At 44.1% G+C, this 56988-nt stretch overlaps 1 protein-coding gene across 1 annotated transcript; it reads right to left on the bottom strand.

Moving 5' to 3' along the window:
- Positions 1–12885: 12885 nt before the first annotated feature.
- Positions 12886–51209, bottom strand: LOC134929567 (phthioceranic/hydroxyphthioceranic acid synthase-like). Its single transcript, XM_063925158.1, has 6 exons — positions 51152–51209; positions 45783–45936; positions 43967–44127; positions 41792–41995; positions 36546–36727; positions 12886–18360 (listed from the first exon to the last, which is right to left on the bottom strand). Exons 1-6 carry the CDS (start codon positions 51207–51209, stop codon positions 12886–12888), a joined length of 6234 nt encoding a protein of 2077 aa, XP_063781228.1.
- Positions 51210–56988: the final 5779 nt, after the last annotated feature.

The following is a 56988-nucleotide window of genomic DNA, read 5'->3' as shown; positions in this document are numbered from 1 at the left end:
TCTGTGTGTGATCCAGAGCAAAACTTATATTTCTATTGGTGCGTCACCCATTGAGGACTACCAGTACTGCCGTACACTGCTGCTATATACCCTCTGTGTGTGATCCAGAGCAAAAAATATTTCTCTTACGTCCTAGAGGATGCTGGGGACTCCGTAAGGACCATGGGGATAGACGGGCTCCGCAGGAGACATGGGCACTAAGAAAGAACTTTAGGTATGGGTGTGCACTGGCTCATCCCTCTATGCCCCTCCTCCAGACCTCAGTTGATTACTGTGCCCAGAGGAGACTGGGTGCATTACAGGGAGCTCTCCTGAGTTTCCTGGAAAGAAAGTATTTTAGTTAGGTTTTCTATTTTCAGGGAGCCCGCTGGCAACAGACTCCCTGCATTGAGGGACTGAGGGGAGAGAAACAGACCTACTTTTATGTTAGGCTCTGTTTCTTAGGCTACTGGACACCATTAGCACCAGAGGGAATGGAACGCAGGTCTCACCTCGCCGTTCGTCCCAGAGCCGCGCCGCCGTCCTCCTCGCAGAGCCGGAAGATAGAAGCCGGGTGAGTATGTGAAGAAAGAAGACTTCAGAGGCGGCAGAAGACTTCAGATCTTCATAGAGGTAACGCACAGCGGTAACGCTGTGCACCATTGCTCCCACACAGCACACACACGGCAGTTACTGTAAGGGTGCAGGGCGCAGGGGGGGCGCCCTGGGCAGCAATAAGGACCTCCAGAGCTGGCAATAAGTATATATACAGGCTGGGCACTGTGTATAAAAGAGATCTCCCGTCAGTTTTTTAATTTTTCAGCGGGACCGAAGCCCGCCGCTGAGGGGGCGGAGCTTGTTCCTCAGCACTCACCAGTGCCATTTTCTCCACAGCACACTGCTGAGAGGAAGCTCCCCGGACTCTCCCCTGCTTACCACAGTGAAAGAGGGTTTTAAAGAAGGGGGGGCACATGATTTGGCACAAATACATTAAAACAGCGCTATCTGTGTAAACATATTGTGTTTTTTTTCCTGGGTCATTAGCGCTGGGTGTGTGCTGGCATACTCTCTCTCTGTCTCTCCAAAGGTCCTTGTGGGGGAACTGTCTTCAGATCAGAGGATTCCCTGAGTGTGTGGTGTGTCGGTACGCGTGTGTCGGCATGTCTGAGGTAGAAGGCTTTCCTAGCGAGGAGGTGGAGCAAATGAATGTGGTGTCTCCGTCGGCAACACCGACACCTGACTGGGTGGATATGTGGAATGTTTTAAGTGCTAATGTGAATTTATTGCACAAAAGGTTGGACAAAGCTGAGTCCAGGAATTATGCAGAGAGTCAGGCCCTGCTTGCCCCTATGTCGCAGGGACCCTCGGGGTCTCAAAAGCGCCCACTATCCCAAATAGTAGACACTAATACCGACACGGATTCTGACTCCAGTGTCGACTACGATGATGCAAAGTTACAGCCAAAATTGGCTAAAAGTATTCAATACAGGTTGAGTATCCCTTATCCAAAATGCTTGGGACCAGAGGTATTTTGGATATGGGATTTTTCCGTATTTTGGAATAATGGCATACCATAATGAGATATCATGGCGATGGGACCTAAGTCTAAGCACAGAATGTATTTATGTTACATATACACCTTATACACACAGCCTGAAGGTCATTTTAGCCAATATTTTTTATAACTTTGTGCATTAAACAAAGTGTGTGTACATTCAAACAATTCATTTATGTTATACACCTTATACACACAACCTGAAGGTCATTTAATACAATATTTTTAATAACTTTGTCTATTAAACAAGGTTTGTGTACATTGAGCCATCAAAAAACAAAAGTTTCACTATCTCACTCTCACTCAAAAAAGTCCGTATTTCAGAATATTCCGTATTTCGGATATTTGGATATGGGATACTCAACCTGTATATGATTATTGCAATAAAGGATGTTTTGCATATCACAGAGGAACCCCCTGTCCCTGACATGAGGGTAGATATGTATAAGGAAAAGAAACCTGAGGTAACCTTTATCCGTTCTCATGAGCTGAACGAGTTATTTGAAAAGGCGTGGGAATCTCCAGACAGGAAACTGCAGATTCCCAAAAGGATTCTTATGGCGTATCCTTTCCCGGCTAAGGACAGGATACGGTGGGAATCCTCCCCAAGGGTGGACAAAGCGTTGACACGCTTATCCAAAAAGGTAGCACTGACATCCCAAGATACGGCTACCCTCAAGGATCCTGCTGATCGCAAGCAGGAGGCTACCTTAAAGTCCATTTACACACACTCTGGTACCTTACTCAGACCGGTGATAGCGTCGGCTTGGGTTTGTAGCGCTGTAGCAGCGTGGACAGATACCTTATCGGCGGAATTGGATACCCTGGATAAGGATACCATTTTATTGACCCTGGGTCATAGTAAAGATGCTGTCTTATATATGAGGGATGCTCAAAGAGACATTGGCCTACTGGGTTCCAGAGTCAACGCTATGTCGATTTCTGCTAGACGAGTCCTATGGACCCGGCATTGGACAGGTGATGCCGACTCAAAGAGGCATATGGAGGTTTTACCTTACAAGGGTGAGGAATTGTTTGGGGAAGGTCTCTCTGACCTGGTCTCCACAGCTACGGCAGGTAAATCAAGTTTTTTGCCTTATATTCCCTCACAACCGAAGAAAGCGCCACATTATCAAATGCAGTCCTTTCGGTCATATAAAAACAAGAGAGTACGGGGATCGTCCTTTCTTGCCAGAGGTAAGGGCAGAGGGAAAAAGCTGCCAACCACAGCTAGTTCCCAGGAGCAGAAGTCCTCCCCGGCCTCTACAAAATCCACCGCATGACACTGGGGCTCCGCTGAGGGAGTCCGCCCCAGTGGGGGCACGTCTTCGACTTTTCAGCCACATCTGGGTTCACTCACAGGTGGATCCCTGGGCAATAGAAATTGTTTCCCAGGGTTATAAGCTGGAATTCAAAGAGGTGCCTCCTCGCCGATTTTTCAAATCGGCCCTACCAGCTTCTCCCCCAGAAAGGGAGATAGTTTTAAATGCAATTCACAAATTTTGTCTTCAACAGGTGGTGGTCAAAGTTCCCCTGCTTCAACAAGGGCGGGGGTATTACTCAACCCTATTTGTAGTCCCGAAACCGGACGGTTCGGTCAGACCCATTTTAAATTTAAAGTCCTTGAACCTATACTTGAAAAGGTTCAAGTTCAAGATGGAATCGCTCAAAGCGGTCATCGCCAGCCTGGAAGGGGGGGATTTTATGGTATCCCTGGACATAAAGGATGCATACCTTCATGTTCCCATATATCCACCTCATCAGGCGTACCTGAGATTTGCGGTACAGGATTGTCATTACCAATTTCAGACGTTGCCGTTTGGGCTTTTCACGGCCCCGAGGATTTTCACCAAGGTAATGGCGGAAATTATGGTGCTCCTGCGCAAGCAGGGTGTCACAATTATCCCGTACTTGGACGATCTCCTCATAAAAGCGAGATCGCGAGAGCAGTTGTTGATCAGCGTGTCACTTTCACTGAAGGTGTTACAACGACACGGCTGGATTCTCAATATCCCGAAGTCACAGTTAGTTCCTACGACTCGTTTGACCTTCTTAGGCATGATTCTGGATACAGACCAGAAAAGGGTTTATCTTCCAAGGGAAAAGACCCAGGAACTCATGACTCTGGTCAGGGACCTACTGAAGCCAAAACAGGTGTCAGTGCATCACTGCACTCGAGTCCTGGGAAAGATGGTGGCATCTTACGAGGCCATTCCCTTCGGCAGGTTCCATGCGAGGACCTTCCAATGGGACCTACTGGACAAGTGGTCCGGTTCACACCTACAGATTCATCAGTTGATCACCCTGTCCCCCAGGGCAAGGGTGTCTCTCCTGTGGTGGCTACAGAGTGCTCACCTTCTAGAGGGTTGTAGGTTCGCCATTCAGGACTGGATTCTGGTAACAACGGACACGAGCCTCCGAGGTTGGGGAGCAGTCACACAGGGAAGAAACTTCCAAGGTCTTTGGTCAAGCCAGGAGACTTGTCTTCACATCAACGTCCTGGAGCTGAGGGCCATATACAACGCCCTTCGTCAAGCGGAGACTTTGCTTCGCGACCTACCGGTTCTGATTCAGTCAGACAACATCACCGCAGTGGCTCATGTAAACCGCCAAGGCGGCACAAGGAGCAGAGTGGCAATGACGGAAGCCACCAGGATTCTTCGCTGGGCGGAAAATCATGTAAGCGCACTGTCAGCAGTGTTCTTTCCGGGAGTGGACAACTGGGAAGCTGACTTCCTCAGCAGACACAATCTACATCCAGGAGAGTGGGGACTTCATCAGGAAATCTTCGCACAGATTGCAAGTCAGTGGGGACTTCCCCAGATAGACATGATGGCGTCCCGCCTCAACAAAAAACTACAGAGGTATTGCGCCAGGTCAAGAGACCCTTAGGCGGTGGCAGTGGACGCCCTCGTGACACCGTGGGTGTTCCAGTCGGTCTATGTGTTTCCTCCTCTTCCTCTCATACCCAAGGTGTTGAGAATAATAAGAAAAAGAGGAGTACAGACAATTCTCATTGTTTCAGATTGGCCACGAAGGACCTGGTATCCGGATTTGCAAGAAATGCTCACAGAAGATCCGTGGCCTCTTCCTCTAAGACAGGACCTGTTACAACAGGGGCCCTGTCTGTTCCAAGGCTTACCGCGGCTGCGTTTGATGGGATGGCGGTTGAAAGCCGGATCCTAGCGGACAAGGGTATTCCGGATGAGGTCATTCCTACTCTGATAAAGGCTAGGAAGGACGTGATAGCTAAACATTATCACCGTATATGGCGGAAGTATGTTTCTTGGTGCGAGGCCAGGAATGCTCCTACGGAAGAATTCCATCTGGGCCGTTTCCTTCACTTCCTACAGACTGGATTGAATTTGGGCCTAAAATTAGGCTCCATTAAGGTTCAGATTTCGTCCCTTTCCATTTTCTTTCAGAAGGAATTGTCTTCTCTCCCAGAAGTACAGACTTTTGTCAAGGGAGTGCTGCATATTCAGCCTCCTTTTGTACCTCCAGTGGCACCTTGGGACCTGAACGTGGTGTTGAGTTTCCTTAAGTTGCACTGGTTTGAACCACTTACAATGGTGGAGTTAAAATATCTCACTTGGAAAGTGGTCATGTTGTTAGCCTTGGCTTCGGCTAGACGAGTGTCAAAATTGGCGGCTTTGTCTCACAAAAGCCCCTATTTAGTTTTCCATATGGATAGAGCGGAATTGCGGACCCGTCCTCAATTCTTGCCAAAGGTGGTTTCGTCTTTTCATATGAACCAAACTATTGTGGTGCCTGTGGCTACGCGATACTTGGAGGAGTCCGAGTCCCTTGATGTGGTCAGGTCTTTGAAAATTTATGTGGCCAGAACGGCTAGGGTCAGGAAAACAGAAGCACTGTTTATCCTGTATGCAGCCAACAAGGTTGGCGCTCCTGCTTCCAAGCAGACTATTGCTCGCTGGATCTGTAACACGATTCAGCAGGCTCATTCTACGGCTGGATTGCCATTACCAAAATCAATAAAGGCTAATTCCACCAGGAAAGTGGGCTCTTCTTGGGCAGCTGCCCGAGGGGTCTCGGCATTACAGCTGTGCCGAGCTGCTTCTTGGTCGGGTTCAAACACTTTTGCAAAATTCTACAAGTTTGATACCCTGGCTGAGGAGGACCTCAAGTTTGCTCAATCGGTGCTGCAGAGTCATCCGCACTCTCCCGCCCGTTTGGGAGCTTTGGTATAATCCCCATGGTCCTTACGGAGTCCCCAGCATCCTCTAGGACGTAAGAGAAAATAAGATTTTAAACCTACCTGTAAATCTTTTTCTCCTAGTCCGTAGAGGATGCTGGGCGCCCGTCCCAAGTGCGGACTACTTCTGCAAGACTTGTATATAGTTTTTGCTTACATAAGGGTTATGTTACAGTTTTCCTCAGTCTCGGACTGATGCTGTGTTGTTTCATACTGTTAACTGGTTCGTATTTCCCAAGTTATACGGTGTGGATGGTGTGGGCTGGTATGAATCTTGCCCTTAGATTAACTAAAATCCTTTCCTCGTACTGTCCATCTCCACTGGGCACAGTTTCTCTAACTGAGGTCTGGAGGAGGGGCATAGAGGGAGGAGCCAGTGCACACCCATACCTAAAGTTCTTTCTTAGTGCCCATGTCTCCTGCGGAGCCCGTCTATCCCCATGGTCCTTACGGAGTCCCCAGCATCCTCTACGGACTAGGAGAAAAAGATTTACCGGTAGGTTTAAAATCTTATTATTTCTATTATGTATTTGAAATAATAATAATAATAATAATAATAATAATTTTATTTATATAGCGCTCTTTCTCCAACAGGACTCAAGGACTGGAAGGGGTGCTCAGTCTGCTTTATCTGAAAGGGGTGATCTGTCCGTCCATCCAGGGGCTCCGCCCCAGTGTAAAATTAAAATAATAAAAGCTAAAAACAAAAATCCTAAAATTATAATTATAAAAAAAAAAACATTTTTTTGTTTGTGCTGTACCCTAGTGTACTATACACTTTTTATTTTATTTTCTTTAGTACTGTGACACTGCTGGTCAGACTGCAGTATATTATTTCCTACTCATAAATGCATTGTGCAACGCTGTCTGTGTAGTCAACCGCAGTGTGTAATTATTATAAATATTTCTGATTCATTTGTGTGACACTATAACCACCGGTTTGTGATATAAAAAATAATATATATATTTTGAATTAAGTTAATATTTTGTGCTGTGTCATTCCAGTATACATCCAGGGACTGCAACTGCTCCGTCCATCTAGGGATGTTCTGTCAGTCCACCCAAAATAAAAGACATCTTTTTTTTATATTTTGTGCTGTATCCTCCCTTAATACATCCAGGCGTGTTCTGTCTATTTCAGGGTGTGGTGTCTGTAGCTCATATTCTTATTATAACTTATTGTCCTATTTTCATAACTCTTCTTATCACCACATTGTAATTAATTCAAATCAATATTATTAACAATAATTATAAATTAGATACATTTAAATTAAATGAATATAAATAAACTCTCCACACTCATATAGTGAACTTTCTGCATATCGAAGATATCTTTGAGAAAATGGAGAATTTGATTCTAAATAAATTCAATTAAATAAATTGAAATTAAAATAAATTAAATAAATTAAATATAAAATATTGTCTTTTTTTTATTCTTCTTTGCCTTAATCATCTTTTTGTGAACTGAAATCTTGAGCCTTGCCTAATGCATCTTTTTTTAAATACATTACTTTATATCATAGGTTCTCAAACTCGGTCCTCAGGACCCCACACAGTGCATGTTTTACAGGTCTCCTCACAGAATCACAAGTGAAATAATTGACTACACCTGCTGACCTTTTAAAATGTGTCAGTGAGTAATTAATACACCTGTGCACATGCTGGGTTACCTGCAAAACATGCACTGTGTGGGGTCCTGAGGACCGAGTTTGAGAACCTCTGCTTTATATATATCCAAGGGCTGCTGCTCCTCTGACCAGCTACTGTACCTCGATGCAACCTTTTGGTCTAAACTGGATAAAAACAATATTGTGAGCTGTGAGATGTTCAGAATAGTCTGGAAATGGGTGGAAATGAATGTTATTGAGGTTAATAATACGGTAGGAACAAAAACACCCCAAATTCTGTTATTTTAGCTGTTTTGATTATTTTTTCGAAAAAATCCAGATCCAAAACCAAAACCCACAAGGGTGGTTTTGGCAAAATCAATCCAGATCCAAAACACGAAGTAAATCCAGATCCAAAAGCAAAACACAAAACCAGAAAAATGTCCTGGTGCACACCCCTAATTTATTCTCCTCCTCCTCATGCTTGGAAAGCTTTCACACTTCATACAGTATGTGTACCTCTGCCCTTATCCCTCTCATGTATTTCACTGATCTACCCCATAAGTTTGCCCCTCTGACCAATGCCTTTCCATGTGTATCTCTGACCACTGCCTCCCCCAAGCGCACCTTTCTTACCACTGCCTCTCTATGATTTCCTCTGACTACTGCCTCACCATACTGTATGTTTCTTTGACCCCCTACTTATGAGTGCCTCTGAACACTACCTCCATATCCCAGACCCTGTCCCCACCATCATACACAACTGTGCATTTGCCCCTCTCAAAGCTGGTGACTGAAGATCATGTAGCATAGATGAACAGAGATAAGACCATGTTCAATACTAGAGTCTAAAGATGGTATTCATTCTTAATATAATTCATTCTTAATTCTTAAAGGTGTCTTTACACCTCTACTGGCACCCAGTGGACAAAGGGAAATAATACCAGCCAATATGAAATCTCTGCTAGAATATGTACATCTAATACTTTAAGCCTGTATTTACCTCAGCCACCCATGGATCTGGCAATGAAATAGTGACTATCAGCCATATCCAATAGTCACATATTCAAGGAGTCTTTGCAGTCCTACGTTTTACTCCATTTTCTCTCTGATATACTTTACAATTGTGGGGGTCATTCTGACCCGATCGCACACTGCAGTTTATTGCAGTGGTGCGATCGGGTCAGAACTGCGCATGCACTGGCGCCGCAGTGCACCGGCGCATGCCAGACGGCCGAAGGCTGTCGGGCCACTAAGATTGCCTCTGCCTGATTGACAGGCAGAAGCGGTCACTGGGCGGGGGGGCAGAACGGCGGCGTTTGGCCGCCGTTTCGTGGGCGCAGTCCAGCCAATGCAGGCGTGGCCGGACCGAATGGGGGGCGGGCTGCAGCAGCTGTGTGACGTCACACGCAGCCGCTGCGGGCCGGGGAGCGATGAGTAGTTTCCGGCCAGCACTAAAGCTAAAGCTGCACTGGTCGGGAGCTACTCTTGAAGTGCAAAGGCATCGCCGCTGTGCGATGCCTTTGCACTTCTGCGGGGGGCCGGCACTGACATGCGGGGCGGGATAGCCCTGTGCTGGGCGCCCACCCGCATGTCAGTGTGAATGATCGTAGCTGTGCTAAATTTAGCACAGCTATGATCATCTCGGAATGACCACCTGTATCTCTAATCATGGGCACTAAGAAACTGAAACAAGACAAATCTGTACCTCCTGTGCATTTTTGGAGCCTATATATCAGGGCAGGATAGGTTTCATGCCAGTCTTCCACCTCCTCATCTTACTACAAGGACACCATCTCCTCTGGTTCACAAGATGAATTCCTGACTGTTACCATTGATCGTCCAGTTACTTTGTTCTCTATCTGTTCTGTCATCTTTAAAATTGAAAATGAAAGTGGACTTTAGGAAACTGTCAAGGATATAAAGTGCAAAATCACAGAGCTGGGAGCACAAACCGATCATCTGGGGCACGAAATGGAAGAATTGGTCTTTTACCACAATGTCTTCAAAGTTAAGCTTACATACCTTGAAGACAGATCACAACGTAACAACATTAATATCTGAGGCAGACCAGATGGTGTCTCTAATGCACATGTGTACACATACTGTATGTCACTTCTCTTTTTCCAACAGTCATTATCATCCACTTCCTCCTCAGACTTGCTCATTGACAGACTACATTCACTGCTTAAGTCAAAGGAGGCTGCTGAATCTTTTCCTAAAGATACCCTACCCAGAGTCCACTTTTTCAAAGAATGGCTTCTCTGAGTGGCTTAAACAATCTCTGGTTCCCTTAGGGATATTCAACTATTTGCAGATATTTCCCCAACTGCTTTGGAAAAATGGAGACTTTTCTGGCCTCTCATGACCACACTTAGAGCGGCCATCATCCATTATAGATGGGGTTTTCTCTTCCTTCAGAGTGGTGTCTGTGTTTCCATCTTCTCATCTGAGGCAGGATTATCTCTCTTAAAGAACTGAGACATTTCATTTGCAATGTCATTGTCATATACCCCTATTCACAAACGTAACATCTACCAGGTTTCGAATGCCTCAATAACTGCCTGGTGGTACCTCTCTTAGGGAGGGTGAGTACAATAATATCTTTTTAAGCTTATTTTCCTTTTTTTGTGATTGGGTTTTATTTGCAATCACAATGTAATATATTTTATGGTGAATTTCAGTCATTACACAGGGACACCATGCATGTGCTGTGGCAAGTGAAATTTGTACCCATTTATCTTACATCTATTTGCACACTATACTCTGTATCTCATTTTGACTTACTGTTATACTCAACATTTAACTAAAAATGCCCTGATACAAAGTCAAGTGAATGTGCTATTGATTGAGAGATTATTTTGGTTAAAAAGATTGCATATTTGTTGTTTCACTCAATCCTGAGCTAGGCCTCTTCAACTCAGTGGGGCTAATGCAGATGTAGACGGCATAGCTATAGCTGCTGCTTCCTTGGTTTCATTGTTGGATTCATTCTTTTCTATGGCTCTTGACTTTGACTTGTCTCCGGTCTACTGTCTGCCTACCACCAGCCCTGATCCTACTCTGGTTAAACTGTAATGTCTTGCAGAAAAGGATTACCGCAAGAATGCGGCACAAGAGTCTCCTAAGTAGGGACCCTCTTATCTACCACAAGATTACAGTCTGGATACAATGAACATCCGGGGTAATATAAAACGTAACTTTTATTTGTTATCACAAAGTAAAATTGGAGTAGTGTAAACTCCAAAAATATGTTAAAATGCTAAATATGAACACATAACATATACAGACATGAAACACAACATAGTTAAAAAGTACACAGGTTCAAATTATCATAATATACTGGCCACAGCCAGTGTTCTTGATAATGAGACAATATGTGTCAATTGATAGTTGTCTGTGTGAAAGATGCAAGGCTTTTGAGGTATTTTCTGGGTTCTGCTGCCCCGTATTTGCTAAAGCATTGAATACGGGGTGAGAGACCCCTACTGGTTTCAGCCAATGGAAAGAAAAGAAGAGACCAGGGTATTTATGGTGTGTAACTTCGTTTCTGCTTTCGGATGATGGCACGTGGCTCGCGCAGCCGATGAATATTGTTTGCATAAAACAATGCTGGTACAGTAGGTTAGTATTCCACCTTAAATAGCTGAACACATTCCTAAGCCACATGTGGCTTAGGAATGTGTTCAGTTATTTAAGGTTGAATACTAATATGTGGCTTAGGAATGTGTTCAGCTATTTAAGGTGGAATACTAACCTACTGTACCAGCATTGTTTTAGGCAAACGATACCAGATACACTCTATACATTTTTCAATATCAATGTATTTGGGTGCTAGTAGTACTGTCATCAGCTGCGCTGGCCATGAGCCATCAGCAGAAAGCAGGCGATTTTTGCACTGCTGTGATCAGATAGTCACCGCCTACAGGGGGAGTGTATTTTAGCTGTGCAAGTTTGCGAAAGCATGTATAGCAGAGCTGCACAAACTGATCTTCTGCAGTCTCTACACAGCCCAGGACTCAGCCGCTGAGATCGCTTCATCCTGTCCGAGACCTGAATTGACCTCAGGAACCCTCCCTGCAAATGCTTGGACACGCCTGCGTTTTCCCAACCACTTCCTGAAAACGGTCAGTTGCCACCTACAAACGGCCTCTTCCTGTCAGTCACCTTGTGATCACCCGTGCGATCATTTTTTTTGCACCATCCCGACGCTGCCCGGCGCTGCGGACCGACGCGCCTGCGCATTGCAGTTAATATGCATGCGCAGTTCAGACCTGATCACAGGCTGTACGAAAATGCAGCCTAACGATCAGGTCTGAATTACCCCCATTGATTGTATGCCCAAAACCAGTGCAGTCGGTACTCTCTTTCTTTGTCTTCATTAAACTGTAATGTCTGTCTGCTACTAGTCCAACCCAGCTTTATATCACAGCTGTAGGGGGAGATGTATCAAGCATTGGAGAGAGATAAGTGGAGAGACTAATCAGCTATTCAAACTCAGCCTTTAAAATGACAGAAGCTGATTTGTAAGTACTTTATCTCTTTCCTCTTTATCCCTAAAGTTGAACTTCAAGGGCGATATTCAACTGTTATATTGCGCCAATCTATCTAAACTGACAGGAGATCACAAGGCGATATTCAATTGATCTGTTGTACGGAACATATTGCGCCCTTAGAGGTTGGGTTTAGCTGCATAAAGCAGCTAGACCCGACCAAACTAATGGGCACAACGTGAAAAGTCCCATTTGTAAACCCCATGGCTAATTGGATCCACCCTGTATCAGGCTGTCCCATTTGGAAACGTCTCATTATCCACCACTGAATACCATTTACAGTTCTCACCTACACATATAAAGCCCTCACAACCCCACTCTTTCCTACATATCCAAATGTGGTTATTTCTACAATCCCTTCCGTCCTTGCCGATCTTACACTGAATGCTGCCTCACCTCTGCTCTAACGTCCTCACACTCTCTCACTCAGACTTTCTAACACTCTCCATACCTTTAAATTGGCCCTTAAGACTCAGCTATCATAAAAGCCTATCAATTCCTCCAAATAACTCACTTCTCACTTTTCACAACAAGGTGCTGCAGACACCTTAAGGTACCCAATAAATATCTATTTGTGATTTACTGAAAAACAATACTTTACAAGTTGCTTAGTATATAGCAATCTACATCACTGCCACATTTTCAGTCACTGTCTTTTTTAAATAAATAGACAAATGCCCTGTTCGTAGAAAAGCATGTTGTTAATTTTTTGCTTTATTTGTTTACATTGAAGACTTTTTTGCAACACAGATGAATAGAATATTTAAAATGTATACTGCAAAGTACAGCTGACCTTGGGGCAGATCTGAATCATAATTCCAATAATGTTAATATATCAAAATTAATTTATCACTTCTACATGACTGAATATAGGTATTTTAGTTGGGTTTTCATATTAATATTTCTCTGTTTTATTTTTTTCACGTCCACTTTAATTTTTTTTTCATTAAATTGCAAATGATGGACATTTTCGTATCATAGCTTTGTTTCCTCTATTACTTTTTGCACTGGCTTTTCTTCATTTGAAGTGTTTTTTTGGACCTCTGACACCAGCATTGAGATAGATGTGTTGGGATCTAGCAGTGTCACGAGAGGAACATTTACATTCTTCTCCGTAAAGATACGATTTTGCAATGTCATAGCCAACATTGAGTCAATACCCAGAAAGTTCAGAAGACTATTCATTGTGATGTCATGTGAGCTGACATTGGTGAGCTCACTCACTAATAACAAAATGTAATCCTCCGACATTTCGTTATTAACTTTGGAAGATTTCTCCATTATCGGAATGTCCTCCAAACTTTTAATATTTTCCACAACCACATTATTTAACCGCTTCTTCAGTGCTGGGATATATGAAACAAGGCTTGCATACATGGTTTTAAAATCAAATTTGGCTATTGCCTGATGATTATTATTTAGTAAAAGACATATTTTCAGATACTCATGAATTTCCTCGGTATTCAGAAGAAGTATTCCTTTTGCCTGCAAAATTTTATGAATTTGGTGCTGATTGAGCAACACTCCAAGATTGAGACCTCCCCAATTTATTGATTGTCCCGAGAGACCAATATTTCTTCTGTATTGACAAAACATATCTAGAAAGGAGTTGGCAGCAGCATAATTTGCTTGTCCTGGATTTCCTATAAATGAAGCTACAGAGGAATAGCAGACAAAATAATCAAGCTTTTGGTCTATTGTAGCATGATGAAGATTCACTGCCCCATCCACTTTTGGGCTAAGGACTTTCTCAAACAGTGAGAGGTTTAGATTCTGCAGAACTCCATCGTGTAAAACTACAGCACTGTGAAAGATGCCTCTGATTGGAAAATTTGGAAACATTTTTTGTATTGAATGTATGGCATTTCTCACTTCAGAATAGTTGCTTATGTTACATGGTAACGTGATTATGTTAGTATTTTCCCTTTCATTCTGAACCTCAGATATTTGTTTTTTCATTTCTGGGGTTGGGTGTCTTCTGGACAAAATCACAACATGGCCACCTCCATTCCGCACAATAAATTTCACTGTTTCAAAGCCCAAACCAGTTAGTCCCCCTGTGACAATGTAAACAGCATTGTGCCTGAAGAGCACTGGATCAGACGAAGACAATGTAATTCTTGAGATTGTGTTGGTGTCTAGCTCAATAAGGGGTACGCATTGGGCTGTGAAGCAGCTGGATGTTATGTTCTTTGTACTGTATGATGGCTGAATCATATTCTTTGGAAGAACAAGATGGATGTCTACAGATATTGACTGTAACCATTTATATATGTCTTTTGCAAATTTCTGTAAATATGCCTTTTGTAAAATGGTAGCAAGATAAAGCAGGTGGACATGAATGTCTTGTCTACAGCTTAGTGCCAGATTCTGATAACTCTCATGGTTGCTGCGGCCACATATTACAATTACATGTTTGAGGAGTGGCAACTTGAAAAGAGCTTCTGCTGAGACAAGATCCGGTGAAGGGAGAATAATCATGGCACTGCACTGTAGGAGGTCCGCTGTAATTTCTTGAGATATTACTGTTTCCCAGCCTACTTGTTTTGCTGTCTTGGATAAAACTGTGCACAAAACTGACTTTACTTCAGTAGTCATAATACCTAGCTTGGGTTTGTTCTTTGCATGTGGTAGCTGGTGACAAAAAACTTCCCAGGCTAAGACAAATAGCGAAACGCAAGGAGCATTTCTTAACATTGGAACTTTCCTCACCAAATAGCAAACATTCTCAGGAAGTCTCACTTTAGAGGTTGCAACAGTTGGATAACATGCAGTTATACGATCACCAACTTGAATTTTCTTGACATTTTCTCCAATGGAAGTTACAGTACCAGCAAAGTCCAGAGCAATTAATTCATGTTTTTCATTAGACAAAGTGCTCCAATACAAAGTATTTCCATACTTCCAGCTTGACATACTAACAGGAAAATAGTCATCAGCATGGATACACATTTGATCAACAGTAATCTCGATCCATTTGTTTGTGAGCTGACTATGTTTGAGATCAGTTTGTTCAGCAGTAAGTCCTGTTAATGTGTAAGGTTCTGCAGTGTACATGGTGAAATAGTCTGACTTTTCTAAAGTTATTTGCTGCCTACAGTTTTCAGTGTTGGTGGGTATAATTTCACTTGTGTAAATACAACCTTCATTGATCCAAATCTCCGGATAATCATTTGGTTTATAATTAAGAAGAACTTGGCCTAGGGCTTCCACATCTTCAGGACTTGAAGAGCTTATATCAATCAGTTGAAATGTAATATTAGGCTTTTCAATGATACAAGCTCTTGTCATACCAATTAAAGCAAAACCAGGATTAATGTCACCCAGGGTATTTCTAGTATTCCTCAATGTGACTGTCCTGATAGTAGCCTTGGGGATCCCTTGACTCACTGCTAAGATCAACTGCCGATAGACCTCACAGCACTTTGCTAGATACTGTGTGAGATTGGTTGGAATATCCTTGCTCTGTGTTTGGATTCCCCACATGAACACAACATCTTTACATTCAGTATGAAGTATTTTATGCATCTGAATATCAGAATCCCAGCTTTGAAAGGAAATGAAGCTCAGTCCATCATGTATGTATTTTGATAATTGTTGGCTTACTCCATAGTTGTCTGCATAAATCAGCATATTTGGCTTTTGTTCTGGTATATCTATGGATTGGGGAGTCTGTGTCCAAGTGACTTGGAAAAAAGTGTTTTCTTGTTTGGCCTCTGTTTGCTTCACAAATGACATCTTCACGTTTTTTAATTCCACTAACATCATGCCATTGTTATCTGCAAAACATCCACACAGTTCAAAGTAATTATTTGTTGTTTTTATCAATTGTATGTATAGGATCATTTCTTCTTGGAAGGGTTGAAAAACAGTCAAGCTACCTATGGATGATGGGAAGATTGCTGTAGTATCTTTGTCTCTATCTCCCACACAAACAACCATTTGAAGAAAACAGTCTAAAATGACTGGGTGTATGTGGTACTCATACATTGTTTCTCTGACTTCTTCACTTACTCTTATTCTGGTGATTGCTTCTTTAAGAACATCTCCATAATGAATGTCATCAACAAGCTGTCTGTAAGCCTTCCCATACTCAAATCCAAATTTATATAGCTGCTCATAAATTTTTTCTTTTTTGAAAATGAAATGGCATCTTTTGAAAATATGTTCAATAGAGATTTGTTGGCTTATCTTTGTTTTACAGTGATTTCTTTTAATTTGCCCAGTTGCATAAACATGTGATGTCAGCACATCAAAATGAGTGATCTGGTCTTCTCGTTGTAGCTTTACATTTAGCTCTAAATAGTCTTGGCGAAGAACACATGGTCTAGAAAATGTAACACTGATTTCCAGAAAACTTAGAGGAACTTTGGGTATTAAACTGGTAGCTGTAGCGGCCAGTCCAAGCTCTACATAAAATGTCCCAGGAACTAGGACGGAGCCCAGGTTCTTATGCTCATAGATGTATGGTGTCAGTGCTTTAGATACTGTACATCTGAACTCTGTGAAGTTCTCACCTATTCCATGGAGAAGTGGATGGTTAGCAGTTGCTGTTGTCATACTTCCATGCCTGATTTTTTCAAAATGTATGTCTTGCTTGATGTGATCAAACTGGTATCTTGGAATCCCAGCTGGGGAAGATTTATATAAATTGTAGAAATTGCCCCAGTCTGGATTGTACCCCGCTGTAAAAAGCATCATCAACATAGAAAATATAGTCTCATACTCTTTTTTGGGTTGCACAACTGGTAAAATGATTGTATTTGATCCTAAAGTTTCCAATATATTTCGTTGCAATGCTCTTCGGGGTCCTATTTCAATATATATTGGGTGTTCTTTATCCTTTGCAGAAATTTGTACAGCTTGTTCAAAAGCAACTGGTTCACGGATATTTTTAGCCCAGTAGTCCCCAGTAGTGAAATCTCCTTTGGATGCTGGCTTTCCAGTCACTGTTGAAATTAATTCAGTTTCCATCTTTTGTGGTTTTAAATCCTGCAGTATGTTTTTTATCTCACTTAATATAGGATCCATCAGGTGGCTGTGGTACGCAGCAGGAACATCTAGCACATGGAGAAATATATTGCTTTTACTGTAATGTTTGGTTAATTTCTCATGAAGGTCCTGTATTGACTCTCCATCCCCAGAGATTGTACATGAGGTAGGACTGTTGTAAGCAGCAATACATACTTTGCCATTGTAAGACACAGTAAGTTTAGATATTTCAGTCACTGGTAGATTTCCAACAACCAGCATTTTCCCCCCTGTGACTTTACATTGCAATGTGCTCCTGAAATAAATAACTTTAACAGCATCTTCCAGTGAAAGAAGTCCAGAGCAATGTGCAGCAGCAACTTCTCCAACTGAATGACCCACAATGCAGTCTGGTTTGATCCCCCAATATCTCAGGAGAGCCACTAAAGATACCTGGAGTGTAAAGAGCAGTAACTGGGCCACATCTGGACTAGAGAAATCATCACACTCCTTCTCTAGCAATTCTACCACAGACAGGGTTGTGTAGACTTGAATCATCTCATCTATCTCTAAACATTTATCTTTGAACACTGGCTCATGTTCCAGTAACATCTTGCACATCCCTTTATAAAGGACTCCATTTCCACAGAGTACATACACAATCTGAGGACTTCCTTTGGCTGGAGGTGTCTCCGGTTTCACAGACTGAAGTTGTTGATGTAAATGGGTTAATGAAGAGGTCAGAAATGCTGCCCTGTATTTGTAACTAAGATGACTTCTTCGGCAAGCTGCTGTGTAGACCAGGTTTTCCAGAGATACAGATGTCGGCTTATTCAGCTCACGTTTTATATCTTCAATGGAAAGTTGAAGAGATTTTCTGGAGGCTGCAGATAAAATAAATATTTCAACAGGTCTTTCTGAATGACATTGGGGATATTTTTGTTCACATTGCTTGACCACAACATGAGTATTAGTTCCCCCAAACCCAAAACAATTAATTCCTGCTATTCTTCCAAACTTTACATCCTCCTGCCATTTTTCTGGACTTGTAGGAACAATTAAATTTGATTCTTCAATTTTTTTGATTCCAAGTTCTTTAGTGTAATGTAGCGATGGTGGAATAACTTCATGGTGCATCATGAGCAGTACTTTTATTAGACCAGCCATGCCAGCAGCTGATTCGGTGTGACCAATATTCCCTTTAACTGATCCAATCTTTAGAGGCTTCATTCCACTTGGACGCTTTTTCCCAATGATGTTTCCTATGCTGCTGACTTCTATTGGGTCCCCAACAGGTGTTCCTGTTCCATGAGCCTCGACATACTGCACAGAACATGGGTCTATAATTCTATATATGCTTTGCAATAATTCCTCTTGTTGGTGCTGAGATGGTTTGGTGATTGGTGTAACTGATCTTCCATCTTGGTTAACGGCAGTTGCATGTATTATACCCCAGATGTTGCAAAACTCTTCTTTGGCCTGTGGAATGAGAATGCATTTGTTAATTATAGTCACACTGGGCCTGATTCAGATGCGGTCATAACCTCGATCATGTCACAATGGAGTGATTATCAGCAGACTGCATATGTGTTGCAACCAAATTGCGCACGTGCCAAGGTACCTTTGCAATGCCTCTCAGAAAGAGGAATCAGTCGCAGAGTGATTGACAAGAAGAGGTCATTTGGGGAGGTAACTGGCACTGCCTGCAAACACACAGGCGTGTCGTGACCATTTTTGGGGCGTGTCTCAGCATGCAACTGTGATCTCCTATGCATAAACTATGGAGCCAGTGTCACAGCTTCCACGGCTAGTCTGCATGGCCATGGAAGCACTCAGAGAGTCAGTGTTCCTCTCATCTACGCGGCAGTTGCTTCAGAGTACACAGTTGCCGAGCATGTTGCGATGGCTTCGGTGTGAGTCTCTGTTCCCTTGTGGGTGGCTGCTACACTTGTGATGCCTCTCCGTTCCGTCACTGAAAAAGTCGGCATTGTGTCGGCATTGTGATCGCATCTGACTCAGGCACATTATCTTCAGATTTCTAAAGGTACCATATGTTTAAAAACTATAAATGAAAAAATATACTTGCCAATGGATTTTCCAAAAAATAAATGCGACGGCTGTTGCCACAGATAAGAAAAACAAACATGAAAAAAAAGCACCGGCAAGTTGTGTTTCTACGTTTATTAAACCCTTATGGAAATTGTATCCATTAAAACAATTCCCATAAAAATATCAACCGTTCAAAAATGTATATACCTTATATTACAATTTTACCTTTATGATGGTTTTATCCTACCACAATACATACAGTAGATTACTAGATTCAAAAGCTTCCTTCAGTTGCTCTCTCCACCCTGTAGTCTAGTTTTTTGTTTTAGTTGGCCAATACTTTGTTAATAACAGGCTGTATTAATTATAACAGCACATATACTTTTATATGGGCAGCTAGAGTCAAAGACAGTGCATAATTTCATGAAAAACCTTTTCTTGCAGTGTTCTATAAATGTGCGTGTATAATAAATAAATATATATTGATAATGCTGATTATCTTACAGGAATGAAAGCTATACCTTATACACACTTAGAATACACTCTACCATGGAGCCGCTGCGGCCGCTAAACTTAGTACACACACTACGTACTTTAGACACTGTTTGCGTACGGAGTCCCGTATCACTGTACGGACTTTGCATACAAACGCCGCGCTGGGGGTACAAAGTACACACAGCGCGCACACACCCAGAGATACACTTTAAACCTCTACAGTAATGCAATGCAATGATAAAACACTTTAAACCTTAGCAGGGCAATGAAGACACGACACCAGATTGTGATTAAACCGCTGGGTTCCGAAACCACAGCGTATTATTGCTGAAAGGGGTTTACAATACAAATAATACAATACAATATAACAGAGTAAATGGCTACATTCAATGGTACATACGTGAGTAGATTCGCTTGCGCTTCCCGGCCCGGTCCTCGGTCATCTAATAGATAACTTTGTGAGTCTTGTGTCTCTCCAGGCCTGCAGCAAGCTCTCTTTATACAATTCCTCCAAAACTCAATACAATGGATACTGTAATCCCTTTGTCCATTGGACACAGGGATGCACTTTTACAGTACAGGAGAGGTCATAGGTCGGTTTGAATAGGTGGGCGATGTCCATTCCAACTGCTCTTGTGGGTGGTCTCCTCTGGCTTCCCGCCGCATACATAATGTACAGTAAATACAGTTTATATCTATATTCTGCTTCTGCACATAACTATCCGCAGGAACATGCGATCTTCCTCAAACCAACACCGGAATGTTACCCTTAAAATACCCTACAGCTGGATACCAAACACCACCTTATGACCTTGTTCTGTCCCCTCCTATTCTGTAAAGGTGAATCCCTTTGTTCTGAAACCATTTTAACTGCTGTTACTTTCTGATGTGGTGCAGGGGGACTATGTGTACATTGTGCACTATTTGGATTAAATATGTAATGTGTTTTGATAGCTCTCTATGCGTTCACAAACTCTACCGTAAATACCCATACCATGCGCTGATGCGCAGGACCACGGGGGCGACCATACGCAAATTGCGAATATGTGCATGCACGACAGAACAAGTACACGCGCAGAGGCCATCTGTGTGTAGTTTGTACGTGATGTGTAAACTGCAATATTTTTCAACTTTGACAGTCCACCCTTTGGCAGTCACCAATAACTGCCACTATCTAATCACTAAATAGAAAAATATCTATACAATATCTACAGAAGTTTGGATGGTCGGGCGAGAGTGGTAGGTAGGAAATGTATGACCTAGTGGGATAGTAAAAAGCATGTATGTATGAATCCATGTCTGAGGGGCATGTATCATCGTGCCGTATATGTTCTAAATAAGATTCGAGGTATTGCGAAGTATACATTAAATCCTTCTCATCCCGTATTAAGGGTCTGTAAATGGGCCAACAAACACTACCGAGCTCTTGTCGGATTATTCCAACAAATGGGGTGCACATTTAGTTGATGATACACGGAGGGGAGACATATGTGAGTGCTAGTATATGTGGATATCACCTGTCGACTATGTGTGCTATGTATTAACTGGAGGTTGCAGAGATGAAGATAAGACACATATCTAAAATACATTCACATAAACATTTTGGGTAGGGCAGATGTCTTTTCCGGATGGATGTATCTGGGCAGAGGGGGAAACAAAAGAAAAGCAGGTGAAAGAAACAGGCCATGAAATTAATTTACAATCCTTATCATAACACTGTCTCTATGGATGGGTCATAAATTAAATCTGCTGCTATAACAGCGCCCTCGCTCCTTAGACTCATCAACTTTGTGCCGTGCTTGCGCCGCGTCAGAATTCGAACACACCTAAATATCAAACCAATAATTATGATGACTCCCAGGATACAAAGGAGAAACTTCCCTACACTCATAATAACATTTTGAGCCCACTCTCCTAAACCTGAGAACCAATTTTGTGGGTTCAACCATGAGACCCAGCCGGTCAGTTCATTACTCACAGTCACCAAGGTAAGGTTGTGTTTCCTCCTGAACTCCCACTTCAACTGCAAGATATCGTCCATCTTTTGATCGATAATCTCCGTTGGGTCGTCAGTACTGTTAGTAATATATGTACAGCACTTCACCCCATATTGAGTTGCCAGAGTAACACAGTACCCACCTGTCAAGGCTGTGATATAATTTAGGACCATCCTGTGCTGAATCAGTTCCTTCTTGTAAGCTTGTAACTCCCTTCCCGTATACCTGAAGGTGTCGTCATACATCTCAGTGATATTATCTATCAAGTTCGCTAGCGCATGGATATACCTATAATTTATAATTCCTCTGGCAGTACGGGTGATGTCTAATGCGAGAAGGAATTGAATCCCGGTGGATTCGTGGATCAAATCTGAGGCTGCGTGCTCTGTCCTATCTATGAGGTGTCTCTTGACGATGTGTTCATAGTGAGTATGAGTATAAGGAGCCTGAGCACTGCGGTGAACGTCTTTCATCTTATCATGGGTTATGGTCATGACCTCTGGCAGTACTCTCCCAATGTAACACAATCCCTCTGAGCTCGGGGCAAGCCACTTGTACGCCTTCCTCCCACATATTAAATAGGCATCATCTGGGAGAACATAGGGGACAAAATATAACATCACCATATTACAAACTTTCCAAGTGAAGAACCCAATCCCTAGCTCTCCCATCTGCTCAGTACAAGTATCGGGCTGGATGATATGAGCACAATACCCTGGTGATCAGTGGCGTAAGTTCGCCCCAGTCGCCCGGAGGCATGATAAATGTTGGTGCCCCCCCTACATATCGCCGGCATAACGACAGCGTGGTGAGCGCAAATGAGCCCCTTGCGGGCTCGCTACGCGCGCCACGCTATTTATTCTCCCTCCAGGGGGGGTCGTGGACCCCCACGAGGGAGAAAAACTGTCGGTATGCCGGCTGTCGGGAATCCGGCGACGGTATACTGTGCGCCGGGATCCCGACAGTTGGCAACCTGAAGACCACCTATAATGCCCCTGTACAGTGCCACATACATATAAAAATGTCTAAAAATGGGTGCCTCCACACTGCCAGAAACATATGTCCCCACAGTGCCAGATACATATATGCCTCACAGTGCCAGATACACATGACCCCCAGTGCCATTTATACTTGTCCCCCCAGTGCCAGATATGCCCCCAATGCCAGTGTCCCCACAGTGCCAGCTATGCCCCTAGTGCCAGATATATATGTCCCCAAAGTGCCAGCTATGCCCCCAATGCAGTGTCCCCACAGTGCCAGATATACATGTCCCCACATAGTGCCAGCTCTGCACCCAGTGTCAGATATACGTGTCCCCCCAGTGCCAGCTATGCTCCTGTGCCAGATATGCCTCCGGTGCCAGCTATGCCCCTAGTACCAGATATATATGTCCCCAAAGTGCCAGTTATGCCCCCAATGCAGTGTCCCCACAGTGCCATATATGCCCCCCAGTGCCAGATATACATGTCCCCACACAGTGCCAGCTCTGCCCCAGTGCCAGATATATATGTCCCCACAGTGCAAGCTATGCCCCTAATGCCAGTGTCCCCACAGTGCCAGATATGCCCCAGTGCCAGATATACATGTCCCCACACAGTGCCAGCTTTGCCCCCAGTGCCAGATATACGTGTCCCCCCAGTGCCAGCTATGCCCCTGTGCCAGATATATATGTCCCCAAAGTGCCAGCCATGCCCCCAGTGCCAGATATGCCCCCAGTGCCAGATATATATGTACCCAGAGTGCCAGCTATGCCCCCAATGCAGTGTCCCCACAGTGCCAGATATACATGTCCCCACATAGTGCCAGCTCTGCACCCAGTGTCAGATATACGTGTCCCCCCAGTGCCAGCTATGCTCCTGTGCCAGATATGCCTCCGGTGCCAGCTATGCCCCTAGTACCAGATATATATGTCCCCAAAGTGCCAGTTATGCCCCCAATGCAGTGTCCCCACAGTGCCATATATGCCCCCCAGTGCCAGATATACATGTCCCCACACAGTGCCAGCTCTGCCCCAGTGCCAGATATATATGTCCCCACAGTGCAAGCTATGCCCCTAATGCCAGTGTCCCCACAGTGCCAGATATGCCCCAGTGCCAGATATACATGTCCCCACACAGTGCCAGCTTTGCCCCCAGTGCCAGATATACGTGTCCCCCCAGTGCCAGCTATGCCCCTGTGCCAGATATATATGTCCCCAAAGTGCCAGCCATGCCCCCAGTGCCAGATATGCCCCCAGTGCCAGATATATATGTACCCAGAGTGCCAGCTATGCCCCCAATGTCAGTGTTCCCAGTGTCAGATATGCCCCCCTGTGCCAGATATATATGTCCCCACAGTGCAAGCTATGCCCCTATTGCCAGTGTCCCCACCGTGCCAGATATGACCCCAGTGCCAGATATATATGTCCCCACAGTGCCAGCTATGCCCCCAATGCCAGTGTCCCCACAGTGCCAGATATGATCCCCAGTGCCAGGTATACAGGTCCCCACAGTGCCAGCTATGCCCCCAATGCCAGTGTCCCCACAGTGCCAGATATGACCCCCAGTGCCAGGTATACAGGTCCCCACAGTGCCAGCTATGCCCCCAATGCCAGTGTCCCCACAGTGCCAGATATGACCCCCAGTGCCAGGTATACAGGTCCCCACAGTGCCAGCTATGCCCCCAATGCCAGTGTCCCCACAGTGCCAGATATGACCCCCAGTGCCAGGTATACAGGTCCCCACAGTGCCAGCTATGCCCCCAATGCCAGTGTCCCCACAGTGCCAGATATGACCCCAGTGCCAGGTATACAGGTCCCCACAGTGCCAGCAATGCCCCCAGTGCCACATATAGATGACCCTCCCCCCCATCCCTTGTGCTGCTCACCGCGCTGCTGCTGCTGTCTGTGAGGGGAGGAGAGTGCAGCGTGCGCCTCTCCTGCCCCTTACTCTCCGGCGGCTGTGTCCCTCTTCAATTATGCACCGGTCCATGAGCCAATCAAAGCTCGTGGACCGGCAGCCTTAGCTGCCGGTCCGCGAGCTCTGATTGGCTCACGGACCGGCGCTGAATTGAAGCGCGCCGCCGCCGGAGAGTGAGGGGCAGGGGAGGCGCACGCTGCGATCCCCTCCCCTCACAGACAGCAGCAGCAGCGCGGTGAGCGGCACTGGGGACAGTGGAGGAGATGCGCCCCCTTGAGGCCAGGAGCCCGGCGGCAGCCGACTCCACTGCCTCCCAGAGTTCCGCCCCTGCTGGTGATACTTTTCCAACCCACAAGGTCTTGCTTCCTCGAGTATACCTATACCGGAAATACCTTCCACTGTTGGCTATTTGGCGTACAAGTTCAGAGTCTATGGGTATCCTATCAGCTCTGTGTGAAAAGGTCATTGTCTGGTTATTCCACGTCACTTCCCAATTTCCCGGTTTTCGGTAAGTGGACATATTGAAACATAGTAAGGATCTGTCTACATGATACTGGTGGAGCTTCAAACTAGGGGGCCTATAAATATTAAATTTCTTGTCTACCGGTCTCCCACCCCGTAATTCGAGTACCTCATCTATTGCTAAAGGGTATGGTACTAATCCTGACTTGCTCTGACCTTGAGGTACCTGTGAGCACACCCAACATTATGTCTGGTTTAAGACCTTACCCACTAGTGAGTGGTAATCACTCAACGGATGCCGGTCCATGTCGATATTAAGGTTGGACTGACATCTCTGGATGCACCCATCCTCAACTATATTCTCACAATTCCTACAAATGCAATATTCATCAGACAATAACCCCTCACAGTGCCTCCGAGCTCCTTGACTACCAGAGCACTTACTGATACCAGCCTTTACCAAAATGATGTGCTGATCCTGAGATCCTTCAAATTCGTACTTGCCATCAGAACCCATTCCAGATCCCTGCTCGACCTCTCTGTCCTTATCAAAAACAGAATTACTAACAGAACCCGAAACACAGTCTCTTGTGATCGATCCATTTCGTTAGGGGAAAGGAGGAAAATAAGAAGGAGAAAAGAAAGGAAAAATGTAGGGGGAGGTGAAAAAAGAAAGTGGTACGACAACCGTTCTAGCTCTTGTTACTCTCTGTGCTCAGATGCCCTTCAACAGTCCTGCCTCTCAACTTTCCCGGAACAGACACTCCAGTGATACGAGATTCTCTACACTCTGCTCTTTGTCACGAGTTCTCTCTGGGTCAGCGACCTTCTTGCAGTGGGACAAGTGGATCCACGTCTCTCTTTCGGCGACTTTCAATGCTGTTGTGCTGGTTAACAAGACTTGATATGGTCCTTCCCACCTGTCTATGAGGCAATCTGAGCGTAAGAAATTTCGAATCATCACATAATACCCAGGTTCAATGTCATGACAATTACTGTTCGGTAGGTCAGGAATCACCAGCTTTAAATTTCTCTGTTGATTTCTCAGCTGCTGGCTCATCCCAACCAAATATTTCACAGTCACTTCCTTATTACATTTCAAATCATCCTGGGGGTCTATCATTACATGAGGTTGTCGACCAAAAAGGATTTCAAAGGATGATAGGTTAAGGGGAGACCTGGGAGTGGTTCTGATGCTGTACAACACTAGTGGCAAAGCTTCTGGCCACGACAATCCAGTTTCAAACATTAATTTGCTCAGCTTGTTCTTAATAGTGCTATTCACTCTCTCCACCTTTGCACTCGCCTGTGGACGGTATGGAGTATGCAGCTTGCTATTAATTCCCATCAGTTTGCACATGACCTGAAAGACTTCACCTGTAAAATGGGTACCCCTATCACTTTCAATTATTCTAGGGATACCATATCTACACACAAATTCCTGCACAATTTTCTTTGCAGTGAACGTAGCAGTATTTGTGGCAGCAGGGAACGCTTCTACCCAATTTGAAAATACGTCAATACAAACTAACACATATTTTAAATTCCTACAGGGTGGTAACTGTATGAAATCAATTTGTATTACCTGAAAAGGGCCGTCTGTCGGAGGAATATGGGATGGCTCTGTTGGTATTGACTTTCCAATATTCTTCCTCAAGCAAGTAAAACATGTCATTGCTCTCTTACCTGCATGAGAAGAGAATCCTGGCGCACACCAGTAGGCTCTCACCAGCTTACACATACCCTCTTTACTTAGATGAGTCAGACCGTGTGCCGCCTCAGCTAAGCTTGGAAGATATGCTCTGGGGGCTACTGGCTTACCTTGTCCACCTGTCCACAGTCCCGAGGATTCCTGGCCATATCCCTTTGACCTCCAGACTGCCTTTTCCTGTAAAGAACACAAATCTTGCATTTCAATTAATTGTTGTGTATTGATCGTGTTAAATGTCATCAGTGATGTGATGTTCGTTTGTATGGGGGTGCTGGCTGCTGATTTAGCAGCTTCATCTGCCCGGCTGTTACCAAGTGAAATTGGGTCTTGGTTGTAAGTATATGCTTTGCACTTGATAACAGCCACTCTGTCTGGTTCCTGTATCGCTGTCAGAAGTCTTTTTATGTGGGACGCATGCGCTACAGGTTTGCCAGCTGCCGTCATGAAATTTCTGAGGCGCCATAGGGCCCCGAAATCATGCACCACTCCAAAGGCATACCTAGAATCTGTGTATATATTAGCTGACTTACCCTTGGCCAATTCACATGCTCTGGTTAGGGCGAACAACTCAGCAACTTGTGCTGAGTGCGGTGGGCCCAGGGGTTCAGCTTCTATGATACCTCTGTCGTCTACAACTGCGTATCCAGTGCACAGGTCTCCCGAGTCCGTCTGTCTGTGGCAACTACCATCAGTGTAAATGGTAAAATCTGCGCCTTCCAGTGGGTTGTCACTAATGTCAGGTCTCGCAGTGAAAGTCTGATTCAGGTATTCCATACAATCATGCGTATCAGTGTCTGCACTAAATCCTCCTTCACCATCATTCTCATCCTCCACCCTTTGTGCCTGTCCAGGCACACTTGGCAAGTAAGTTGCAGGATATAGTGAGCTGCATCTCTTTATGGTGATGTTTACAGGGGCCATCAGTGATAATTCCCACTTTGTAAACCAAGCAGATGAGACATGTCTGGTTTGGGCGGAGTTCAGTAAGGCTGACACTGCATGAGGTGTATGGATTGTCAGGTTGTGTCCTAACACTACGTCCTCGCTTTTACTTACTAGCAAAGCTACCGCTGCAACACTTCACAAGCATGTGGGGAGAGACCGCGCTACAGTGTCCAACTGTGCACTGTAGTAAGCTACCGGCCTGCTGGCATCACCATGTCTCTGGGTTAAAACTCCTGCTGCGCACCCTGCACTTTCTGTACCGTATAATTCAAAGGGCTTCGCATAATCTGGCATACCTAATGCAGGTGCCTGTGATGGGCACTGTTTGAGTCTCTCAAATGCCAGTTCGGACTCATCTGTGTGCGAGATCCGATCTGGTTTGTTCGAAGAGACCATTTCTTGCAAAGGTAAAGCCAGTATAGAGAACCCTGGAATCCAGTTTCAGCAGTACCCACACATTCCAAGGAAAGTGCGGATCTGTTGCTGGGTTTGTGGCAGAGTCATGTCGCGAATCACCTGTATTCTATCAGCGGTGAGGTGTCTAAGTCCTTGCGTCAAGCAATGTCCCAAATATTTTACCCTGGTCTGGCACAACTGCAACTTATCCTTTGAAACCTTGTGTCCCGTTTGGGAAAGATGAAACAGAAGCTGTTTCGTGTCTTTCAAGGACGATTCGAGTGAATCAGAACACAACAATAAGTCATCGACATACTGTATTAGCACTGATCCACTCTCAGGTTGAAAGGATTGTAAACAGTCATGCAAGGCCTGGGAGAAAATACTCGGGCTGTCAATGAAGCCTTGGGGAAGACGAGTCCAGGTGTACTGTACTCCTCTGTATGTAAATGCAAAGAGGTATTGGCTGTCAGGGTGCAGAGGGACAGAAAAGAAAGCAGAACAGAGGTCAATAACAGTGAAAAATTTCGCAGTAGGGGGAATTTGCATGAGGATGACAGCTGGATTGGGCACTACGGGGAATTGGCTCTCAACTATCTTGTTTATCCCCCTTAGATCCTGCACTAGCCTGTAACCCCTCCCCCCACTCTTTTTCACAGGGAAGATGGGACTATTGGCAGTGCTGGACGTCCTGACTAGTATGCCCTGTTGTAGCAACCGCTCTATGACGGGGTACACTCCTAATTCTACCTCTGGCTTCAGAGGATACTGAGGGATTTTTGGAGCTATCCTACCATCTTTTACTTACACTACTACTGGAGCTACATTCGCCATCAATCCAGTGTCTTGTCCATCTTTGGTCCAAAGGGAACCCGGTATTTGTGAGATAATTTCCTCTACCTTTGATGGACAATTGTCTATAACAACAGAGTGCGACATTAGCCTTTGAGGGGTGTCTAATATATCTTGCACTTCTTGAACGTGATTCTCGGGTATATCCAAGAAGACACTCTCAGGAGTACAATATATGACACACCGCATTTTACACAATAAATCTCTGCTGAGCAGATTAGTCGGAGCCGATGCAACCAGCAGAAAAGAGTGTTTGGTCTGCAGGGGCACTATCGTAATCTCTGCCGGTCTACTCAAAGGGTAGTGTTGCACCGTTCCTGTTACTCCCACTGCCGAAATTGTTTTACCCGTGGTTTTTATACCTACAGTCGAATTTAGCACTGACCTGGCCGCCCCTGTATCTACAAGAAAAGGTAATGGTACACCAGCTACATCAACCGTGACCTCAGGTTCACTACCAAGGCTAGCAATCAACTTTACTGGCTGCAGACTATAGGTGTGGCCCAACCCCTATTGTGTGGTGAGACCCTCCCGCAGCGCATTGGCAGCTACGATATGTGGGGGAGGTAGCTGAGAATTTCCGGAGGTCTGCCCATCTCTCCTTGGTGGGTACCTCCTCGTTTCCCCTGCATGTGGCCCGTAACTTCTCCTATGTTGTCCCTGATCCCAATTATGTGAGTAGTAGTGTGGTTCGTATTCTCTGTCTAGGGGTCTATCTTGGCTATGCGCTCTACTACTCTTACAGTCTTTGACAAAATGCCCTTCCTTCCTACAAATGTAACATGTTCTAGGTCTGTCCCAAACAACAGGGGTCCGGGTTTTCGGCTGATGGGGTTTTGCCGTAAGGGCCTGTATACTTACCGTCATCAGTTTTTCCCCCTGTGACTCCCTGTGTTTAATGATGTTCCTATCATGCTCGATAGCGGACTCTCTCAATGCAGCCACCGAGATACCTCTCCAGTTTGGTAGAGAGGTCTGTACCCTTGTTCTGAGTGCCTCCTTCAACCCGTCCATTAATACTGAAACAGCTACCTCCCTGTGATGTACATTGTCTCTAATGTCCTCGATCCCAGTGTATCTAGCCATTTCCTGCAGTGCTCGATGGAAATATTCGGATGCTGTTTCACCTTCCTTTTGTCTTATGGAAAAGATTTTATTCCATTTGACAACAGTAGGGAAATATATTCCTAATTGCAGATTGATTTGTCGTACATTCTCCTGAGTGTACTCATCAGTGAGAGGTACTTCTGCGTCTAAGTTGCCATCAGTTATAAATTTTGCGGGGTCAATATTGGAGGGTAAACATACCCATAGCACTGTTCGCCAATCTTTGTTTGTGGGTTCGGTGGCATTACTTAACTCTTTAATGAACCTCTGGCATGCGACTAGATCTTTTCTGGGATCGGGAAATCCTGACATGATTGACCTTAATTCTGTCCGGGACCAGGGACAATGCATGGCAATGTTCCTGACGGGAGTTACTCCCTGAGCGTCAGTCTTCCCATTGGGGACTGCGATCACCCTGACAGGATTTAATTCAATTACGTCATTTTGATTTGACTCTACAATGTGAGGTGCTATTGTCTCTGCATAATGTATGGTACCGTACTTACCTGTGGACACGACCTCACTTATCCCTCCACTAGGGGGCCTGACTACTGCTCTTGTTGGTTGGGCCGTGCCCACCTGAGTGTCTTGTATGGTGGCTGCTAGAGAGAGTGCCGATATCGTGATGGGCTCATCTCCTTGTTCGCAGTCCTGGGAAAAATTTAAAACAGGGTACAACTGGCAAGGGTTAGCGTTAGTACATTTTGCAATTACACTCCTATTCTGTACCAATGTATCATTGCCTGTACCCATTTTCTCTCCAACAATATATGGTGGTGGTGGTGCGGTCGCCATTGTTTTCCCGCTAGGTTTGGAACCTGCTGCGCGAGCTAATTCCCTTTGCATATCCTCCTCCTGTTGCCACAAATTTAAACAATCTGTATGTTTAATCCTTCGTTTCTTGGATTTTATCAGACAAATCCTTAACCTTAAGTTCTGTAATACCTCTGGTTCAAAGCTGCCCACCTTAGGGAATGGTTCCCTATCATTGTTAGTCATACATATCCACTCATTGCATAAAACTTCTGTGTGTGAACCATATTTTTCACACATGATAAACCTTGCTGAGCCTGTTGGCCACAATTCTGCCTGAACCCTGTCTAAACGTCTCTTACTTGAGCAACTGGCTCCCATATTTGTGGGTCTCTTCTAATATCTTTAAAAAATTCCCACAAACACCAAAATACTCAATATAAGTAGACGGTGGAAGTATACCTGAGCGCCTTCCACTCGCTCTCGCCCATGCTGGCCAATACAACGATACACTGTTGATAGCGGATCGCAATGTACCCAACTTAGGGCTCCTATCAGACCTTACACCGTAATTTCTTTCGGTGGAAGTTCTATTTGGAATATTTTCCTGAGAGAGGCAGTGAAAATTTTCTTTTCAGTATCTTTCAACTGGAATTGTTTGTAGGGTGAAAAACAGAGAAATTAGATAACTATCTTTCACCCTTTCCAGTGAAGCCCACCAGGGAGATTTCCCGAAGTTATCAAAGAAAAACCCCTATGTCTATACAATCACGTCTGCGTATGCTCTTCCACAGCGCATATGACACAATAATTTCACGTTGCGCTGTGCAGAACAAACGGACATGTGATGCAATAGCACAGCCTATAGATACTAGTTATCTATATGCCCTACAATTGCTGTAGACCACCTAGCCTAGACCACTTCAGGCCACTAAGAGTTGTATGGGATACCACTCAGTCCACTAAGACCACCTAGTTAATAACGCAGGGTTGCGAACCCTACACCACTGGGCCTCTACTAACCCAGTGTGTCCACCTAGACCACCTAGCTTAGACCACCTAGACCACTTCAGTTCTTGGGTTCAGTATCCACTCACTCCTGCATTCGCTCACTCAAATACACTTTATTTTTCTGTACAGAAAATTAGGATTCATTCAAGTTGGCAGCTTTACCCCCAGAGGCAATTCAAAAAAATGATTTATACTAAATTTTGTTTTTATACTAAATTTCTTTAGAAACCGGGTGGTTTGGTGCTATTGCAGCGTGGCTACTGTCCCACCTTTAAACTAAACGAACTATTGTGTAATTTGTACTTAGCGACCGTACTTCTTATGCAATTTGCGTAAACACGCGATCTTCCGTGTCTCTTACGCTGCGTACGCAGTCCTGTACTTTGTCCGAGACACGTGTACAAAACCGTACGTCCGCAAAAGCACAAATCACACAATTCTATAAATGTGAGCAATATTAACTATAATCGCTCACTTAACACAACACACAGTTTCTTTCTGTATAAACCTTTACAACTAGGCCAGGCTGCGTGTGTGTCTTACACTTACTTCCTTAACATTTATTTTAGTTTTAACTATATAGCAACAAAAATATCTCCGGTTTCACATAGGTTTAAATGAATCTAGCAATCTGAATGTTATGGCAACAATGTGAGAGAGTATGCAAAGAGTATGGGTGCTGTGTACGGTTTTGGCGCCCAAAAAAAAATTCACAGATTTTAAATAGCTTTTTTCCTGTTTACCTTACGGGCTCTACCAGCATCTCTACAAGCCATACAGAGCAGATGCCATCTAATCAGCAATCAAGCAGGGTTTTCAGCATCCATCGACCAAGAAAATTATACGTAGGATACTTTCTGTCCACCCTTTTGCTGATAGATTACGTCTGCTGTGACCTGTTAGGTAGTAAGTATGTGGAAAACCGGAGAGCCCCCAATTGATAATGCTGATTATCTTACAGGAATGAAAGCTATACCTTATACACACTTAGAATACACTCTACCATGGAACCGCTGCGGCCGCTAAACTTAGTACACACGCTACGTACTTTATACACTGTTTGCGTACGGAGTCCCGTATCACTGTACGGACTTTGCGTACAAACGCTGCGCTGGGGGTACAAAGCGCACACACCCAGAGATACACTTTAAACCTCTACAGTAATGCAATGCAATGATAAAACACTTTTAACCTTAGCAGGGCAATGAAGACACGACACCAGATTGTGATTAAACAGCTGGGTTCCGAAACCACAGCGTATTATTGCTGAAAGGGGTTTACAATACAAATAATACAATACAATATAACAGAGTAAATGGCTACATTCAATGGTACATACGTGAGTAGATTCGCTTGCGCTTCCCGGCGCGGTCCTCGGTCATCTAATAGATAACTTTGTGAGTCTTGTGTCTCTCCAGGCCTGCAGCAAGCTCTCTTTATACAATTCTTCCAAAACTCAATACAATGGATACTGTAATCCCTTTGTCCATTGGACACAGGGATGCACTTTTACAGTACAGGAGAGGTCATAGGTCGGTTTGAATAGGTGGGCGATGTCCATTCCAACTGCTCTTGTGGGTGGTCTCCTCTGGCTTCCCGCCGCATACATAATGTACAGTAAATACAGTTTATATCTATATTCTGCTTCTGCACATAACTATCCGCAGGAACATGCGATCTTCCTCAAACCAACACCGGAATGTTACCCTTAAAATACCCTACAGCTGGATACCAAACACCACCTTATGACCTTGTTCTGTCCCCTCCTATTCTGTAAAGGTGAATCCCTTTGTTCTGAAACCATTTTAACTGCTGTTACTTTCTGATGTGGTGCAGGGGGACTATGTGTACATTGTGCACTATTTGGATTAAATATGTAATGTGTTTTGATAGCTCTCTATGCATTCACAAACTCTACCATAGATACCCATACCACGCGTATACCCATACATACGCAAATTGTGAATATGTGCACGCACGGCAGAACAAGTACACGCGCAGAGGCCATCTGTGTGTAGTTTGTACGTGATGTGTGTACTGCAATATTTTATATATATATACGGCTCTGGAATCTGTATCTGCTATGATAATGCGGCCACAACTTTTTCTCATACCATGTTGTATTGCGCTTAGCTGTGACTTAATGTGCGCTTAGTATGTGTTAAAACAAATTCCTGTCCACACCAGCGATAATATTTTTTAGCCTTCCTTTGGTGCAGATGCAGAATGTGCAAGCCGTGAGACGTACACTTTCTGCACCCCTGTGTTCAGTAGCACCATAAGCGGTTGCAGATGGTCCTATATTTTTACACCATCGTGTCCAACATCGAAAGTGGCACCTACCAATGGCAGATATAGTCTCTCCATCTGAACTGAAAAATGCAGGCCACTTGCACTGGGATCCGGTCTTTAGGTCGACAGCACTTAGGTCAACACTCATCAGGGCGACCACTATTGGTCGACATGCATTAGGTCAACAGAGGTAGGTGTCGACCTAGTCACTGTCGACCTAATGACTGTCGACCCTATGATCCACATCCCTTGCATTGACATGTCTGCAACAGGGTGTTTTTTTCCACTCTCTTCGGGCCATATCCCAGACACCGCCCAGGAACACCCATCACTTTGCCTCATAATGGGGTAGATGTACTCAACCTTGGAGAGCGATAAAGTGAAGAGAGATAAAGTACCGACCAATCAGCTACTGTCATTTTTCAAACACAGCCTGTAACATGGCAGTTAGGAGCTGATTGGCTGGTACTTTATTTCTCTTCACTTTATCTCTCTCCAAGGCTGCATACATCTCCCCCAAACTCTGGTGCCAGCACCTCCATACTTAACAGCAAAATCCCAAATAACCAGCCCAGGAGACCTGTTTTCCCGCTATGCTACATGGATCCGGAAACTTATCCAGGATCCCATGTGTTATCATCCAAAAACGGGACATTTTTCGTCTGCAAAAAAATGGCTATGATCGGATAGCCCGATAATGACCATCAGGTTAGAAGTGCGATATTAGCCTGTTTTTTTTCCAGACAGAAAAGTAACATGGCTAATAGAATACCCCACCTCATTGGATAAATGAACAGGGTAGGTTGAGGAATGGTCTTCAGCTGTCAGAGCCTAAGCTAAAGTTGTCAAATACCCATCCCAAGACTGTCAGCATCGATGTTACTGTGAGAGCGAGCATACAATGTTAAAGAGACTGAAGCGCTTGACTGGTTTCGTCATTGTGGTGCGACTTTATGAAAGGTACGATGCATTTTAGTCCAAGGTTAAGTTTTATATAACCTTTATTAAATCAGTTTAGGTGTTCCAATTAGATCCTTTAGGTCTTGTGGTGAGAGGGCTTGTGTCTCACCACAATTGCCCACATTTCTGTGGGATCAACTCCCACCAAGGGAGAGGAAAATAAGACCTGCACATTCTGCACCTGTAGTAGAAGTATCGAACTCCTGGGTTTACAGGACTTCACAGCTCAAAGTGCCCAGAGTCAGCAGGAAGTCAGAAGCAGGAGAAGGGTTTAAAACTCCCATACACCCACTGCACGTTGCACTTATGCCTGTTAGAGGCCAGCAAGTAGATTGCAGTTTTATAGTGCCAGGGACTGTGGATGTTGGCTGTGCCAGGAGAGCATGGAGGATGGTGGCTGCAGGATGTTGAGCATGGGGAGTGATAAGACATTTACTTTCATTTGTTAATTTTAAGTTATGTACCTGTGTGACCAGGCCCAAGCCTGTGTATGTTATCATACCTCCCAACTTGTCATTTTGGTAAATAGGGACATCCTTGCGCGCCAGAGGCACGTGCCCGAAATTAGGGGCTGTGGCTTCATGGGTGGGGGCGTGGCTTTGCTGGTAGGGGGTGTGGACTCGTGCCAATGCCAATAAAGACACTGTGTTTTACCAGAAAACCTATCTGAGAGTCCTTATTTCCAGTACCCATTTTACAGTCTCTTGTTGTAAAGACATAATTTGTTTAAATCGGCAAATGTCAGTATACAAATGTACATTATCTGAATCTCAATATATTTAGATTTTATATGGGATAATTATGTCATGTCTCAGGTTGTTATATCTATTTATGAAGTTGCTGCTTTATTCAGGATAATATAGACCTGCAGATAAGATGTTTTAGGATCTGGTCAGCATTTTTGGATTACCTGTTCTACAGTAATAATGTGTTCACGTAATTGCAACTAAAGAAGAACTAGACACATAGGCAAATACACCTGTCAGAAGTTGTATTTTTTTTCAACATTCAGTGTTCTACAGTGGTAGAGAAAATAATGTTTTTTACAGAAATCTATTAGAAAAAGTGCTATGATTTTCTCCACTAATACCCCTTTTCCACCAAACTTTTAACCTGGGTTATTGCTGGGTCAACCCAGGTCGAGGTTTGGTGTGAAAGGGTCAGATAATAATTACCCAGGTCGTATTACCCAACCCTGGTAGCCTGCTGTGGCACCGACCCATGTAGCCTTCTGTTTGAACAGTGCGACCTGTGTCATGTGACCAGGGTCACACTAAAAGCATATGGAGAGCCGCATCACCAGCGTTTGGAGATGATGTTATCTCCAAGCGCTGGCAGAGGTAAGATCTGGCAATAACCTGGCGCTAGCCTGCGGTGTGAACACAGCTGTGACATGCTTGAAACCATGTTCATTTACTCAGGTCAGAACCGGGTTTTTGTTGGAAAAGGGGTATTACCAGGCCCTCCCCTTTAACTGCATTCTCTTCATTCTTATGTAAACCTCTTATTTGACAATCGCACATTTTTGCATGTTGCACAATATAAGATGTGTCTAATCTACATTATTATAGCAGCACCCTGGTCTACCCATCTGCTCCCTTGTGAAGGTGTCGCATTTTGCATCACTATTGCTGATATTTGTTGGTCCACAATTGCATGCTAGTGTACAAAGGCAGATTACAGCCTATCTCAGAATAACACAATTGCAAACAAACCATTTTTTTCATCATGAATTACCTTTTTTAGAGGTTTTAGGAGAACAATACCACATCCTTCCCCTCTTCCGTATCCGTCTGCTTTGCTTGAAAAAGGTTTACTTGTACCTTCCGGAGAAATCATTTTTGCTTTACTAAGAGCAACATAGACACGAGGTTCCATAATACAGCTGACACCACCGCAAATCGCCATCTCACAGTCTCCTGTTCAAGCAGAAATTTTCATTTATATCTCAGTTGTTTGTATGCGGTGTGTATATATGTGTGTGTTTGTGTAAGCATTATAGCTGCGATATATAAGGAAATACAGTATCTAAAAAAAGTTGACTTTTACAATTAGTTCACAATAAACACTGTGTACAGCAATGAATGTAGACACTACGGTTACAGTAGTGTGGGAACAGCGGGTGGTGGTCAATGGAACATTTTCGAGCTGGGCTAAAGTATTAAGTAGTGTACCTCAAGGATCTGTACTAGGGCCTCTTCTGTTTAACATATTTATAAATGACATAGCAGAGGGTCTTGAGAGTAAATGTTTGCAGATGACACTAAACTGTGTAAGATAATTAAATCAGATCAGGATGTTGACTCTCTTCAGAATGACTTAAATAAACTGGACGTTTGGGCAGGTTAAGTGGAGTATGAGGTTTAATATAGAGAAATGTAAAGTTATGCATTTTGGGACCAAAAACAAACATGCAATCTATAAATGAAATGGGGTAATTCTTGGGAAATCAGTAATGGAGAAGGATTTGGGGGTGCTCATTGACAGTAGGTTTATCAGCAGTGCCCAATGTCAGGATGCAGCAGTAAAGGCCAATAAGGTATTAAGAGACATGATTAATATTTACAAATACATCAAGGGACAATACATGGAACTGTCAGGCAATTTGCTTATTGAGAGGTCTGGACACAGGACACGCGGTTACACTCTACGGTTAGAGGAGAGGAAGTTTAACACCAGGAAGCGCAGGAAGGGCTTCTTCACAGTGCGGGCAGTAAGATTATGGAATTCACTGCCAGAGAAGCTTGTAATGTCTGACTCAATTGATGTGTTTAAGAAAGGGTTAGACACATTTTTACTGAAAATAGCATCCAAGGATATAATCTGTAATAATAATGTAAGACAGTATCTGGCTCAGGAAAAATAATCCAGTGATACATTATCAGTAAATCAAAATATAGGTTGAACTCGATGGACAATTGTCTTCTAAAGGTGAAAAGAGGTGATGTTGCCCATAGCAACTAATCAGGGGTGTAGTATGTTATGCCGGCGCTTGGAACCCCGGCTCCTGGCACCGGGATTCCGACCGCCGGCATGCAGGCAGTGTGGTAAGCACAAAAGAGCCCCTTGCAGGCTCGTTGTGCTCGCCACGCTGTGGGCACGGTGGCGCACCACGCTATTTATTCTCCCTCCTGGGGTGTTGTGGACACCCCAAGAGGGAGAATAGTTGACGGTATGCTGGCTGTCGGGATTCCGGCGTCGGTATGGTGAGCGCTGGGATTACGACAGGTGGCATATCAAATGCCTCCCACTAATCAGATTAGCCAGGGCTGAAACTAGGTTTTTTTCGGCGCCCGGGGTAAGGCAGTAATTTGCCCACCCCCACCCCCCAAAAAAAAGTAAAAATAAAAAAAGTAAAAAATAAAAAATAATGCAAATGAAAGTTAAAGTCCCTGCTTGTGATACCACTAGACACTACAATCAAGTTAATTTTGTTCTAATTTTATTGATTTGTAAAAAGGGATATTAAGGATTCATAGATTTGAATGAAATCACTTAAGCTGTCCTGAGTGCATCTCCCTCAAACTTATTGCCAATTACTACAGCTAAGACACTCAGCGAACTGGGAGACACAAGTTTCCACGTAGGAAATAAATCCATCTGGAAAAAGGGAAAAATCAGGAAAAATAAAATTTGACAAAAGATTCTGGGGCAGCTGGAAATGTAAATTTGGTACAGACATGTCAAAGCAAAATGTTGAAAAGCTTCACACAGCATCTAGCAACCAGATCTTGGGAATACCTCCATCATTACTTAACACTTTTGTAGGAACAAGAATAGCCAAGAAACCCGCATTATAGGATCTGAAATAGAAAATCTTAAAACTCCTAAACATACCCCAGGTTGTGTGGCTAAGAGACCAACTTAATGCCACTTGGATCTATATATTGGGACCTCCGTCGGCTGCAGGACTTCCAGGATCCAGTGTTCTTGTGAGAACATGCAGCTCCCAAGTCTCCTTCAGCGCTGCCAGGCTCCTTTGACCAGGCAGCGCTGAAGAAGACTCGGGAGCCACGTGTTCTTACTGCAGGACTTCTAAGACTAGGTGTTCTTGCGAGAACACGTGGCTCCCGAGTCTCCATCAGCACTCCCAGTGCCCCCACTTCCAGCACCCGAGGCACATGACCCCTTAGCCTCCCCTCTAGTTGTGGCCATGGATTAGCTCTATCATTTATTTATTGTCTCCCAGGAAATTAGAGAATTAGAGTGGGCCTGATTCATTAATGATTGCAAATGCAAAGCTGCTCGCAGCAGCTTTGTATTTGCAGTCCTTAGCAGTGCAAATGCAGTAGGAGGTGCATACCACCTCCTCCCTGTATCTGCAATGCGACTGCATTTTAGATGAACATCGCGACCAACGTGATGTTCATCTGCAATGGCAGGCTGAGTAAGCTTCAGCCTACTCAGCCTTGTCATCACAGTGCGGCTTGCAGGGCCAAGGTAACTGCATCTCTCAACGCAGGGCCGGTGCAAGGTTTCTCGGCACCCTAGGCAAAACTTCTGTCTACTGCCCCTTCCCCCTACCTGCCGTTCAGATGAATGGCATGCTGCTGGTCTCCCCCACCCCCTGTTTGTTGCATGGCTACTCTCTTCTCCCCATCTTTCCAGTCTGTGTGGGTGCCTGCTGCTCACACCCTCCCCCCCCCCATCTCTGTTAAATGTCTGCTGTTCTATTCCCCCCACAATCTGTGTGCATGCCTGCTGCTCATCTCCCCTCCTCCCCCACACACTGCTGCTCTCCCCCACTTTCCTTATCAAATGCAGGCAGTGCACTGTGCAGCCACCTTACATGCAAGCTGCGATGCAGAGTTGGGACTGAGTAGTCTGTGAAAAGCCTGGAATGAAGATCAGCACCGTATGTCACCCCCAGCCAGGACACCAGGCGCTGTCAAAGTTACTGCTTAGCAGTCGCAGCTACTGTAAGATACGAGTGTCGAGGGGATTGCGGCGGCAGTGAAAGGTAGGACCATACTACCTTTTTCAGGTAGCTGTAGCAGGCCACCCCCTCAGGTCCTGATGCCCCTAGGCAGCTGCCTAAAGCTGCCGAGTGGAAGCTCCGGCCCTGTCTCAACGCAGTCCTTGGCCTCGCCACTCCTGGAAAATGGAGGTGACACGCCCCCCATTCTCCCGAACGTTGGCCGCCCCTGCCCGTCCCTATGAATGCCTCTGCCTGTTAATCAGGCAGAGACATTTGCATTTTAGAGAAGTGATCGCAGGACCCGTTCTGCACATGCACAGAACAGGTTCTGCTGGTGCGCAGTCCTTGAAGATCGGCTAAATGCAGTAAGGATCGCTTTTGCGAATTAGCCCCTATGATTGAATAGGAGAATAGTGGCAAGACAATAGCGTCCTGCTTTAGGCAACAAGTAGCAAGAGCATTTAGCTCTAATGCATTGCAGAATTGAAATAAGATGAAAATACTACTGAAACACACAGATCACTTGTCTAGTGCAAATATTAGTTGAAAGTGATGGTGGCTGTCAGTACTAGTAACTCGCTAGTGATTGGTCTATTGTCCTGCTTAAACTGACATGTGCTTCCTTTGTCTCTCAGGCAAAAAATGTGCTTTTGCAAATGTTTGTGAAAAAAATGTCTCAATTTTTCATGTATATGCAATATACATGTTTCTGTTGTGTGAGGGATTTAGCGCTTCAAATGACACCAAACATGAAATTATTTTGGTTTGAATTTGCTACCACTTCAGGGAGCTGAATCCCAGTATATGGGCCAAAATATGCACACTCTGCATGGGATTTTTTTAAATGGATCTCAGGGGGTAATTCAGACCTGATTGCTGCATACAATCAGATCTGAACTGCGCATGCATCTGAGTGGCAATGCGCAATGGGGATCGCCGGTCAGCGACAGGATTGTGCGAAGGATCCATTTGCATTGGCGTTCAAAAGGAGATTGACAGGAAGAGGCCATTTGTGAGTGTCAACTGTCCATTTTCAGGGAGTGTCCGGAAAAACGCAGGTGTGTCCAAGCGTTTGAAGGGAGGGTGTCTGACGTCAAATACGGCCACGATCAGCAGGATTCAATCGTAATGGCTGAGTAAGTCCTGGGCTGCGCAGAGACTGCACAAAATCAGTTTTGCTCTGCTACACATCCGAACACACACTTGCACATCGATTTAATCCTCCCCCCCCCCCCCCCCCCCTGTAGGCAGCGGCTATCAGATTGCAGGGCAGCAAAAAACGCAGCCCATCAATCAGGTCTGAATTACCCCCTCAGTGTGAGACCATTAACAAGAAAAGGGTTCTTCACAGTAAGGGCAGTAAGGATTTGGAATTCTCTGCCAGAGAAGGTGGTAATTGTTAACTCAGTCAATATGTTTAAAAATGGATTAAATAAATTCCTAGCTGAAAGAAATATCTAAGGATACAGCGTTTAAAAGAAGAAAATTTTAGAGCATGAATTACAGTGTTTATAATGGGTGTGATATGAAGGGTCGATAGTAACTAGGTCGACAGTGTCTAGGTCGACCACTATTGGTCAACAGTAACTAGGTCGACAGGGATGCTAGGTGGACAGGGTCTGTAGGTCAACATGGTCTAGGTCAACAGGTCGACATGAGTTTTTATTTTTTTTGGTGTCGTTTTCTCTGTTTCGTGACTGGGAACCCCAATTAGTGCCCCGTGTCCCCTCACATGGCTCACTTTGCTCGCCATGCTTCGGGCAAGGTTACTATTCCCAATGGTAGTCCACGTGGATCGTTAAGTATGAAAAAGTTAAAACAATAAAAATAAAATGAAAAACTCAATAGTGGTCGACCTAGTTACTGTCGACCTAGAGACCAGATACCGTTTATAATACAGGTTGAACTCGATGGACATTTTGTCTTTTTTCAACCTCATTAACTACTGTATGTTACTATGTTACATCACTATTGCCAGGGTACCAACAGGTGTAACAATAACAACACTGTCTACATTTTTGGTTTGTTTTCATATATACTGTATATAATACACTGTGTTATATACCTTGTCTGATGGCTTGGCAGGCATAGTGTAATGCCACAAGGGATGAGGAACAGGCAGTATCAATTGAAAGGGATGGCCCAGTGAAGTTGAAGCAATATGATATCCTATTTGCTGCTATGCATGATGAGGTCCCAGTTCCATTAAAATGATTGATGTTATCAGGTGAATTATTATAAATACTTTCAGCATCTCTATTCATGAGACCTGCAAAAAGAATGGATAAATATGGAGCATTTTTGGAATGAACCCTCTCTTCATATTTATACTGCCAAACATTTTTTAATGCTAATGTTTGGGTCATTTTGTGTGTTTTTTTTTTAAATAACAGCTGTTCTAAACGTCCTCAATGGCTCTCTTCAGCAGTGTTTTACATGCCTTTATTGTCATTCACTCTGTCATGGTGCAAACCCTTGTAATATGAACGTCAGCTACAGTATCTGAGATTGGAAGGTGAGCTCCAGGTTGTTCCCAGTCCGTGCCTATATTGCTGCATAGTGACTTCAGCTGATTTAATTTGTTTCTGTGCAAGTGGTGAATGTGCACAACATTAGTCTGAAGCCACTGACGCACTTTCATATTTATAATGGGTGCAGTGTGTGCAGGTGTTCAGGGGGCCCCACACCACACACCCTGCACCCATTTTTTTCAATACTTCCCCTCTGGAGACCCACGTCGGCAGCAGCAGCGCTGCTGAAATCACCAGGAAAATGGTGCAGCTGCCATTTTCCCAGTGTTTTGCGCACGTGCAGTAAGTAAATTCCTTAGAAAATGCCCACCGCGCCATTTTCCTATTGTTTCGCGTATGTGCAGTGAGGAAATTGCTTGAAAAATGCCTGCTGCGCCATTTTCCCAGAGACCTGCACATGCACACTAGACTCTGGGACAGCACTAAGGTTCCTAAGTGACCCTAGTGCCAAGAGCTACAGTGCTGCCAGCTAGAAAGGAGGGGGTACAGACATAGCCTGCACATGGGCCTCGTCCTCTCTAGCTGTTACCCTGCTCTGTTGAGTTGCAATGCACACTACTGCAGAGCATCCGATGGCAATATGATACTATGACAGTGCCCAGGGAGAGACTGCTGATGAATAAAAATAACTGAATAAGAATAACTTGCAAATGAAATGCATCTTCCACTGGTCCCAATAAAACAAATTATTAGTATAGAAAAAAATGTGTACTATTGCATTAACACCAGAATGGATTATTGGCACAGGTCTTAAGTTTTGCTCTGCCTACTGCTTTAGTAAAACACAGTCCAAGTGTTTTATTCTCTGTAAAGCGCTGCGGAATATGTGTGCACTATATAAATAACTGGTAATAATAAATAATACTGAACACAGTTTGATATATTACTATGGATAAAATATAAAGAAAATCTGTGGATTTGGTGCACTGCTCCGATTTATGAGAAGTTACAGTAACTCAGGTATGGAAAATCTAAACAGCGAAGCCTCCATCACCTGGAGGACTGACTTTATGGACTGATATAGTGCAACACCTGAAAAAAATACCATCAACAATAGATTTAAATCTTGGTCACTGAGATTGTAGATTTTTCCTTTGTAGCAAGAAACTGTAGAAGACTGGGGCTTTACAAAAGTGTGACTTTAGGTAACTAACATGGCCTCCAGGAATAATTCCAGGTCAAGATTGGTTGGCAAAGGGAACTTCCGACAACCACACAAAAATGCATAAATTCTGCACATGCGCTGTATGCGAAAAAACTTGCTTTTTGCTTCCACGAGCAGAAATCCGTCCCTCTCAGAATCAGGCCCTTGGGTTGCATCTAGGATGTACAGTATTTTATACTATATGGATGGTGTAATGGTTAGCATTACTGCCTCACAGCACTGAGGTCATGGGTTCGATTCCTACCATGGCCCTAACTGTGCGGAGTTTGTATATTCTCCCCGTACTTGCGTGGGTTTCCTCCGGGTACTCCAGTTTCCTCCCACAATCCACAAATATACTCGTAGGTTAATTGGCTCCCAACAAGTATGAATGTGTGCGCGTGTAAATGTGATAGGGAATATAAGTTGTAAGCTCCACTGGGGCAGGGACCGATGTAAATGGCCAAATATTCTCTGTAAAGCGCTGCGGAATATGTGTGCACTATATAAATAACTGGTAATAATAAATAATACTGAACACAGTTTGATATATTACTTGTCTTACCTATAAACACCCCAGTTTTGTTTCCACTGATACTCTCTGTTGGATAGCCTGCATTTTCCAGAGCCCTGTATGTACATTCCAAAAGTAATTTGTGCTGGGGGTCCATAGTCTCGGTCTCTGAAGAATGGATTCTAAACAGATTGTTGTCAAAGTCATTCATTCTAGAATAGAGAAAAAGAGTTTCCACTAAGACTGCTAGCTAACAAATGTGTAAATGTTTTGCATGTGATTTCTAGAGATGTTACACTAAGGATAGATTACTAAGCTGTGATGTGTCAAAGTTACCGATGATCAGCGGCTTTGAAAAATGAATTTAAAATGGTCACTGTAATAAATACTAAACAATTAGTATAATTTAGGATTTATTACAGTTGCAGCTTTTAGCTGCTGATCATTGGCTAGTAAATGTTTTGTTTTGGGTGGCGTGATGCCTTGAAACCTACTTACCAATTCCTCTTGAAGGTCATGGACACTCCAAAATTTATCAGAATTCCTACGGACCTCTGGAATAGTTAGACACCCTTTGCTGCGATGATGCAATTCTCATCAACATAGCCCTATCCCCTCTTTTTGTTGATGCACTTGGTGGTATTGCTTTTGAGTAGAGATGAGCCGTTTTTGTTTTAAATTGATAGCACCTGAACTTTGGGGATCCAAGTGGACTGAGTCCCGAGTCGTGTCTTCCGTTCAGTTCAAAACTCGGATTTAAAAACTGAATCTCAGGTTTTCGATTGCATGTAAAGCTGGGTACACACTAGACGATATGTCATCCGATCCGGCAGGGATATTGGGGGTTATTCCGAGTTGATCGCTCGCTAGCAACTTTTTGCAGTGCTGTGATCAAGTTAATTCTTGGTAAAACTGCGGTTGTGTATGCACCGCATTGCAAAGGTGCATCGTACGGGTACAAAGAGGACCAAGCGTTTGCAGGGCGGGTGTCTGATGTCAATTCCGGGACCAAAAAGACTGAAGAGATCGCAGCGGCTGAGTAAGTCCAGAGCTACTCAGAAACTGCAAAAAACTTTGTGCCGTCAGCTGCAAAAGTGTTCACACACTTGCAAAGCGAAAATACACTCCCCCATATGTGGCGACTATCTGATCGCAGCACTGCAAAAAGTTGCTAGCGAGCAATCAACTTGGAATGACCCCCATTGTGCACATTGTTTAGTGTGTACCCGCTATGTTGCTGACGATGCACTCCCGCACGTATCAGCGACATCCTCTGTCGGCCCTGCATTCATCGTAAGCGAGGGACACGCTGCTGAATTCAGCATGACCACCGCCATTGCATCGTCGCTGCCGTCATGAGGCCCCCTCGCCGGGTCCCGTGTACTGTGTACCCAAGTTACATGCTTTTAGCTGTTTTTATTGATTTTTAAAGAAACCAAGATCCAAAGCTGAACCAAAGACACTTGAAGCTGGTTTCTCAAAACCAAAACACGATGATGATTTAGAACCAAATCCACGGGGGTCTGCACATATCTTTGGAATGCCAAATTATGCAATTCAATGCATCCTTCTAGTGATTAACTTCATCTCCATTTATTGGCAAGTACTGTTTGTTTAAAAGGAACAAATGGTTTCAAATGTTTCCTGAATCATTAATAGAACAGCTAGAAGTGTCCCAACTACTTTAGGATAGATGCCTAATAGATATACAATTATCTCCTTTAAGTTTATGCAAATTTGAAATTCAAATTTGAAATTCAAAGAATTTCTTTAATCAATTGAATTATATTGGAGTATGTACTCAAAGGAATTCTGTTGCATAGTAACCCCCCCAAAAAATACTTATCTGTAAACATAACATACTTACCCCTCTACAAGGGCTGCTCGACGGGTGCATATTTTGCCAGGATTGCTATCATTTGAATCATACCAATTCTTGGTGTTAAATCTTTCCTTTGGTATCTCTATTGTACAGTTTCTTCCCTCTGCAATCACTTTCCAAAAATTATCGATTCCTTCACCTGTTCAGTAAAAATATAGTTTGCAAGATGTAACATAAACAATAAGGGTGGAATTCAATTGTATGAAAAGTCAGTTGGGAGTCTGTTTTTTCCTATCTACCCACCCAACCAACTTTTCAAACATTTGAATTCCCCCCTAAATGTCAAATCTTTAATATCAGTTTATGTATCATCAGTATACACTACAATGTATTCATTATTATAATAATTAATCTTCAACTTATTACGTGCTGTAGAAAATGTTTTTAGTTATATTTATGGTACAGTGCACCTTGTGGCCAACATAAATGTAAAGTATGTGCACATATGTAAATGCATTTCATAAAAAAATAGATATTGTGGTAGTCCATTGTTATCGAGGAGAGTCCAGCTGACCTTCTTTTCCCATTCCTTTAAATCATTTTAGCTAAAATCATAACATGGCACTACTAAGAATTTCTCACTTTTCTCGGTCTAATAGGAGAAAGTCTTCTGTAGTGCCAAATTTCATTACTGCAGAGAAGAGGAACTCTTAATGGCATCAGACAGATTCTATTGAATTAAAACAATATACTGCTGGGAGGGATATGTTTGGGTTTATGGACCAACAATCTGATTTATTTAAATTAACTAATTAAAAAGAATACTCCATGTCCATGTAATATTTATTTCCTTGAATGTCTGCCCTCTTGTCATCCATGGAGTGAGACTGAGAACATAGGGGTTGATGCATATAGTAACCAATCAGTACTGAGGTAGCATTTATCAAGTACACTCTATAAAATGATAGGTAGAAGCTGATTGGTTGCCATAGGCAACTTCTCCACTGGTCCACTTCTCCACTCTTCATAAATTAAATCAACCTCATACTCTTTTTCATCACTCAAGCTTTGGTATCCCAATCCATGTTAATCAAATTGCTCACCACATTTTCCCATCTTTTCAACCTTTAAAATAAATTACTCCTAAACATTTTTCTCCAGCAAAACTCAAGTAATGCAATGTGCTGCTCATTTCAATTGCATTCACATTACTTATATGTGAAATATTTGACTTCTTATCATTTTCCCACGGGGAGATTTATCAAAGCTTGTGAAGAGAGGTAAAGTATCAACCAATCAGCACCTAACTGCCATATTATTGTTTTTGAAAAATGACAATTAGGAGCCCTCCTCCCAGTGTGATGTCAGGAGCCCTCTATAAATTACCAGGAAGTGGAGGAGGAGCCAGTACTAAGGAGTTTCCTGATCAGACAGGAACTTCTCAACAGCCTTAGAGCACAGACCCAACCACTACCCACACTACATGGGCCATTAGATACAAGGTGACATAGTGGCAGGTGTAATATATAAAGTCACATGGTGGCAGGTATTACTTACAATGCACCATGGTGAAGAGGTATTATATACAGTGGAGTGGAGTCAGTGTGTATGAGAAATGTGTGTGTGTTTATGAGACAGTGTAGAATATGTGCAATACACATATAGCACATGTGCATGTTGATTTGCGGTCATGAAACAGATACTAAGTGTACAGGGACTATTTCGACCACATGATGCCAACACTGGGATCCTGACATGGATTTAATGCTACTTACATCATTTTACCCCTGCGGGTGTTATAACTTTAAATTAGAGATGTGCGGCGGGCACTTTTCGTGTTTTGTATTTTGGTTTTGGATCTGGATCCATGCTCATGTTTTGGATCTGGATTGGTTTTGCCAAAACAATATTTTCGGGTTTTGGTTTTGAATCTGGATGATTTTTTTTAAAACCCCCCACAAAAACAGCTAAAATCACAGAATTTGGGGATCATTTTGATTCCACGGTATTATTAACCTCAATAACATTAATTTCCACTCATTTCCAGTCTATTCTGAACATCTCACAATATTGCTTTTAGGCCAAAAGGTTGCACCGAGGTCGCTGGATGACTTTGTTAAGCGACACAAGTGTGCGGCACAAACACCTGGCCCATCTAGGAGTGGCACTGCAGTGTCAGACAGGATGGCACTTTTAAATACTAGGCCCCAAACAGTACCTCATGCAAAGATGTAGAAACAGCACATGATGCAAAGAAAAAAAGAGGTGCACCGAGGTAGCTTGATGACTAAGCTAAGCGAAACAAGTGTGTGGCGCAAACACCTGGCCCATCTAGAAGTGGCACGCAGTGGCTGAATGTTGAAAGTGGACTGCAATTTTATGGGCCACCGAGAGCATCTCCTGAATTCCCTGTCTTTTTTCAAAAAATTCTGCACCACCAAATTAATTGTATATGTAAAACATGGGACGTGCTGGAATTTACCTAGATGTAATGCACGCACAATATTGGCGGCGTTGTCCGATAACACAAATCCCCAGGAGAGTCTAAGTGGGGTAACCTTTGTGCAATGATGTCCTTCAGTTTCCGTAAGAGGTTGTCAGCGGTGTGCCTCTTACAGAAACCGGTGAACCGCATTTTTCAGGACACTGAGGACACTTTTCTTAATGTCCCTGTACAGTTCGGGAATCGCTTTCCTAGTGAAGTGGAATCTAGATGGGATTTGGTACCAGGGACACCCTACCTCCATCAATTGTCTAAATTTCACTGCACTAATGGCGCATGCCGGACGCACGTCTAACACTAACATAGCTGTCTAGGCCTCAGTTATCCTCTTTGCAACAGGATGACTGCTGTCATATTTCATCTTCCTCGTAAAGGACTGTTGGACAGAAAATTGCTTAGCTGAAGTAGTGCAAGTGGTCTTCTGACTTCCCCTCTGGGATGACGATCGACTCCTAGCAGCAACAACATGGCAGCACCACTGGACTTATACGGCAGTACCACTGGACTGGACTTATACAACAGCACCACTGGATTTATATGGCAGCACCACTGGACTGGATTTATACAGCAGTACCTCTGGACTTATACGGCAGCACCACTGACCTTATGTGGCAGTACCACTGGACTGGACTTATACGGCAGTACCCCTGGAATTATACGGCAGCACCACTGGACTTATACGGCAGTACCCCTGGACTTATATAACAGCATCACTGGACTTCTATGGCAGCACCACTGGAATGGATTTATATGGCAGCACCACTGGATTTATGGCAGCACAGGACACCACCACTGGACTGATGCAGCACAACACAGCTACACTGGACTGGACTTAGACAGCAGCACCACTGGACTTATAGCAGCACAGGACACCACCACTGGACTTATGGCAGCACAGGACTCCACCACTGGACTGATGCAGCACAACACAGCACGACTGCAATGGACTGGACTTATACAGCAGCACTAGACTTATGGCAGCACAAGACACCACCATTGTGACTGGACTGATGCAGCACAAGACACCACCACTGGACTGATGCAGAACAAGACAACACTTGAATGACACAAAAGAGCAGGTCGCCACCCCACGCTCTACACCACTTTCCCACACAGACACTGAGGAGACACGTCCTCTCACTACACTCTCCAGGACTGGAGTGAAAATGGTGGCAATGAGCGGCTCCTTATATGGAATCCAAAACCTGCGACAATCCGACACCGGGATGATGACGTTTTGCCTCGTTCTGGTTTCCGAGTCTGGCGGGAAAACCCGAGCCGGACTCAGATCCGAGCTCGGGGCATGATGTTCGGGGGGAGTTCGGTTCTCAGGGAACCGAACCCGCTCATCCCTACTTTAAATGTGCTGCTTACCTAAATTTTTAAGGTTACCTGACTGTATAAGGTTAATAAAGAGATACATTACCCACAGGGGCTACACACACAAATTGAGATTTATCTGAGCTTCCTTGGATAAATACATGCATTTGCTCTATAAAACAATGGTTCATTTCTAGATAAGTAGCACCATGAAATAGAGATTTTCAGGTTTTCATATTTTTTCTTTGATAGACACATTTTATACATCACGATGCCTCAAAGAAGAACACACTATGTAAACAAAGACTAAAATCATTGTAGAATGTATTATTTATTATTAACAGTTTTTTATATAGCGCAGCATATTACGTTGTGTTTTACAATAAAAAAAAGTGTCTGTTCATTGCTTATTGGGACACGTTTATATGTTTCTGCTTTTTGATGGAACCTAATATTTGAACTGTGCTACTCTAAAATTCTGTGTTTGCACCTGGGCAGCAGTGGAGCATGGACAGCGTTCTTCATCAGACATCCAAGCATCTGAACTGTATCTTCACCAGCCAAGAGTATGTAAGAGTTATTATTTTATTTTGGTATTAGGAAAGGATGTTAGTGGTCTGAAGCTTTGCACAATAAGATGTCAAGAAACTCGGCAGTCACAATGCCGACATCGGAATACTGACAGGCAGTGAAATGCTGCCGCCAGAATACCGACGCCACAGACAGGTTTTTCTCCCTCTATGGGTGTCCACGACACCCATAGAGGGAGAATATAACCTGTGGTGAGCGCAACGAGCCACCATGCCCGCAAGGGACTTTCTAGCGCTTGCCCCACTGCCGGCATACTGGTCGCTGGGATCCCGATGTTGGGATCATGACAACCGGGATCCCGGCTGCCGGTAAAGCGTATGTATTCCCTCAATTTAACCACCCATATAATACATGTCAGTCACAAACTTCCTCAGCTAAGAGAAACCTTTATTTGTATTGCACTCTCTTTATATAGTCATATGGGGGTCATTCCAACCTGATCGCACGCTAGGATTTTTCGTGGCGCTGCAATCAGATCAGAACTGCGCATACATATGCACCACAATGCACAGGTGCATCGCACGGGTACAAAGCGCATCGTTGCTGAGCGGTGGATTGTATGAAGAATCCATTTGCACAGCCGATCGCAAGGAGATTGACAGGAAGAGGGCATTTGTGGGTGTCAACTTACCGTTTTCAGGGAGTGGTTGGAAAAACGCAGGCGTGTCCAAGCATTTGCAGGGAGGGTGTCTGACGTCAATTCTGGGCAAGAACAGGTTGAAGTAATCGCAGCGGCTGAGTAAGTTCTGAGCTACTCAGAAACTGCACAAAACTTTTTTGTACAGCCCGGCTGCACATGCGATCGCACACTTGCAAAGCAAACATACACTGCCCTATAAGCGGCGACTATCTGTTTGCAGCGCTGCAAAAAACAGCTAGCGAGCGATCAACTCGGAATGACCCCCATAGTCCTTTCACTTACATTTTAAGAAAAGCAGATCATTGACAAAAGATACAGTACATATATGTTTCATTACAGTACAGCATGTGAACAACTCACCTCCTGGAAAGTTGCATCCTATTCCAACAATTGCAATGTGGTCTTCTAGCTCATCCATTGCACTGATGCTGCAGTCTTATCAGCTTGTCAGACACTTAGAGAAAAATGAAAGAGATTTATGAAGCGTATGTGATCTGTAACTGAAAAGTGTTGGTTTTGCATTGCTACACCTGAAAGATCTGTCTGGCACACACCAATGTTTAGGCCTATTCTCACTTGTGTATCACCCCTCCAAAGAAGAATAAGGAATATTGCATTGTGCTAACTTAATCATGTGTACGGTAATCCTAGATTACGAAGGACAAAGGTGTCTGAAACGCGTTAAGCGTGCTGCTCTCCCGTTTACTACCATTCCATCTCAAGGCTACTTCTGTGGACATCCTGCTGTTATCTGGTTCCGGAGCTCGGTACAGCCTTCCCTAATTAACATCATGGGACAAAGATGATTCTCCACCTAAGTTGCTGCTTATGCCTGAGTGGGATTTCTGACATGCGCTTTTCTCTGTCATGTTTGTAAGTTTGTCTTGTTATTAAATCTTTTCATTTAAAAAAACAAAACGATAATTTGCACTATTATCTTTTTATTTGTGTTTCCCTTTATGAGCAACAATCAGCTCTTGTGCATACAAAAGGGGCACATTTTATTTCAGAGTGTACATCAGTGATCCATTTGGGGGGAAAAAAATCATCTGATGAATGTGAAGTGGATATATCTAAGCTAAACGGTATTATCCTTTTATTATATTGTGGTGCACACGGGTGAACTGGTTTTATCTTTGGAGCACTGGTGCTCTATTTCATTTTTTTTTTTTTTAAATGTTACTAATACCGTAGGAACAAAAACAGGTCCAAATTACACGATTTTAGCTGTTTTATCAATTGTAAAGAAAAAAAACACTTGAGGGTAGTTTTGCCAAAACACAAAAGAACCAAGGGGGTCATTCTGACCTGATCGCACTCTGCCGTTCATCGCAGTGTAGAGATCAGGTCAGAAATGCGCAAGCCGATGGCTGTCGTTGCCTAGCGATCGCCTCTACCTGATTGACAGGCAGAGGGGGTCGCTGGGTGGGAGGGGGTGGCACGATTGCATTTGGCCGCCATTTTCTGGGCGCGGTCCGGCCAACACAGGCGTGGCCGGACCGTTGCGGGGGTGGGTCGCAGCGGCTGCGTGATGTCACACGCAGCCACTGCAACCCGGGCACCGACGAGTAGCTCCCGGACAGCACACAAAAGCTGCGCTGGCCGTGAGCTACTCCTGAAGTGCAAATGTGCCGCTGTGCGATGCTTTTGTTCTTCTGCGGGGGGGGAAAGCAGATATGCAGGGCGGACTAGCCCTGTGCTGGGCGTCCCACCGCATGTCAATGTGCCTGATCATAGCCCTGTAAAATTTTGCAGGGCTATGATCAGGTCTGAATAAGGCCCCATAACCAAAACATGGGGGTTTGTGCATAGCTCTAATTTTTAGTGCATTATAGTGTAAAGGGAGTGCTTGTAGAAGCCTTGGTATTCATGGCTTACGTTATGACCTTAACTGTTTAACCAAATTATGGCACTATCAGTGGCGCACCCAGGGGGGGTTTCCGAGTACCCAGAAACCCCCCTCCACTAAAGAATTTTTTTTTTTTTTTTTTAGCTGCATGAGTATTATTAATGACTGTCTAGCGTCCTCTGCAGCCTGCTGTCTTCCTGGTGGCACTTGCAAGTGCAATAAAAGTTTACTTTATTTTAATTATAGTACATATATATCCATGTGCCTACATATATACACATGTATATACATACATACATATAAACACACACACACACATATGATATATATATATATATATATACATGTGTATATATATTAGAGATGAGCGGGTTCGGTTTCTTTGAATCCGAACCCGCACGAACTTCACTTTTTTTTTCACGGGTCCGAGCGACTCGGATCTTCCCGCCTTGCTCGGTTAACCCGAGCGCGCCCGAACGTCATCATGACGCTGTCGGATTCTCGCGAGACTCGGATTCTATATAAGGAGCCGCGCGTCGCCGCCATTTTCACACGTGCATTGAGATTGATAGGGAGAGGACGTGGCTGGCGTCCTCTCCTTTAGAATAGATTAGAAGAGAGAGAGAGAGAGAGAGATTGTGCAGACAGAGTTTACCACAGTGACCAGTGCAGTTGTTGTTAAGTTAACTTTTATTTAATATATCCGTTCTCTGCTATATCCGTTCTCTGCCTGAAAAAAACGATACACAGCAGTCACACAGTGTGACTCAGTCTGTGTGCACTCAGCTCAGCCCAGTGTGCTGCACATCAATGTATAAAAGCTTATAATAATTGTGGGGGAGACTGGGGAGCACTGCAGGTTGTTATAGCAGGAGCCAGGAGTACATAATATTATATTAATTTAAAATTAAACAGTGCACACTTTTGCTGCAGGAGTGCCACTGCCAGTGTGACTAGTGGTGACCAGTGCCTGACCACCAGTATAGTAGTATATTGTTGTATACTATCTCTTTATCAACCAGTCTATATTAGCAGCAGACACAGTACAGTGCGGTAGTTCACGGCTGTGGCTACCTCTGTGTCGGCAGTCGGCACTCGGCAGGCAGTCCGTCCATCCATAATTGTATAATTATATACCACCTAACCGTGGTATTTTTTTTTCTTTCTTTATACCGTCGTCATAGTCATACTAGTTGTTACGAGTATACTACTATCTCTTTATCAACCAGTGTACAGTGCGGTAGTTCACGGCTGTGGCTACCTCTGTGTCGGCAGTCGGCAGGCAGTCCGTCCATCCATAATTGTATTATTATAATATATACCACCTAACCGTGGTTTTTTTTTCATTCTTTATACCGTCATAGTGTCATACTAGTTGTTACGAGTATACTACTATCTCTTTATCAACCAGTGTACAGTGCGGTAGTTCACGGCTGTGGCTACCTCTGTGTCGGCAGTCGGCAGGCAGTCCGTCCACCCATAATTGTATTATAATATATACCACCTAACCGTGGTTTTTTTTTCATTCTTTATACCGTCATAGTGTCATACTAGTTGTTACGAGTATACTACTATCTCTTTATCAACCAGTGTACAGTGCGGTAGTTCACGGCTGTGGCTACCTCTGTGTCGGCAGTCGGCAGGCAGTCCGTCCATCCATAATTGTATTATAATATATACCACCTAACCGTGGTTTTTTTTTCATTCTTTATACCGTCATAGTCAGGCATACTAGTTGTTACGAGTATACTACTATCTCTTTATCAACCAGTGTACAGTGCGGTAGTTCACGGCTGTGGCTACCTCTGTGTCGGCACTCGGCAGGCAGTCCGTCCATCCATAATTGTATTATAATATATACCACCTAACCGTGGTTTTTTTTTCATTCTTTATACCGTCATAGTGTCATACTAGTTGTTACGAGTATACTACTATCTCTTTATCAACCAGTGTACAGTGCGGTAGTTCACGGCTGTGGCTACCTCTGTGTCGGCAGTCGGCAGGCAGTCCGTCCATCCATAATTGTATTATAATATATACCACCTAACCGTGGTTTTTTTTTAATTCTTTATACCGTCATAGTGTCATACTAGTTGTTACGAGTATACTACTATCTCTTTATCAACCAGTGTACAGTGCGGTAGTTCACGGCTGTGGCTACCTCTGTGTCGGCAGTCGGCAGGCAGTCCGTCCATCCATAATTGTATTATAATATATACCACCTAACCGTGGTTTTTTTTTCATTCTTTATACCGTCATAGTCAGTCATACTAGTTGTTACGAGTATACTACTATCTCTTTATCAACCAGTGTACAGTGCGGTAGTTCACGGCTGTGGCTACCTCTGTGTCGGAACTCGGCAGGCAGTCCGTCCATCCATAATTGTATTACAATATATACCACCTAACCGTGGTTTTTTTTTCATTCTTTATACCGTCATAGTCAGTCATACTAGTTGTTACGAGTATACTACTATCTCTTTATCAACCAGTGTACAGTGCGGTAGTTCACGGCTGTGGCTACCTCTGTGTCGGCACTCGGCAGGCAGTCCGTCCATCCATAATTGTATTACAATATATACCACCTAACCGTGGTTTTTTTATACCACCTAACCGTGGCAGTCCGTCCATAATTGTATACTAGTATCCAATCCATCCATCTCCATTGTTTACCTGAGGTGCCTTTTAGTTCTGCCTATAAAATATGGAGAACAAAAAAGTTGAGGTTCCAAAATTAGGGAAAGATCAAGATCCACTTCCACCTCGTGCTGAAGCTGCTGCCACTAGTCATGGCCGAGACGATGAAATGCCAGCAACGTCGTCTGCCAAGGCCGATGCCCAATGTCATAGTACAGAGCATGTCAAATCCAAAACACCAAATATCAGAAAAAAAAGGACTCCAAAACCTAAAATAAAATTGTCGGAGGAGAAGCGTAAACTTGCCAATATGCCATTTACCACACGGAGTGGCAAGGAACGGCTGAGGCCCTGGCCTATGTTCATGGCTAGTGGTTCAGCTTCACATGAGGATGGAAGCACTCAGCCTCTCGCTAGAAAACTGAAAAGACTCAAGCTGGCAAAAGCACCGCAAAGAACTGTGCGTTCTTTGAAATCCCAAATCCACAAGGAGAGTCCAATTGTGTCGGTTGCGATGCCTGACCTTCCCAACACTGGACGTGAAGAGCATGCGCCTTCCACTATTTGCATGCCCCCTGCAAGTGCTGGAAGGAGCACCCGCAGTCCAGTTCCTGATAGTCAGATTGAAGATGTCAGTGTTGAAGTACACCAGGATGAGGAGGATATGGGTGTTGCTGGCGCTGGGGAGGAAATTGACCAGAAGGATTCTGATGGTGAGGTGGTTTGTTTAAGTCAGGCACCCGGGGAGACACCTGTTGTCCGTGGGAGGAATATGGCCGTTGACATGCCAGGTGAAAATACCAAAAAAATCAGCTCTTCGGTGTGGAGGTATTTCACCAGAAATGCGGACAACAGGTGTCAAGCCGTGTGTTCCCTTTGTCAAGCTGTAATAAGTAGGGGTAAGGACGTTAACCACCTCGGAACATCCTCCCTTATACGTCACCTGCAGCGCATTCATAATAAGTCAGTGACAAGTTCAAAAACTTTGGGTGACAGCGGAAGCAGTCCACTGACCAGTAAATCCCTTCCTCTTGTAACCAAGCTCACGCAAACCACCCCACCAACTCCCTCAGTGTCAATTTCCTCCTTCCCCAGGAATGCCAATAGTCCTGCAGGCCATGTCACTGGCAAGTCTGACGAGTCCTCTCCTGCCTGGGATTCCTCCGATGCATCCTTGCGTGTAACGCCTACTGCTGCTGGCGCTGCTGTTGTTGCCGCTGGGAGTCGATGGTCATCCCAGAGGGGAAGTCGTAAGCCCACTTGTACTACTTCCAGTAAGCAATTGACTGTTCAACAGTCCTTTGCGAGGAAGATGAAATATCACAGCAGTCATCCTACTGCAAAGCGGATAACTGAGTCCTTGACAACTATGTTGGTGTTAGACGTGCGTCCGGTATCCGCCGTTAGTTCACAGGGAACTAGACAATTTATTGAGGCAGTGTGCCCCCGTTACCAAATACCATCTAGGTTCCACTTCTCTAGGCAGGCGATACCGAGAATGTACACGGACGTCAGAAAAAGACTCACCAGTGTCCTAAAAAATGCAGTTGTACCCAATGTCCACTTAACCACGGACATGTGGACAAGTGGAGCAGGGCAGGGTCAGGACTATATGACTGTGACAGCCCACTGGGTAGATGTATGGACTCCCGCCGCAAGAACAGCAGCGGCGGCACCAGTAGCAGCATCTCGCAAACGCCAACTCTTTCCTA

The sequence above is a fragment of the Pseudophryne corroboree genome, chromosome 5 (genome assembly GCF_028390025.1).
Source record: "Pseudophryne corroboree isolate aPseCor3 chromosome 5, aPseCor3.hap2, whole genome shotgun sequence".
Lineage (NCBI taxonomy): Eukaryota > Metazoa > Chordata > Amphibia > Anura > Myobatrachidae > Pseudophryne > Pseudophryne corroboree.
This window is presented reverse-complemented; position numbering and strand designations above follow the sequence as displayed.

What these genes read in the sequence shown, in the direction of transcription:
- LOC134929567 (XM_063925158.1), bottom strand. Translation starts at nt 51,209, where the DNA reads ATGGATGAGCTAGAAGACCACATTGCAATTGTTGGAATAGGATGCAAC. An exon ending in CTGCCAAGCCATCAGACAAG is followed by an intron (nt 36,728 to 41,791) that starts GTATATAACACA and finishes CTGCTTGAACAG; the next exon opens with GAGACTGTGAGATGGCGATT. An exon ending in TCCTAAAACCTCTAAAAAAG is followed by an intron (nt 18,361 to 36,545) that starts GTAATTCATGAT and finishes CTCATTCCACAG; the next exon opens with GCCAAAGAAGAGTTTTGCAA.